The sequence below is a fragment of the Oncorhynchus mykiss genome, chromosome 2 (genome assembly GCF_057628025.1).
Source record: "Oncorhynchus mykiss isolate SJ-2025 chromosome 2, ASM5762802v1, whole genome shotgun sequence".
In the NCBI taxonomy this organism is placed as follows: domain Eukaryota; kingdom Metazoa; phylum Chordata; class Actinopteri; order Salmoniformes; family Salmonidae; genus Oncorhynchus; species Oncorhynchus mykiss.
In genome coordinates, this window is record NC_143023.1 from 38,045,595 (window position 1) to 38,096,995 (window position 51,401).

Sequence of the window (51,401 nt, forward strand, 5' to 3'; positions counted from 1 at the left end):
GAAACAAAAGTACACAGCTCACACACATGGTTATGTGCTTAAAAAAGAAGACACGGGTACTATGTCAGATATAGAGTTGTAATGTTTAACATTTTGAGTATGCATCCCAATATTGCACTTTATATACATCACAGAAGACTGAAATATAACAAAACTGTTTGACGTAGAAACACCGGATTTTCTGCATTTATTGTTTATTAAATGTGAAATTCTGAAAACATAAATAACATTCCACCCATGAGGCCACTTGGTCAATTGACTGCAGGAAAGGGCTACACTATTTTACAAATGCAATGAAGAATTGGAAATGTCCTTTGACACCAGCTTATTGGTTGATGCCAATTTGGTAATGGTATGGTCCTGGGTCGGGCATATAGTAGATGGGTAGTCTGATAACGTCACACAAATTATGCTTGCGCAACGATGAAGGCCTTGTGGTGTTATTCTGAATGGTCAGATAGCTATCAACAAAGCTGTCATGTGGGGGATCGTTTCAGCTCGTTGTATCTTGTTATTGATACCATGTCTTGTTTTGAAGTGGTTTGACTCATGTCTATGCTAATATGGCAAAAAAATCACTAGCTAGCTAACCAACAACTGTAACAATATATTTGAGAGACAACAAGAGCTCATTGTGCAAATGTATTTATGTTTTCATTAAACATTGGGGGACAAAATATAGTTTACATGTTGTCAACAATCTAAGCCAAATCCTTACGTTTTACCCCGTAGTTGAGCATGTGTCGGTTTTAGGCCTACCTGTTTGTGTACCTGTAAGGCAGATCTGATTTGGTTTCTTAAGGGGAGGCTCTGCAGTATTACCCATACACTGTGTCCTTTCTGTTTAGGACAGGTTAACCCTGATTCAGAGGCTATTCCTTTTTGCTGTTGCCAGTGTATTATATTGTAAATCTAATATGAAGATGTGCTGTATATTTTGTACATCTAAATACATAAATACATCTACACTTTGAGCACTTCAACCTGCCTTGACTTCTGCTGATAAATATCCTGCCCTTACAGGGTTACTATATTTTTACAGGCCAATACATTGAATATCTAGAATCATTGGATGCAATACAGATATTCCAAAAATTATAGTCTCTACATGCTTCACAAACATGTTTACAGTATTACGTAGAGAGTAACACACTTGTAGGAAGCCTAACATTGTGTCATTATATTTTCTCTCCTGCTGATGAAACATACTAAAAGGCCTGCATTCTCCCTGTGGTTGCCAGGTTAGTTGAGGGATAGAGAGGGGCTTAGTTGAGTAGAGGGGCTGGAGGCTGGGTCAGAGAGTGGTGCAGGGTGGAGGAAGTCATCCTATCTGGGTTTTAGCTCATTGCTCTGCAGTAATATCAACCCTCCCTGCAGAGATGTGTGGCCAGTGGTGTGGGACCTCTATGAAGGCATTGGCCTGGCAACTGGCCCTGATTAGTTTCTCCAGTCTCCGGAACTCCTGTCAGTACACGGCATTAACCTAGGACACGACAGAATGACCTCCAACCAGACCGTGCCGTTAACCCTATGTATGTGTGTGCAGACACACATGCACACATACGTAAACAACTATACCGCTACCGGTAACACCTAGTTTACAGTGCTAAAACAACAGGCTAACGTCCAGAATGTAATAGGAAACAACGGGGAAATAAGACGGCAACGAACGCCGTAATAACCTGTTAATAGTTAGTATGTAGCTGCTAAATTCTGGCATAAAGTTATATGAATGTTCCTGATTGTTATGAAGACACTAAAATGTGTTACTGAAGAACTATCAATAATAGAGGCTAAGAAGCTAAAGTTATGTAGTAAGTGATTTAGGCCATTTCCCCTCTTCTCAGCAGCACCGTTGTCACGCCCTGACCTGAGTATTCTATGTTTTCTTTATATATTTTGGTTAGGTCAGGGTGTGACATGGGTGATGTATGTGTTTTTGAACTGTCTAGGGGTTTTGTAGGTTTATGGGGTGGTTTACCATCTAGGTGTTTATGTATGTCTATGGTTGCCTAGATTGGTTCTCAATTAGAGGCAGTTGTTTGTCGTTGTCTCTGATTGGGAACCATATTTAGGTAGCCTGTTTTGTATTGCGGTTCGTGGGTTATTGTCTATGTGATGTTGCATGTTTGCACTCAGTATTTATAGCGGTCACGTTCGTTTTGATATTTTGTTTGTTTAGTGTACTTTGTGTTTTCCGTCAATCATTAAAGTATGCATTCACACCACGCTGCACTTTGGTCTACTCAATAGGATGATCGTGACAGAATAACCCACCAACAATGGACCAAGCAGTGTGGTAACGGCCAGCAGCAGCAGCGACAAAGAACGCAGGACTAATGGACTTTGGAGGAGATTCTAGACGGCGAAGGACCCTGGGCACAGCCAGGGGAATATCGCCGCCCCAAAGCAGAGCTGGAGGCAGCGAAAGCAGGGAGGTGCCAGTAAGAGGAGGCAGCATGGCAGCACGGCTGGAAGCCCGAGAGGCAGCCCCAAAAATGTCTTGGGGGGTGGCACAGGGGGAGTGTGGCAGAGTCAGGAGTCAGACCTGAGCCAACTCCCCTTGCTTACCGTAAGGAGCCAAGGATGGAACCAGAGCCGGTCAGGGCGGTATTGGAGCTGAGCGAAGCAGAGACAGTGAAGGGGTTAATGGGGAGATTGGAGGAGAGAGTTATGAGGGAGGTGCTGTGTTGGTGCCTGAGGCACGACATCCGCCCGACGGAGCGTGTCGGGGATTTGATGTCACCTGGGTCAGCTCTCCATACTCGTCCTGAGGTGCGTGCTAGCCATCTGGGGAAGACTTTGTCAGCCCCACGCACCAGGCCTCCTGTGCGCCTCCCTAGCCCTGCACGTCCTGTGCCAGCTCAGCGTTACAGTTCTCCGAGCCGTGCTTACCGTGGCGGGCGTTGTACTGGTCAAGCACCTTGTTATGTGGTGGAGCACAAGGTGTCCCCAGTACACGTGCTTGCACGGTGCGCTACATCCCAGCTCCCCGCATCTGCCGGGCTAGGGTGAGGATCCAGCCAGGGCAGATGGTGCCAGCCCTGCTCTCAAGATCTCCAGTACGCCTTCACGGTCCGGTCTATCCGGTGCCACCTCCACGCACCAGCCCTCCGGTGGCAGCCCCCCGCACCAGGCTGTCTCTCCATCTCATCCCTACAGGTGCTCCCGCCTTTTCCAGCGCTGCCAGAGCCTTCCTCCTGCCTAGCGCTGCCAGAGTCTCCCGTCTGTCCTGAGCCGCTAGAGTCTCCCGTCTGTCCTGAGCCGCTAGAGTCTCCCGTCTGTCCTGAGCCGCTAGAGTCTCCCGTCTGTCCTGAGCCGCTAGAGTCTCCCGTCTGTCCTGAGCCGCTAGAGTCTCCCGTCTGTCCTGAGCCGTCAGAGCCGCCAGTCTGTCCTGAGCCGTCAGTCAGCCAGGACCTGCCAGAGCCGTCAGTCAGCCAGGACTTGCCAGAGCCGTCAGTCAGCCAGGACCTGCCAGAGCCGTCAGTCAGCCAGGAGCTGCCAGAGCCACCAGTCAGCCAGGAGCCGCCAGTCAGCCAGGAGCCGCCAGGAGCCGTCAGAGCCGCCAGGAGCCGCCAGAGCCGCCAGTCAGCCAGGAGTTGCCAGAGCCGCCAGTCAGCCAGGGGCCGCCAGAGCCGCCAACCAGCCAGGAGCTGCCAGAGCCATTTGTCAGCCAGGACCTGCCAGAGCCGTCAGCCAGCCAGGAGCTGAAAGAGTCATCAGCCAGCCAGGAGCTGCCAGAGCCGCCTGTCACGCCGGCGATGCCGGAGTCGCCCTCCTGTCCGGAGCCGCCAGAGTCGCCCTCCTGTCCGGAGCCGCCAGAGTCACCCTCCTGTCCGGAGCCGCCAGAGGCTCCCTCCTGTCCCGAGCTGCCAGAGTCGCTCCTCAGTCCAGAGGCGCCTTTCCGTCCAGTGGCGCTCTCTACGATGATCTTCAGTCTGGGGCCCGCTGCGAGGGTCCCCGCTCCTGAGGCGCGACTTAAGTGGGCCAAGACTGGGGTAGAGCAGGGTCCACGTCCCAGGCCCGAGCCGCTGCCGTGAAAGAGGCCCACCCGGACCCTCCCCTTTAGATTAGGTGTTTGCGTCCAGAGTCCGCACCTTTATGGGGGGGTACTGTCATGCCCTGACATGAGTATTCTTTGTTTTCTTTATATATTTTGCTTAGGTCAGGGTGTGACATGGGTGATGTACAGTGGGGCAAAAAAGTATTTAGTCAGCCACCAATTGTGTAAGTTCTCCCACTTAAAAAGATGAGAGAGGCCTGTAATTTTCCTCATAGGTACACTTCAACTATGACAGACAAAATAAGAAAATAAAATCCAGAAAATCACATTGTAGGATTTTTTATGAATTTATTTGCAAATTATGGTGGAAAATAAGTATTTGGTCACCTACAAACACGCAAGATTTCTGTCTCTCACAGACCTGTAACTTCTTCTTTAAGAGGCTCCTCTGTCCTCCACTCGTTACCTGTATTAATGGCACCTGTTTGAACTTGTTATCAGTATAAAAGACACCTGTCCACAACCTCAAACAGTCACACTCCAAACTCCACTATGGCCAAGACCAAAGAGCTGTCAAAGGACACCAATAACAAAATTGTAGACCTGCACCAGGCTGGGAGGACTGAATCTGCAATAGGTAAGCAGCTTGGTTTGAAGAAATCAACTGTGGGAGCAATTATTAGGAAATGGAAGACATACAAGACCACTGATAATCTCCCTCGATCTGGGGCTCCACGCAAGATCTCACCCCGTGGGGTCAAAATGATCACAAGAATGATGAGCAAAAATCCCAGAACCACACGGGGGGACCTAGTGAATGACCTGCAGAGAGCTGGGACCAAAGTAACAAAGCCTACCATCAGTAACACACTACGCCGCCAGGGACTCAAATCCTGCAGTGCAAGGCGTGTCTCCATGCTTAAGCCAGTACATGTCCAGGCCCGTCGGAAGTTTGCTAGAGAGCATTTGGATGATCCAGAAGAAGATTGGGAGAATGTCATATGGTCAAATGAAACCAAAATATAACTTTTTGGGAAAAGCTCAACTCGTCGTGTTTGGAGGACAAAGAATGCTGAGTTGCATCCAAAGAACACCATACCTACTGTGAAGCATGGGGTTGGAAACATCATGCTTTGGGGCTGTTTTTCTGCAAAGGGACCAGGACGACTGATCCGTGTAAAGGAAAGAATGAATGGGGCCATGTATCGTGAGATTTTGAATAAAAACCTCCTTCCATCAGCAAGGGCATTGAAGATGAAACGTGGCTGGGTCTTTCAGCATGACAATGATCCCAAACACACCGCCCGTGCAACGAAGGAGTGGCTTCGTAAGAAGCATTTCAAGATCTTGGAGTGGCCTAGCCAGTCTCCAGATCTCAACCCCATAGAAAATCTTTGGAGGGAGTTGAAAGTCTGTGTTGCCCAGCAAGAGCCCCAAAACATCACTGCTCTAGAGGAGATCTGCATGGAGGAATGGGCCAAAATACCAGCAACAATGTGTGAAAACCTTGTGAAGACTTACAGAAAACGTTTGACCTCTGTCATTGCCAACAAAGGGTATATAACAAAGTATTGAGATAAACTTTTGTTATTGACCAAATACTTATTTTCCACCATAATTTGCAAATAAATTCATTAAAAATCCTACAATGTGATTTTCTTGATTTTGTTTTCTCATTTTGTCTGTCATAGTTGAAGTGTACCTATGATGAAAATTACAGGCCTCTCATCTTTTTAAGTGTGAGAACTTGCACAATTGGTGGCTGACTAAATATTTTTTTGCCCCACTGTATGTGTTTTTGTACTGTCTATGGGTTTTGTAGGTTTATGGGGTTGTTTACCATCTAGGTGTTTATGTATGTCTATGGTTGCCTAGATTGGTTCTCAATTAGAGGCAGCTGTTTATCGTTGTCTCTGATTGGGAACCATATTTAGGTAGCCTGTTTTGTATTGTGGTTCGTGGCTTATTGTCTATGTGATGTTGCATGTTTTCACGCCGTATTTATAGTGGTCACGGTCGTTTTGATATTTTGTTTGTTTGTTTAGTGTACTTCGTGTTTTTCGTCAATCGTTAAAGTATGCATTCACACCACGCTACACTTTGGTCTACTCAATACGACGATCATGACAACCGTCTGTACTTATTAAGAATGTACAGTACTTGGAATTTTTCTAGATTTTCTGTTTATTTAACAGAAACGTTTGAGGAACTGGTCATTTCTTTATACTGTAGTTCCAGTGTACCCACTATTCTAAAGCAAACCATGTACTTCACTGTTCCTTTCTTTATAACTTTACTTTTAGGTACATCAGATTTAATGTCATGCAATTTCTCCACAGACAGATGAACACAAGCACAAGTAATTAAGCTGTTATGTTCATTAATGGAACTTAATTTATTGTTAGTGTAGCCGCATTGTGCATGTAGATTTTCTGGACAGGGCACACTGCCGCCGTTTAGTGTATTTTATTACTGGATGAGATTAAATAACTGCAGTGAATACATGCAATGCAAAGCAATTACATACAATGGCGAGCCTCTCTATGCTCTACACACCTCTCCTCAGCAAGCATCAAGGCTCATAGTACAGACTTGATAGACAACAGTACATGACCAAAAGTATGTGGACACCTGCTCGTTGAACATCTCATTCCAAAATCATGTGCATTGATATGGAGTTGGTCGCCCCTGTGCTGCTATAACAGCCTCCACTCTTCTGGGAAGGCTTTCCACTAGATGTTGGAACATTGATGCGGGGACTTGCTTCTATTCAGCCATTAGCATTAGTGAGGTCAGACAACTATGTTGGGCGATTAGGCCTGGCTCACAGTCGGCGTTCCAATTCATCCCAAAGGTGTTCGGTGAGGTTGAGGTCAGGGCTCTGTGCAGGCCAGTCAAGTTCTTCCACACAGATCTCGACAGACAATTTCTGCATGGACCTTGCTTTGTGCACGGGGGCATTGTCATGCTTAAACAGGGAAGGGCCATTCCCAAACTATTGTCACAAAGTTAGAAGCACATAATCGTCTAGAATGTCATTGTATGCTATAGCGTTAAGATTTCCCTTCACTGGAACTAAAGGGCCTAACTCGAACTATGAAAAACAGCCCCAGACCATTATTCCTCCTCCACCAAACTTTACAGTTGGCACTATGCATTGGGGCAGGTAACGTTCTCCTGGCATCCGCCAAACCCAAATTTGTCCGTTGGACCGCCAGATGGTGAAGTGTTTCGACTGCTCCAGAGTCCAGTGAGGGCGAGTTTTACACCACTCCACCCGATGCTTGGGATTGCGCATGGTGATCTTAGACTTGTGGGAGGCTGCTCAGCCATGGAAACTAATTTCATGAAGCTCCCACAAACAGTTATTGTGCTGACGTTGCTTCCAGAAGCAGTTTGGAACTCGGTAGTGAGTGTTGCAACCGAGTACTGTCGTGGTAATTTCCTGTATTACTAAGTGAAAGTTTACAAACCACACACAAGTCAGAGTTATACTTTAAACTTCATCTTTTAATAATATGAGCTTCACCATAGCCCTTTGACTCTCAGATCAATTGTGTCTATAAATGAATTCTGAGAGTGCTTACAAATGAATACTTCATCTTTTATAGCCAAGATACACCCCTCTCAACTCACAATGACGAACCACAGATCTTAGAAACTTCACAAAGGGCATTTTACTTGAAAGAGGAGATAGCCAGATAGCATTAGCTATAAGTGATCGTTCAGTTTGCTCTCTAAGACGAGGTTCTACTTCTCGTTCTTGGTACTTCCTATTACCAAAACATTACCTCATCCAATGGCATATATCAATTGTCAATTCTAGATACTCCCATCTCAAATACAACCCACCCCTGGACAAGCTCCCTGAGAGGAGTGAGCCTCTAGGTCATATACTATGAAAGATACGTTTCAACATCAGAGGGGACATACAATGGTTCCAGACACTGCCATACTCCTCCCCCCAATGGGAAAAGGAGGGAGTGACTGGAGTACAGACATAGTGGAGCCCTTCAGATGGTTTCACAGATACAGTATATTCATTATGAAGACAATGTTCAAACCTGACTTCTCCCTTTCTGATATTCTGCGTATTACCAGACATGTAAAAGACAAGCCTGACCTCTCCCCTCTCTGGGTCCCAAGTGACTTTTCCCTAGAGAAGAGAGAGGAAAAAGCAACTGCCAACAGTATAGTCCAAAAGAAGACATTCTAATGACAAGTATAAAGTAAATAAAACATCTTATTTACCTATGTTACCTAACTAATTCTGATTCAGCTACGACAGTACTGACGATTTTTATGCGCTAAGTGCTTCAGCACATGGCAGTCCCATTCTGTAAGCTTGTGTGGCCTACCACTACACGGCTGAGCCGTTGTTGCTCCTAGACGCTTCCACTTCACAACAACAGAACTTATAGTTGAGCGGGGCACCCCTAGCATGGCAGGAATTTGATGAACTGACTTGTTGGAAAGGTGGCATCCTATGATGGTGCCACGTTGAAAGTCACTGAGCTCTTCAGTAAGGCCATTTGTCTATGGAGATTGCATGGCTGTGTGCTCTATTTTATACATCTGTCAGCAACAGGTGGCTGAAATAGCAGAATCCACTAATTTATAGGGGTGTCCACATAATTTTAAGTGCCATTATTCAATAGTGACATAGTCTGAATAAAAGAGTTACATTTATAAAAAATACAAAATATATTCATAAATTAATTTAGGGGGCACGCATTCTACATTCCAAAAGACCACTGGTTAATACAAATGCATAGAACAATGTGAAATAGCAAAGAATACAACGTTGAATCAACGTTGTTTCCACGTTATTTCAATGAGATGACATTGAACCAATGTGGAATAGACCTTCAATTGACGTCTTGTCCCAGTGGGACTCTTGTTGGCCATTTTACCTGTATGAGATAAATACATGCAGCAGTGAGTTTATGCAAAGCAATGACATGAACCAATGAATGACAACTGGCGAGCCTCTTTGCTTGTATGCTGCACAAACGAGAGGAGTCCAGCTGCGACATCATCTCTTGGAGCAGTCATCCCTCAGGGTCTCTGTGCTGCCACCTATTGATTTGTCATCTCAGTGACACGCCTCTCAGGAAAGGTGGGGGTTTCGAAAGGTTCCACTCAATTATCGGACTTTACATTTTTTATTTTTTTTAATGTATCACTCAATGTGAACTGTCTTTGAACATTACCTACCAGTAGCCATGTATGTATTGTTATCTTTTTCGTAAATGTAAATGCTAGCTAACATTAGCTACCTTAACTTGTAAAAAAAAATGCATTCATTTGAAAATGTATTTTTTATTCTTGAATATTTGAAATTATAATAATAATTGTAATATCAAGTCATGGCAGTTCTAGTAGTTATGGAGTTACAAGCGTTTCTCCTTATATGGTTGCTCCTCACCAATAGTTCGCTAGTATCACAACAACATTAGGACTTTTTATGAACTGTACATTAACATGTTATAGACTTTTAGCTAATACACCGGAGCATTCACAAATACATACCTCCCCTCTTTAAGCCTCAAAGCAGAGAAGGAGTAGAGTGAGCGCACAGTTTCCACTAGTTACCACAGTCATAAAGTAAAAATGGTCTATGTTATAAACATTTATGAAAACAGAAATGTGCTTTTTGGTCAAATTTAAGGTTAGGGTTAGCATTGTGGTTAAAGTTAGGGTTCAGAGTGCATGCTTGTCTGACTACTCTAGACCAATGCAATCTATCAGATTCTCATCAATGCTGTGAATTTCCAGCATTCAAGTGCTGTGAATTTCATGTCTGCCTTTTGCAATTGAGAATCACTCTCTGATGGATTGCTTTGGTCTGGAGTAATATTGGCCTCCCGTGTGGCACAGGAGTCTAGGGCACTGTATTGCAGTGCTAGAGGTGTTGCTACAGACCCTGGTTTGTTCCCAGACTGTGTCACAACCAGCCGTGATCGGGAGTCTAAAAAGATGTGTCTTGTGCCCTCAGACCCTCAAAAAGCTCTACATCTGCACCACCGTGAGCATCTTGGTATGGCACCACTTGGTATGGCAACTACTTGGCATTCAACCGTAAGGCACTATAGAGGATAGTGCATACAGCCAAGCTCCCTGCCACCCAGGATCTCTATATCAGGCGCTGTCAGTGGAAGGTCCAAAACCATCCAAGCAACAGACTGTTCTCTCTGCTACTGCACGGCAACCGGTACCAATTCACCAAGTCTGGAACCAACAGGACCCTGAACAGCTTCTACCCACAAGTCATAAGACTTCTAAACAAGACTGCTAAATAGCTAATCAAATGGCTACCTAGACTACTCGCGTTTACCCTTTTTTTGCACTAACTCTCTTGCACTGACTATGCACAGGCACAGACTCACAAATACTTTCACTGACAACTTTCACTGACAACTTTCACTGACAACCCAACACACACATACACACACTACAAACGCACATAACATGCACACACATGCATACTGATGCCACACACACACTCACACACACCAAATAAGCTGCTGCTAGTCACTTTACTCCTACCTATACGTACAGTAGATACAGTGCATTCGGAAAGTAGTCAGACCCCTTGACTTTTCCACATTTTGTTATGTTACTGCCTTATTCTAAAATTGATTCAATTGTTTTTTTCCCTCATCAATCTACACACAAAAGCCTAATGACAAAGCAAAAACAGGTTTTTGAAATGTTTGCAAAAAATGTAAAATAAATATAACATTTACGTAAACATTCAGACCCTTTACTCAGTACTTTGTTGAAGCACCTTTGGCAGCGATTACAACCTTGAGTCTTCTTGGGTATGACGCTACAAGCTTTGCACACCTGTATTTGGGGAGTTTCTCACAATCTTCTCTGCAGATTCTCTCAAGCTCTTTCAGGTTGGATGGGGAGCGTCGCTGCACAGCAATTTTCGGGTCTCTCCAGAGATGTTCGATCGGGTTCAAGCCTGGGCTATGGCTGGGCAACTCAAGGACATTCAGAGACTTGTGCCGAAGCCACTCCTGCATTGTCTTGGCTGTGTCCTGTTGGAATGGTGAAAAACCTTCGCCCCAGTCTGAGGTCCTGAGCGTTCCGGAGTAGGTTTTCCTCAAGGATCTCTCTGTACTTTGCTCTGTTCGTCTTTCCCTCGATCCTGACTAGTCTCCCAGTCCCTGTTGCTGAAAAACATCCCCACAGCATGATGCTGCCACCAATATGCCTCACCGTAGGGATGGTGCCATGTTTCCTCCAGACGTGACGCTTGACATTCAGGCCAAAGAGTTCAATCTTGGATTCATTAGAGCAGAGAATCTTGTTTCTCATGGTCTGGAGGTCCTTTCGGTGCCTTTTGGCAAACTCCAAACAGGCTGTCATGAGCCTTTTACTAAGTAGTGGCTTCCGTCTGGCCACTCTGCAATAAAGGCCTGATTGGTGGAGTGCTGCAGAGATGGTTGTCTTTCTGGAAGGTTCTCCCATCTCCACAGAGGAACTCTGGAGTTCTGTCAGAGTGACCATCTGGTTCTTGGTCACCTCCCTGACCAAGGCCCTTCTCCTCCGATGTCTCAGTTTGGCAGGGCGGCCAGCTCTAGGAAAAGTCTTGGTGTTTCCAAACGTCTTCCATTTAAGAATGATGGAGGCCACTGTGTTCTTAGGGACCTTCAACGCTGCAGAAATGTTTTGGTACCCTTCCCCAGGTCTGTGCCTCAACACAATCCTGTCTCGGAGCTCTACGGACAATTCTTTTGACATCATGGCTTGGTTTTTGCTCTGACATGCACTGTCAACTGTGGAACCTTATATAGACAAGTGTGTGCCTTTCCAAATCATGTCCAATCAATTTAATGTACCACAAGTTAAATTAACTCCAATCAAGTTGTAGAGACATCTCAAGGATGATCAATGGAAACAGGATGCACTGACCTCCATTTCATGTTTCATAGCAAAGGGTCTGAATACTTGTAAATAAGGTATTTCAGATTTGTATTTTTAAATATGGGGTATTATGGGGTATTGTGTGTAGATTGATGAAGACAAAAAGTAATTTAATCAATTTTAGAATAAGTCTGTAATGTAACAAAATGTGGAAAAAGGGAAGGCGTCTGAATACTTTTTGAACCCACTGTATACTGAAACTATGGTGAAACTATAAAGAAATGACAAGTAAGTTACATAATAGTTACTTAAGTACAGTGCCGAAATAACTTGGTGATGCACGGAAAGTAATAGGAAACAACAGCGAAACAAGACAGCAACAACAAGGTAACTACCCAACTATAACCAAAGACACAAAAGGTACGTTTTGAGGTTAGACCACATACAGTACATGTATGATGTTGTTTCTCAAACAATTCTGTTAAATAAACAGTCTTTCTACAAAAGTTCCAAGTACATTCTTAATAAGTATAAACAGTGCTGCTGAGAAGAGGGAAAATGGCCTTAAATACTTACTATATAACTTTTGCTAAGTTCTTCAGTAAAGAATAATTGTTTCTACATAACAACCAGAGAAATGTATATACAGTTGAAGTCGGATGTTTACATACACCTTAGCCAAATACATTTAAACTCCATTTTCACAATTCCTGACCTTTAATCCTAGTAAAAATTCCCTGTTTAGGTCAGTTAGGATCTCCACTTTATTTTAAGAATGTGAAATGTCAGAATAATAGTAGAGAGAAGGATTTATTTCAGCTTTAATTTCTTTCATCACATTCCAAGTGGGTCAGAAGTTTACATACACTCAATTAGAATTTGGTATCATTGCCTTTAAATTGCTTAACTTGGGTCAAACGTTTTGGATAGCTTTCCACAAGCTTCCCACATTAAGTTGGGTGAATTTTGGCCATTCCTCCTGACAGAGCTGGTGTAACTGAGTCAGGTTTGTAGGCCTCCTAGCTCGCACACGCTTTTTCAGTTCTGCCCACACATTTTCTATAGGATTGAGGTCAGGGCTTTGTGATGGCCACTCCAATACCTTGACTTTGTTGCCATTATGCTTGGGGTCATTGTCCATTTGGAAGATCCATTTGCGACCAAGCTGATGTCTTGAGATGTTGCTTCAATATATCCACATAGTTTTCCTCACTCATGATGACATCTATTTTGTGAAGTGCACCAGTCCCTCCTGCAGCAAAGCACCCCCACAACATGATGCTACCACCCCCGTGCTTCACGGTTGGGATGGTGTTCTTCGGCTTGCAAGCCTTCCCTTTTTTCCTCCAAACATAACGATGGTCATTATGGCCAAACACTTATATTTTTCTTTCATCAGACCAGAGGACATTTCTCCAAAAAGTACGATCTTTGTACCCATGTGCAGTTGCAAACCGTAGGGTGGCTTTTTTATCGCGGTTTTGGAGCAGTGGCTTCCTCCTTTGCTCAGCGGCCTTTCAGGTTATGTCGATATAGGACTCATTTTACTGTACCTGTTTCCTCCAGCATCTTCACAAGGTCCTTTGCTGTTGTTCTCGGGTTGATTTGCACTTTTCGCACCAAAGTACATTCATCTCTAGGAGACAGAACGCGTCTCCTTTCTGAGCGGTAATGACAGCTGCGTGGTCCCATGGTGTTTATACTTGCCTACTATTGTTTGTACAGATGAACGTGGTACCTTCAGGCGTTTGGAAATCGCTCCCAAGGATGAACCAGACTTGTGGAGGTCTACAATTTTTTTTCTGAGGTCTTGGCTGATTTCTTTTGATTTTCCCATGATGTCATGCAAAGAGGCACTGAGTTTAAAGGTAGGCCTTGAAATACATCCACAGGTACACCTCCAATTGACTCAAATTATGTCATTTAGCCTATATGAAGCTTCTAAATCCATGACATAATTTTTTTGAATTTTCCAAGCTGTTTAAAGGCACAGTCAACTTAGTGTATGTAAACTTCTGACCCACTGGAATTGTGATACAGTGAAATTATAAGTGAAATAACCTGTCTGTAAACAATTGTTGGAAAACATACTTGTGTCATGCACAAAGTAGACGTCCTAACCGACTTGCCAAAACTATAGTTTGTTAACAAGAAATTTGTGGAGTGGGTGAAAAACGTGTTTTAATGACTCCAACCTAAGTGTATGTAAAATTCCGACTTCAACTGTAACTTTACATCAGTATTTAGCAGCTAAATAGTAACTATTAACAGGTTATTACCTCGTTTTTACCTGGTCGTTGCAGTCTTATTTTGCTGTTGTTTCATATTACTTTCCAGATGTTACCCTGTTGTTTTAGCACTCTGAACTAAAGTGCTACCACCCTGGTACCTACCAAACAAATTGATTAACCTGAAATGCACAGACAAACTGGCCACATCCACACACTTGCCTAACCTCTCCTTACCCTTGAAGTAACAAATCACACACATACAATACACATTTGTTTTTGACTCAAGCCAGCCTTAATGCTACTCCCTTAGCCTTACACATATTCATAGGCGGCATGTCCAATAAGCTAAGCTTCCCTTAAGTAAATTGAATGGAACTTGCCAAAATGATATAGTCCTGTCTATACACAAAAAAATAAAATCCTTCAAAACACTACCCTATAGAGCATGATTTAGCCACAGAGGATTATTATCTTGTTTTATTTTTAAATAGCGGTGGATTGTTTTAAATTACCAGCACATACAGCCGGGAAGCTCGCAATATAGGAAGCGTGCAGTTTGGGCAAGCATGCAGCAAATATCAGAGCTGATTGTTGACATATCCCCGGTGAGTGCGCATATTCACTGTCTTTATCATTGGGTGAGTCAGTGGCAAGTTATTTTACAAGTTACATAGCCTACAATGTTTCCCCTTTTCATAGGCCTCAATTAGATGGTTGCATTCAAGACAATATTGCTTTTATTGATCTCAGTTTGTCATTTTCAGCAAATCAGAATACCCTGTCATTTTGTGGTATTAAAGATTAGGCTCACGTCTCCAGTCATGGCAAGTAAAGTGTTGTACAATTGCATGAAATGTGTTTATAAAACTACATTTTTCTTGTGTCCTGCTAAAGAATGTTCCTCTAGCTGAAAAAAATAGCTTCCCCCAAACTTGAAACCCACATGCAGCCTATTGACATACTCAAAAAACACACACAAACGATAGCTTTGGCTTGATATTTCCTTGCAAGGTAGGCCTAAGGAGTGCATCAACCCAGCATGAGACAATGTAAAGGGTGACATCTAGTGGGAAAAACTCTTCTGTACCATAGAGTATATCAATTATAGTTAACTAGAGCCTACACTCCACGAGGGCAGATACTTATCACTGTATAAAAACATTTACACTGTAGGTTAAGCCTATATCATCACTGGGGGGGGGGGGGGGGGGGGGGTTGTAGCTGGTCCAATTAGAGGCCTTATTTCTTTCAATTATTATATATTTTTATTCTGCACCCTCAGCACCTATAGGTATAACATGTCCATAATTTTGGTGAATTTATTTACAAATCAGACTTTACGGTGAAAGCATAAGGGCAGGGTTAGTTTCAGTTTCAGAAATTCAAGAATTGAATTTGACTTCTCGGCTAGGACTGAGAAAATGTGGCTCTACAGTAACGTAGGCTGTAATTTGGGAGGACTTTAACAAGTTGGGGCGGTGGCCACACAGGAATAAAGGAAGGACACTTTTGAGCACGAGAGAGGGAGGTGCTACGTTTGCGAAGTCATAACCATAGCGTACATCAGAAATGCAAAATGTATGGTCAAGGTGAAAATGGAGCACCACGAAGAGGGAAACTAGTTGAAAGTTAAGGTAAATTCTAAACGCCATTGTCAGTGTTGTGTATTTGTACAAAGCTAATGATTTACTATGTTAGTTTCACTGAAACGTCATATGACTCTGATTTACGTGTCACCTGTACTTGTATTCCACTGTCATGAGAAAAACACAGCGCCAGGCTCTCCTGTACAAACGAATACACTAATCCGTTGTCTGCCTCTGCATTGTCGGCCTTTGTAATGTAACGTAGTTTTTGTATATGCTATTTTATTATTTACATGGGTAAATAATGTTATATTGGTTCGGGATTCATCTAGTTATTTACTTTCATGATTCGTCCAGGGTGCTTCAGGCTATGGTAATGTTGAATAACATTTGGGAAGTTTACAATAGGTTTACCAGTTTAATTGTGTAGTTTCTGTGATACATTGCAATAAACTAAAAACGGTTTGCAATTGCTGTAGACCTATGACACTTTAGCCTAATGTGAATACAAAGATATTAGGCCTGAAAAAGTAAAACACATGTAATGCAGTACAGTCAATATGTCAAGTTGTCAACTGAATTATTTGCATATTACTCTAACATAATACAGTATGTCGGCCAAACTACACTAAACAAAAATATAAAGTGTTGGTTTCATGAGCTGAAATTAAAGATCCCAGAAATGTTTTATATGCACTAAAAGCTTATTTCGCTCAAATTTGGACACATTGTTTACTTCCCTGTTAGTGGGCGGCAGGTAGCCTAGCGGTTAAGAGTTGCTGGTTCAAATCCCTAAACCAACTAGGTGAAAAATTTGTCGACTTGAGCAGGGCGCTTAACGATAATATTGTATGTAAAAGTGTTAGTGAGCATTTCTCCTTTGCCAAGATAATCCATCCACCTGACATGTGTGGCATATCAAGAAGCTGATTAAGCAGCACGAGCATGACACAGGTGCACCTTGTGCTGGGAACAATAAAAAGACACTAAAATGTGCAACACAATGCCACAGATGTCTCAAGTTTTGAGGCAGTGTGCAACTGGCATGCTGACAGCAGGAATGTCCATCAGAGCTGAATTGAATGTTAATTTCTCTACTACAATGTCGCTTTACAGAATTTGGCAGTAGTTCCAACCGGCCTCACAACCGCAAACCACGTGTAACCACACCAGCCAATGACCTCCACATCTGGTTTCTTCACCTGTGGGATCGTCTGAGACCAGCCAGCTGATGAAACTGGGTTTGCACAACCGTAGAATTTCTGCACAAACTGTCAGAAATCGTCTCAGGGAAGCTCATCTGCATGTTCGTCGTCCTCAACAGGGTTTTGACCTGACTGCAGTTCGGCATCGTAACCGACTTTAGTGGGCAAATGCTAACTTTCGATTGCCGCTGGCACGCTGGAGAAGTGTGCTCTTCATGGATGGATCCCGGTATCAACTGTACCGGTAGATGGCAGACGTGTGGGCGATTTACTGATGTCAACGTTGTGAACAGAGTGCCCCATTGTGCCGGTGGAGTTATGACATGGGCAGGCATAAGCTACAGACAACAAATACAATTGCATTTTATCGATGGCAATTTGAATGCACTGATATACAGTGATTCCACTCGGCTCTCTCATACCGTCCCTGGAGGGGGTGCGTCACCTGAGTGGGTTGATTCACTGATGTGGTCATCCTGTCTGGGTTGGCGCCCAGACAGGATATCCCTCTAGTGGTGTGGGGACTGTGCTTTGGCAAAGTGGGTGGGGTTATATCCTTCCTGTTTGGCCCTGTCCGGGGGTGTCCTCTGATGGGGACACAGTGTCTCCTGACCCCTCCTGTCTCAGCCTCCAGTATTTATGCTGCAGTAATTTATGTGTAGGGGGGCTAGGGTCAGTTTGTTCAATCTGGAGTACTTCTGTCCTTTTCGGTGTCCTGTGTGAATTTAAGTGTGCTCTCTCTAATTCTCTCTTTCTCTCTTTCTCTCTCTCGGAGGACCTGAGCCCTAGGACCATGCCTCAGGACTACCTGACATGATGACTCCTTGCTGTCCACCTGGCCGTGCTGCTGCTCCAGTTTCAACTGTTCTGCCTTATTATTATTCGACCATGCTGGTCATTTATGAACATTTGAACATCTTGGCCATGTTCTGTTATAATCTCCACCCGGCACAGCCAGAAGAGGACTGGACCCACATAGGACTGGACCCACATAGCCTGGTTCCTCTCTAGGTTTCTTCCTAGGTTTTGGCCTTTCTAGGGTGTTTTTCCTAGCCACCATGCTTCTACACCTGCATTGCTTGCTGTTTGGGGTTTTAGGCTGGGTTTCTGTACAGCACTTTGAGATATCAGCTGATGTACGAAGGGCTATATAAATTAATTTGATTTGATTTGATGAGATCCTGATGCCCATTGTCGTGCTATTCATCCGCCGCCATCACCTCATGTTGCAGCATGATAATGCACAGCCCCATGTTGCAAGGATCTGTACACAATTCCCGGAAGCTGAAATTGTCCCAGTTCTTTCATGGCCTGCATACTCACCAGACATGTCACCCATTGAACATGTTTGGAATGCTCTGGATCGACGCATACAACAGTGTGCTCCAGTTCCCGCCAATATCCAGCAACTTCGCACAGCCATTGAAGAGGAGTGGGACAACATTCCACAGGCCACAATCAACTGCCTGATCAACTCTATGCGAAGGAGATCTGTCGCGCGGCATGATGCGAATGGTGGTCACACCAGATACTGACTGGTTTTCAGATTATCGCCCCTACCTTTTTTTTTTGGGGGGGGGGGGGTATTTGTGACCAGCAGATGCATATCTATATTCCCAGTCTTGTGAAATCCATAGATTAGGGCCTAATTCATTTATTTCAATTGACTGATTTCCTTATGTGAACTGTAACTCAGTAAGATATTAGAAATTGTGGCATTTTATACAGTGCCGTGAAAAAGTATTTGCCCCATTTCTGATTTTCTCTATTTTTGATGTTGATGCAAAACCTAATATTAGATAAAGGGAACCTGAGTTTACAAATATGGATACTTTTTTTTTAAATAACAAAGTTATGTAACACCCAATTCCGTTGTGTGAATAAGTAACTGCCCCCTTACATTCAATAACTGGTTGTGCCACCTTTAGCTGCAATGACTGCAACCAAATGCTTCCTGTAGTTGTTGATCAGTCTCTCACGTCGCTGTGGAGGAATTTTGTCCCACTCTTGCCTGCAGAACTGCTTTAACTCAGCGACACTTCTGGGTTTTCAAGCATAAACTGCTCGTTTCAAGTCCAGCCACAACATCTCAATTGGGATTAGGTCTGGATTTTGACTAGGCCGTTTCAAAACTTGAAATTCGTTGCTTTTTAGCCATTTTCATGTAGACCTGATTGTGGATTTTGGATCATTGTCTTGCTGCATGACCCGGCTGCGCTTCAGCTTCAGCTCACAGACGTATGACCTGACATTCTCTGATACTGAGCAGAATTCATTTTTTCCTTCTATTAAGGCAAGTCTTCCAGGTCTTCGGGCAGCAAAGCATCCCCAAACCATCACACTACCACCACCATGCTTGACCGTTGGTATGAGGTTCTTACTGTGGAATGCAGTGTTTGGCTTTCGCCAGGCATAATGGGAGAACTGCTATCTATAAAGTTGACTCAGGTTTGCCGAAAAGCACCTGGATGATCATCAAAACGAATGTTCTTTGGACTATTTTTGTTCAGTATATTTGCATAACATTGTCTTTGAATTTAACTAAAGTCTCTCTCTGTTCAATCCAGGCAACCGTATCAACATGAAAAATAGGCCGTAACCCTTCCAAGCTGAACAGCTGCTCAGGAAAGCCCAGACTGACAGTAGTAGAAGATGGACCAGGCCTTTCCCAGTCTCCAGACCTCAGCCACTGAGCTCCAACTCAGGGTGGACTTCTTCAGAAAGTTGGGCTACTCCCCCATGGAGGTTCGGGCCGCCCTGCTGAAGCTAGGCCTGAGTACAGACACCAACTCTGTACTGGGGGAGTTGGTCCGTAGTGGAGCCAGCACTGGTACTTCTAACTCCACCATTCCTGAGAGTGTTGAAGATACTACTGGCCCCAAAAGCCACACAGGCTCCAGCATGGCCTTCTCTAGGACCCATGGCTCCCCAGGAGACAGACCAGTCTCATTACTGGAAGACAGGATGGACACAGACAGTGGACTGAAACCTATCGTCATTGACGGCAGCAATGTGGCCATGAGGTGAGCGAGTCGAGAAGAGAGGAAGGGATTATTCTTGTTATGTTTGTAAGAGCTAGCATTCGATTGAAGTGTTTCAATGAGTTCAGCTGTGTGCATGCGCACCTGTATGTCATGTTCCTGACAGTCCTGCCCTGTAAGGGTTAAGGTGTTATTGTGGTTGAGAAATTAGATGAAGCGGATGTACTGTATTATGTTCTCCTCATGTGGTTTGTTGAAAATGACAGCCAGCTATGCAAAAATACCTGTAAACTACAGGTGTACAACTACCCATTATCAGCTGTTGAACTATGACCCTGCAACACAAGAACCACGAGCTCTTCTCATACACCTTAATAATTTTGTCAGCTAGGTTTGAAGAGGTAGTATCCATGCCTGTGCATGGCTTTGCTAAGGTTAATGCTGCGCTATATGCAAATCTCCTACGCAAGTCTCTGCCTTGCACTGGCTCCCAGTGATAGCTATGTGTCAAGGCGGTGTTTATATTGTCAGGATAGAGTTCATATTGAACAGGCCAGACAACATTGTCACTCAGTTTTATTATGTCTTCTTAGTTCAAGTGTTTGCAATTACAACCATTTTTAACTGTCGTCTCCTTATTACATGGATGGAGCCAAGCCAACATTTTAGAACTTCCATTATTACAGTTTTATTACCTAGCTATTTGAGTATACAGTGTATGTTTGGACTCGATTCAATTCATAAACCAATAAGGAAACACAATCCACGTGTATGTTCAAAGGAATGTCAGATTCACAAGTGGCAGCAGGTAGCCTAACAGTTAAAACCATTGGGCCAGTAAACGAAAGATTGCTGGTTCAAATCCCCAAGCCGACTGGGTGAAAAATCTGTTGATGTACCCTTGAGCAAGGCACTTGACCCTAATTTATCTGGATAAGAGTGTCTGCTAAATGACAAAAAAAAATGTAGGGTGTCCAATCAAAAATATATTTTTTACCAATGGGTGAAATAATACGTTAATTAGACACTCCTATAAGAAAACCAATGGTCAAAACCCCATGTATCTATAATAATCCGTTCAGTTTATTGCCCTTGTAGGATGGCCAAGATTAGGGTTGCTAAATCAATGGAAGTCAGATAACATTTTTTTTTAAATATTTTGTTTTGAAAAAGGATTCAAAAATCTGGAAAATAGCATTGCGTCAGTTAGGCTGATCCAGCTGTGCGAAAATTGAGGCAAACTGACCGGCTCAACTTTGAACTCGTCTTCTCGAATCCGGAGGACATAAAACAGTAGAGGTAAGATAGATATCAATTTTGAGACATGACATGTTGTATTTTAGTTTACACTTTTCATATTAATGCGAAATTCCTGTTACTTTTCGAAGATTTCACAACAACAAAAAGTTTTGTGAAATGTCAACAGCACCGAGTGTATGCCTACCGCAAGCTTTTTTATTTTCAAAGCCTTTTACATTTGAATTCCGCTCGTGTCATGCTAATTTAGCTTTTTGCGACCCACAGAAACAACTTTGCAGAAGAACACTACATGTAAAATCCAAAACAGTTGCAGCAAGGAGCGTCAACGCTCTGTCAAAAGAGCTCAGTGCTTATTATTGGATATATTAGGATACGAAATTGGACTTTTTGGATATAATGTTAATGATGTGAGAGAAAGACCCAACTGAATGATTTAGAACATGAAGAATCATATTTGTCTTGGTAAAATTAATTTTAGAATATAAGGTAGTGAAATTTCATCACCAAAGCTCGTTTTCACCCACTCACCCTACCATGTAATGTTTTTATGTTTTGCCAAAGTGTTTTTTTGTTTTATCTATATTTTATATGTATTATTCAAAGGTCTCTTTGCAAGTGTTATTTAGCACTGATATACACTACCGGAGTCACATAGAAATGACCTTGTTCTTGAAAGAAAAGCACATTTTGTCCATTAAAATAACATAAAATTGATCAGAAATATAGTGTATACATTGTTAATGTTGTAAATGACTATTGTAGCTGGGAACGGCTATTTCTTTTTTTAATGGATTATCTACATAGTCGTACAGAGGCCCATTATCAGAAACCATCACCCCTGTGTTCGAATGGCACGTTCCAATGGATCGCCAGCATCCCGGAGTCGCCTCTTCACTGTTGACGTTGAAACTGGTGTTTTGCGGGTACTATTTAATGAAGCTGCCAGTTGGGGACTTGAGAGGCGTCTGTTTCTCAAACTACACACTCTAATGTACTTGTCCTCTTGCTCAGTTGTGCACCGAGGCCTCCCACTCCTCTTTCTATTATTTTTAGGGCCAGTTTGCGCTGTTCTGTGAAGGGAGTAGAACAACATTGTACGAGATCTTCAGTTTCTTGGCATTCGTGCATGGAATAGCCTTCATTTCTCAGAACAAGAAAAGACTGACAAGTTTCAGAAGAAATAATAGGTCAACAAATGCTGATGCTCCAGATACTCAACTAGTCTAAAGGAGGCCAGTTTTATTGCTTCTTTAATCAGGACAGCAGTTTTCAGCTGTGCTAACAATCGCAAAATTGTTTTCTAATGATCAATTGTCTTTTTAAAATTATGAACTTGGATTAGCTAACACAATGTGCCATTGGAACACAGGAGTGATGGTTGCTGATAAAGGGCCTCTATAGATACCATTAAAAATCAACTATGTCCAGCTACAATAGTCATTTACAACATTAACAATGTCTGCATACCTGTGTTCCTGTATTTTTTTTAAACTATGCAAATCTTGTCATTCGCTTGCATTGCCACCGAAGCGAATGCATTGTAGACAGAGGAGAAATTATTTGGTCAGATTAAATTTGCTCTACCTTTTTTTTATTTATTTTACCTTTATTTAACTAGGCAAGTCAGTTAAGAACAAATTCTTATTTACAATGACGGCCTAGGAACAGTGGGTTAACTGCCTGTTCAGGGGCCTTGTCAGCTCGGACCTTGTCAGCTCGGGGGTTTGAACTTGCAACCTTCCGGTTACTAGTCCAACAGCTCTAACCACTAGGCTACCCTGCCGCCCCAACAATTAACAATGAAACAATCAGAGAACGACATAAAACTGCACCTTCACCTCTCTCCTTCCTTTTAAATCTCTTCACTAGAAATGTTTGTTGATTCATAGAAAGTAGTGACATATTTACTTATCCCATTTCCTGCTCTCTTGTCTCCCTTCCAGTCATGGTAACAAGGAAGTGTTCTCCTGTAAGGGAATTGAGTTGGCAGTGATCTATTTCCTGGATAGAGGTCACTCAACCGTCATTGTGTTTGTGCCCTCCTGGCGCAAGGAGCAGCCCAGGCCTGATGTCCCCATCACAGGTGAGATTCACAAATACAGTGCATTCAGAAAGTATTAAGACCCCTTGACTTTTCCACATTACAGCCTTATTCTAAAATGTATTAAATAAATTAAAATCCTCAATTTAGACACAATACCCAATTTTTTTGCAAAGTATTAAAAAAAATACATTTACATAAGTATTCAGGCCCTTTACTATGAGACACGGAATTGAGCTCAGGTGCATCCTGGTTCCATTGATCAACCCTGAGATGTTTCTACAACTTGATTGGAGTCAAGTTGTGGTATAGCCCAGACTTGAACCCGATCAAACATCTCTGGAGAGACCTGAAAATAGCTGTGCAGCGACGCTCCCCGTCCAACTTGACAGAGCTTGAGAGGATCTGCAGAGAAGAATAGGAGAAACTCCCCAAATACAGGTGTGCCAAGCTTGTAGCGTCATACCCAAGAAGACTCGAGACTGTAATCGCTGACAAAGGTACTTCTGTAACGGTATTCGTCGTCTGAAGACGAGGAAGAGGAATCATCGGACCAAAGCGCAGCGTGGTAAGTGTTCATGCTTTTTATTGGAACTGAACACTAAAACAAAAATAACAACGAGAATAACCGAAACAGTCCTGTAAGGTGCAAAACACTAAACAGAAATTAACTACCCACAAAAACCATGTGCTAAAAAGCTACCTAAGTATGGTTCCCAATCAGAGACAACAATAGATAGCTGTCCCTGATTGAGAACCATACCCAGCCAAAACAAAGAAATACAAAAAACATAGAAAAAGAACATAGAATGCCCACCCAAATCACACCCTGACCAAACCAAAATAGAGACATAAAAAGCTCTAAGGTCAGGGCGTGACAACTTCAATAAAGTACTGAGTAAAGGGTCTGAATACTTATTTCAGAAATTATACATTTCAGAAATTTCTCAACTTGTTTTTTCTTTTTCATTATGTTGTATTGTGTGTAGATTGATGAGGAGAGAAAAAAACAAACAATTTAATGCACTTTAGAAAAGGCTGTAACGTGGAAAAAGTCAAGGGGCTTGAATATGCACTATAGTTCGAATGAGACTAGTCTCTGTTTCTGAATATGAATACTTTAATACCAGGGGATTTTGAAAACACAAACTATGTTCATGTACAACAAGAAACAATGCTTTTACGGACAGTTTCCGGGATTGATCTCTCTCTTTTTAGTCCAGGATTAGGTTTGTCTATGGAAATTCATTTTGGGAGGTCAGCGATACATAAAAATACTAGACACAGAAAATCAATACAATAGAATAAAATACAATACAGTATTCATTGTGACTATTTCTTTAAAATAATGCAATACATTGCCTTATCTTGTTTATATGCATGGGGTTTGGTAAGTACACTCACTGCACCTACAATATGTTTCCAGTTATATGATGTGTCTGTAATATGAGACTGAGGCAAAAGGCATTGGGAAACTCCACCAGAGGGTAGTATTGGACAAATGCTGAAATCAAGAAATATTGTCTGACCTCATAGATGGCTTTCTGAAAAAATTCTAAATAAATGTTCCCAATTGTCATTGCTTCAACCCACATCATGTTGTCGAACACAGCAGTGACTCTTGTCCATGTACCTGAAGGCTATCTGTTAGGAGGTGTTTGTCGGACCACTATTTGTAGCTGACACATCATCACCTGGTGCCCACTGCTTGCATGGTTCAGTGGCGTTGTCTGAGGTGGAGCAAGCAAGCCAAAAGTTTAATTTTCAGTCCCAGTAACCAGGAAGTAAAAATAACCACAACAGTCAATCCTACCAGGGAATTGGGAAATCCCCACCAGGAAATGCAACTGTTTTTCTCACACACTCAGGTTACTGTCTGAAACTGAGACTTTTACTGTTTCTAATCAAGCAGAGCGTTATGGTTTACATGTCAAGTGATTGTTGTTACCTGAACAATCAAAGCATTTTTGACACAGACAGTTGACATTTGTGAGTGCATTTCAGGCTTTAGTCAATAGTAGTCTCTAAAAACCTCAAGGAAATTGGTCAATATGGAGCTCTGTCTCACACTTATTTAAGTCAGCGTCCATATTCAAGTGTATCATTAGGAGCGCTGGTCTAGGAAAAAATACATTACTTTTAGGTCATATTGAATAAGATTACATGGACAGGAGGGACCAGATCCACGATCACTACTCCTACTTTGAGACACCATATGAATATGGCCCCAGATCTTTCCAAAGTTGGCTTACTGAACATTGTTGCCTTTAGCTTGTCCATTTTGTTTATTTAAACAATTTCCATTGTCCGTTTTCACACTGTGCACACAGGTGCATTTATTTAACATTCATTTTGGATGTATTTGTCAATGCTTTAATTTAGTCTGCTGGGAGGTTTCCATGTTATGTGATATTTGGGTTGTGAAATTTGAACAGCTTATGTAATAATTAAACTGTCATGTAATATTTGTTTTAAACGATTGATGGTTTTGTGCTCTGTGTTTTGTCTCAGGGATCCACAGTTGATGGATTTGTGTTTTGCGTGTCCCCTGTTTGATTTGGCACACTATGCCATATTTGATTGAAGCAATGTTATGCGACCCTTTCTTATCATAGTGTCACCTGGCTTGTTCCTCATGCAAAGGTATAGAATACGTTGTTTTGAAATATTAGTCATGTTAATGTGTACTAAGAAGACAAGGTAAGGCAGTGGAATAATTTGTGTCAAACAGAATTCCAATATGATGAAAGACCAAACATAATGCAAACCATCTCTTCTTCTTACATCGCCAGCAACAGCTGTCCATGTAATCTTATTCATTATTATCTATACGGCAAAACTGATCCGAAATCAGCACTCCTACTCTGAGAAGCTTTATGAATAAAGGCACATGACTGGGACATAATAAAACACTTGGTGAAACATCTGCACATTTATTTCCAGACCAACACATTCTAATGGAGCTAGAGAAGAAGAAGATAGTTGTCTTCACGCCCTCGAGACGTGTCGGTGGTAAACGGGTGGTCTGCTACGACGACCGTTTTATTGTGAAGCTGGCCTACGAGTCGGACGGCGTGATCGTGTCTAACGACACCTATAGGGACCTCCAGGGAGAGCGTCCGGAGTGGAAGCGCTGTATCGAGGAGAAGCTGCTTATGTACTCTTTCGTCAATGACAAGTGAGTGCTGGATGTATTTGTTTTTTAAATGGGGGGGATGACAGTGACAGGCATGCATTAAGGGGAGATTGATAGAGAGAAGATACAATGGTGAAGAGGCCAGTGGGGCCGGAATTCAATCCCACGCAGGCAGGGGAATCATACATGTTGTATGGGGGGGTTTCAGCAGGTAACATCTGTCATAAATACTGATTTTTGGACAGAAACATGAGAAATGGAGAGATGTATAAAAACTGGTTTTTAACTCTCTGAAAAAAACATGTATTAATCATGCATTGATGTCAAGGGTAGATATGTAGAACAATTTGAGTCATGTACATAGTTCTCTTGTCATGTCTCTATTTTAGTTTGGTCAGGGCGTGAGTTGGGGTGGGCATTCTATGTTTGTTCTGTGTGTTATAGTTCTATGTGTTTGGCCTGGTATGGTTCCCAATCAGAGGCAGCTGTCAATCGTTGTCTCTGATTGAGAACCATACTTAGGTAGGCTGTTCCCACCTGGTGTTTGTGGGTAGTTGTTTTCTGTGTCTGTGTTTTCACCTTACAGAACTGTTTAGATTTTCATTTCTTTCCCTCACTTTGTTATTTTGTATTTTCTCGTGTTCTGATATAATAAATTAACATGGACACTTACAACGCTGCATTTTGGTCCGATCCTTCCTACTCATCATCAGACAAAGAAGAAGTTTGTTACATCTCTAGTCAGGATTCAGCCCAGAAATAGCGAGCAACGTGGTTCCAAAAAGCAGATTTCACCTTTTAGAGCAGATACTGTAGTAGTGTAATATGCTGTAATGCCATGGTCACCAACTGGTTGATCTCCAAGGCATTCCTAGACGATTGCCAAACATTTCTGTAAAAAAAACTCAATGACAAAGCCTTGCGTTCCTATTTTTATATTATTAGTCTCGCGCTGTTGGCGGCAGGTGCACCCGATTCAGCTGCCCTGCATGCCAGGTAGGTGAAGTGTTCCATTTTTAAACCATTTCATGTGTCTGAAGGTACAAACTCTGCCTTCCCGGCGGGCCTAGAGAGTAAATCAAGTGCACTATAGGCCTACCAATCAATTCATGTTTAAGTTCTTACTCAGCACTGTCAACACTTTTTTTTCAAATAATTTATTCAACACTTTTATAAGCCAGAAAATGCACATTCATACTACTTCCACTTGCGCTACAACCAGCACTGCAGCTGTAATGAATGAGTAGAAAGGTGTATCGATAGGCTTGCATGGTTATTATTAGCAGCTTGGGTATTTTTTAATATAGAGGAATATTTCACTTTCTCCGTTGAAAGTGTCGTAGAAATATTGGTCCAATAATATTTCTCAGATCCCAGAGCTTGTGAATTCAAAGTAGACTTTATTACAAAGTAAAAAGCCGTGCTGGTTCATGGATCAACTGTTTTTCCCAGCCTTAGCACACTCATTTTATACAGTTTCATCCTTACATTACATACATAGAGAGGAGTGACTGTAAATTATGAACTTGTTTTGGCTTTGCGCCACAATTGTTTCCAACCCTAAGTTCTTTCTTTGAAGCAGACTTTATCCCGCCTCTACAAATCATTTAACACTCTACAAATCACTGAACCGATTATATTGGTGGCACAACTATGACAGTTTGGTTAAAAGGTAATAGGGGCCCCTGCCAGGCTGCAGTCACAAGTAGATTATATCAGCACCCTCCAGGCTATAGTCATAAGTACATTCACTATATTGATTCTGACACTTCTTATCCAGGCATGCTTCTAGATTACAATGTGTGTCTATTTATTTTGTATATTGGCTTTTCTTATGCTATACAGGTGTGGTTACAGGTTCCTTTGAAGCTTTTAGTGATTCTGTTTTATTACATTAATATTTCACAATAAATATGCCACTGAAAAATCACCATAAAAGGATTAACAACATGTATTTGTCCAGAGGCAGAAATAATGTGGTGCGACTCGAGTGTTCCTTTTTGGTCAGCGTAGAAAATGGAAAGAGGCGTTAAGAGGCGAACCTTCAGTCTGCTGCTCGCTCCCTCCACTGAGACTGACCATCAGATGCAGGCACCATCAGCCCAGTAAAATAAATTGTTATATAAATGTAGCTCACTCAGCTGTGCCTCACAGGTAATACAACATCTGGTCTATTACCGGTGTGATCGAATAGCCTACCTAAAGTGTATAAAAATGGTGCGAACAACAATACATTTGCAGGACAATTTCAAGCAAAGCCAATATGCAGTGATAAGGTATTGGGCCTATAGCCTAATGCATAAACCTAATTGTTACAGTACTGTTTTTAATAGGTTAATGTTGCATAGGCTTACATTTTTTTATGTAATCTTTTAAAACAAATCTGTGGTAGATCTCCGCTTGCATTTTGACTCAAAGTGATCTTGACTCAGAAAAGGTTGGTGACCACTCCTGTATGGTTAGAGGAGGATTCATGAGACCTGTGTTAATGTATTTATTTCAGATATGAAAAGCAAACATTCCCTCTGCCTGCACCGTGTCTTATTGTTCTAATCGATTAGATTCGATCCTCTATCACTTCTCTGCCTGTATTGTTTTCTGATCAATATTACCCATTTCCGGCCCAGATTCATGCCCCCAGATGACCCGCTTGGTCGTCATGGTCCCAGTCTGGAGAACTTCCTGAGGAAGAAGCCTCTACTACCAGAACAGAAACCCCAACTCTGTCCTTATGGTAGGATCTCAACCGTAGATATATATGTGTGAGATACCATAGGGTTCTAATTATATTGTCTGAACACTGATGCTTAGTTTAAAACCTGTCTTGTTGAAGCAGAAGACAAACACAAAGTACTAATCAGGTCTCCATTAGGCATAAATTATTTTATATCAGCACTTCTAATCTGAGACTCTTTGTGAAGAGTCAAGATACTTTCTCCTGTAGAATTGTATTATTTTAGATTTAGGTAGAAATACTGTAACTTTCATGTTTAGTAACTCATTTATGTTTTCTATTTCAGGTAAAAAGTGTACGTATGGCGTAAAGTGTAAGTTCTACCACCCTGAGCGCACTCACCAATCTCACTGCTCATTGGCTGATGAGCTCAGGGAGAAGGCAAGGCTCTCCTCAGTAAAAGAGGACCGGAATCACATGATGTCACACCTGAGGGGCCCCCAGGCCGGCCCGAGCCCCTATCCCACCTATTCTCTGGAGAATGACCTGGAGCACAGGCTGACGTTGGAGCATCGCGGTTCCCTGAGGGAGGGTCCCAATAGCCAGGTAACTGAGAACATGTTTCTGTCCTGGGATGGGCCACACTCCAGTAGGAACCAGCAGGCCCGCAGCCCCACAGCAGTAGGCCAAGGACAAATGGACTGGCCCAATATGCCCAGTATGTTCTCCCCCTACGCTACTACTGACCTCCCCTATGCCAGCATCTCCCATGAGTGCATGGACTCTGGTTTTGGCACCTATGAGAGCCAGTACTCGGATGTGTCCCAAGGCCACAGCAAGGCCTTCAGTCCCAGGCAGCAGCAGAAACAACAGGGTTCCAGACATCCAGGCATGCATCCAGAGAGGCTGGCCCAGGACAGCCTCCAGCCCTGCAGGTGTTGTTTCCATTTGGCTCCCTTCACAGGTCCCCAGCAGCAGCACCACAGCAACCCACACCTTGAGTCCCAATCCCAGCCAAGGTATGACACCTACTCGCCTCCTCTATTCCCACCCAACATGCACCACTACAGCCTCCCCTGCAACTTCCAGCAAGGCAGGGTGGGGGCACATAATTTCCACCCCCATCAGCACCCCCAGAAGTACTGGTCAGACCCCTTCCATGGCGGGGTCCCCCAGGCTAGGGCATTGTGTAGCCTCACCCCGAGCCCCCACCATCACCCCCCAACCCCGCATGGGGCCCCCCACTCATGCTCCTCTTACAGGAATCAGCAGGAACTCAACTCCTGGGCCCAGCCACCTCCACCTTCTGCCTTTGACACAGACAGAGAAGAGCTCCGTAAGAAACTGCAGGCCATCTTCAACCCCCACCAAGTAGATACGGTCATGGGGATGTTCCCTCACCTGATGGATGCCCAGAAGCTGGCTGCAGAGATCCTCAATTTCAAATCTGATGGGGGGGCCTTCTGATGCCTCTAAGCATCTTGTCTACGGGGTTAATTCAGGGTTGAGAAGCTTGCACAACTCTAACTTCCACATAAATCATTAATTGATTTCATTGGGATACTCTTGTTATTTTCCTTTGTAATTTACTGTAACTGATTGAAAGGGCAACGTTTTATTGTTGATGTTGTCCTTCCTTAGCAGTCATGTGCTTGCATAGCTTATGTTAAATCCATGACAGGTTGTGTGTGCACAGTTTGGGAGAAGTGTAGAGAATTGGGATGAATCCCCTGTCGTGTTTAACTGGATTATTTGAAATTTATTGAAAGTTGTATACATTTATAACAGTGTAGTCAAATCTTGCCTCTAGATTCAATACTACGGCAAAAGTGAATCTAGAGTGTTTGACTGTTGATGCATATTGTATCATCATTTGGGATATACCGTATGTGATCTCTCGTTCGTCTGAAATTCAGCTCTCATGTAATAAGAAATAATTGTCTCAAATAATGTCATTGTCTGAAATTACACCTTTTACTATTATGTTTTTTTATATTGTGGTTCTGATGGCCATAATGTATTTCCTGTCTCATAGACCAATATATTCCTTATTCGATCTCTTTATGCAGTGTGGAATACAATGGTATACATTTTTCCCGTGTATAAAGCTACGCCCAAAGAACCCCAAATACTATACAGTATCCTTCTAACCAAGATAATAAGTTGGAGAAGCTGCCAAAGAAACTGAATTAATGTTGGAACAGCACCTTGTCAATGACCCAAATATTGTAATTATCTCATAGACCAGAATGTGATGTTCTCAGCAAGATAATGTATAAAAATGTGTTATGTAATATGTACAGTATGTCCTGTGAAGGTCTCTTATATCACCAAATACTGGGTAAATCCAATAGATATTTTAAAGTAACTGTCCAGTGTTTCCAGATTTCTATGAAATATGACCTATAATGAATTACAATACAGTTTGAGTGATTTGAGTTTTCCTTCCAAAACGTTTTTAAGGATGTTAAAAAACAGCTTTTCTGTGTTGGAATGGTGTGGATGTACCCCAACAACAGAATGGTGTGGGCGTATACCGGTATAAAAAAATATTCATGCGAATAGACTGCTGATTGGCCAGCTCAAGCTCAATGACGATGACCTCATCCTCTATGTGGAAATAGCAAGCATTTTTTAAACTGTCTGTTTGAGTTTAAGGTTGTTGTTTTTTTGGTGTTTTCTCCAGTTTATGCTTTGACCACATATGAGTCAACAACATTTATTTGCCTGTGAGTTAACTTCTTATGGCTGGGGGCAGTATTGAGTAGCTTGGATGAATAAGGTGCCCAGAGTAAACTGCCTGCTACTCAGTCCCAGTTGCTAATATATGCTTATTATTAGTACGTTTCTAAAACTGTTTGAATGATGTCTGTGAGTATAACAGAACTCATATGGCAGGCAAAAACTTGAGAAAAAAATCCAACCAGGAAATGGGAATTCTGATGTTGGTCGTTTTTCAACTTATTCCCTATTGAAGATACAGTGGGATAGCATGTTGCACTTCCTAAGGCTTCCACTAGATGTCAACAGTCTTCAGAACCTTGTTTGATGCTGCTACTGTAAAGGAGGGGCTCATAAGGGCTCTTTGAGTCAGTGGTCTGGCAGAGTGCCACAAGCTCGTGACGCTCGTTCACGTGAGAGTTAGCTCGCGTTCCATTGCTTTTCTACAGACAAAGGAATTCTCTGGTTGGAACATTATTGAAGATTTATGTTAAAAACGTCCTAAAGATTGATTCTATACATCGTTTGACATGTTTCTACGGACTGTAACTGAACTTTTTGACATTTTGTCTGCTCCGAGTGAACGCGCTTCGTGACTTTGGATTTGTTTACAAAACGCACTAACAAAAGTAGCTATTTGGACATGAATGATGGACATAATCGAACAAAACAAACATTTATTGTGGAACTGGGATTCCTGGGAGTGCATTCTGATGAAGATCATCAAAGGTAAGTGAATATTTATAATGTTATTTCTGACTTCTGTTGACTGCACAATATGTCGGATATCTTTTTGGCTTGTTTGGTCACTGAGCGCCGTACTCAGATTATTGCATGGTTTGCTTTTTCCTTAAAGCTTTTTTGAAATCTGATACAGCGGTTGCATTAAGGAGAAGTGTATCTAAAGTTCCATGCATAACACTTGTATTTTCATCAACATTTATTATGAGAATTTATGTAAATTGATGTGGCTCTCTGCAAAATCACCAGATCTTTTTGGAACTACTGAACAGAATGTGCCAATGTATACTGAGAATTTTTTATATAAATATGAACTTTATCGAACAAAACATACATGTATTGTGTAACTTGAATTCCTATGTGTGTCATCTGATGAAGATCATCAAAGGTTAGTGATTAATTCTCTCTCTATTTCTGATTTTTGTGACTCCTCTCTTTGGCTGGAAAAATGGCTGTGTTTTTCTGTGACTTGGCTCTGACCTCACATAATCGTTTGTGGTGAAGCCTATTTGAAATCGGACACTGTGGTGGGATTAACAAGAAGTGTATCTTTAAAATGGTGTGAAATACTTCTATGTTTGAGGAATTTTAATTTGGGGATTTCTGTTGAAATGACACTGGCTGTTGTCGTATCGATCCTGTTAGCGGGATCTCAGCCCTATTCATTAACAGAATATAAACTTTTTAAAAATTAGATTTTCACTGGACAATTACTTCAATGTTTCTATGATAGTTGTCTGTCTTTGCTGTATGCTGATAGACAACACGTTGTAGCTTCTTTTTTAAGTGCCTAAACATGGAAAATGTATAATTCATATATCATGGACATTCAGAGTAGAGTTCTTGGTCTAAACAAATTGTTAAACTTTTTTATTTTAAACCCATTTTGGTAACTTTATTTAACAGCACGGTAAGTACTAGCTAGATATTTAAAGTTAGAATGTTGTTATTATTATGCTATCATATAGTATTACCAGCTTCATATCAGGTTAATGCAGTCATAACCTCATGGTACTTGAAATAATTGGCAGGGAACACTAGGCATTTTATTTCTCAGCCATTTTTATGTGTTTTTAGAGTAGACTACTTTGTTTCTTCTGACTACAAATAGCTACAATACCAAATAGTACAATTTGTTGCCAAGTATTTACCAGTACCTAGTACTTACCCGACTGTAATAAAGGGTTACTCACTAATTTTATATTAATTTATATACCACTTAAACACTGACCTTTGAATGTTGGGGAATCATATTACACTAAAATGAAAGGTTTGAAATATACCTGTGTCTGTATTTTCTAATGTCATATCTCTGTATTTTGTCTCAAGCTACTGTACTATGATATGGCACTTTCATTGTTTTAGTGCCTCAGAGCGTAGACAGTCATATGCTCCATGATGATCTGATGATGACCATAGCTCAGGGCTCTCCAACCCTGTTCCTGGAGAGCCACCCTCATGTAGGTTTCAGCGAGATGAAATTCTTGCGACAAAGTCGACAGAAACCACATACCAATTTTGTCAGTGACAACTTTCCCAGATTATTCCATTATCGCTAGACAACACTAGCTAATACATGTCTAGGAGCTAGCCACGGCACGTTTGTTAGCTAGCTTGCTCTTGGAAGTTGTTTCCATCCAAAATATTAACAAGGCGAGACTATCTTAACTCCTCCCCCACATTTACTGGATTGGTTGAACAGGGCAGAATAGAACGTCTCCCAACAGTTTTTTTTTTCTCTCGTCATGACCCGAATGTGGGGTGTCCCACTCAGGCGTTTATTTTACACCTGCTACGATAGGTTAGCTAAATAACATTTAAATATGCCATGTAGATATTTTAGACATGTTGTGATGGCATATTAGAAGAACATTCTGTCCCTGTCATTCTGTAAATGGGCCCACAGTGTAACAAATAATCTTCATTTAATTGAATGTCATACAGTTAACTTAAAGTGTAATTCCACAAAAAAAATGATTAGCCATGTTCATTATGGTGCTGAACAGGAGGTTAAAATGTGGTGTGAGACCTAGATTCAATCAGATCAAGCATTAACCGGCAACAGCCGACATTCACATGCATAGCTGACATTTTGGAGGTATCAGAGGTGTAACTGCATTGGAGCTGTCAAATCAGTGAGCAGCTGCTCTTGGTCATTGTCAGGAAGCCACACATGTTCCACTCGCGTTAGAAGTTCAGAATGAGAAAGTGTAGGCTAAATAGAAATCCTCATTATTTAGTTTAATGATTTTCTATCAGCCTAATCGAGGCGCAGATTACATATCACATTCCAGTGTTCGAACTTGTAAACAATGCTGCATGGGATTTCTCTTAATGCGACTCAGTGCAACCAATGGCAATGTCCGCTTTAGGTATAATGCCAGAAGCCGCTTGTGGACTTTACAGCTCTAACACAGTTCCACCTTTGACACCGCCAAAACAACCGCTATGCAGATGTCGGCTAAAGCAGATCTGATTGAATAGAGCCTTAAGTGTCCTTTGAAGGGGCAATCAGCAGTTGAAACAATAACAAAGCAATCTCCCAGCCCCTGTTTCGATAAAAAGCTGAGCAATGGGGCTGGAGAAATATAACCCCACTCAAATTCAGAGAAAGAGCTATGGATGCAAGGACTGACCATCCATGATATCAAAATGATAGCTTCAACCATGTTTTGAGGCTATATAGTGTTTGTTTACATTGACTTAATTTACAAACATTAGAGGGGGGGGGTCGTGTTTAACTTTACTTGTGGGGAGCAGAGGTCCCCACAAGAATAGTAAACAAACAAAAATGTGACCAACAGGGGACAGACAGGCTATTTGTAGGAGGTTAAGGGTTAAGGTTAGAATTTGTGTTAGAGTTGGGGTCTAGGGTTAGGGTTACATATCATGAAATATATTGTGGCAAAAATAACAAATAGTCAAATAAAACTTGATTGGCCTCCCGGGTGGCGCAGTGGTTAAGGGCGCTGTACTGCAGCGCCAGCTGTGCCATCAGAGTCCCTGGGTTCGCGCCCAGGCTCTGTCGTAACCGGCCGCGACCGGGAGGTCCGTGGGGCGACGCACAATTGGCCTAGCGTCGCCCGGGTTAGGGAGGGCCTGTCCTTGTCTCATCGCGCACCAGCGACTCCTGTGGCGGGCTGGGCGCAGTGTACACTAACCAAGGTGGCCAGGTGCACAGTGTTTCCTCCGGCGCATTGGTGCATTGGTGCTGTGTTAAGAAGCAGTGCGGCTTGGTTGGGTTGTGTATCGGAGGACGCATGACTTTCAACCTTCGTCTCTCCCGAGCCCGTACGGGAGTTGTAGCGATGAGACAAGATAGTAGCTACTACAACAATTGATTGGATACCACAAAATTGGGGAGAAAAAGGGGTAAAATTAAATTTAAAAAATAATAAAATAAAACTTGATTAAATGAACATTAAATTAACTTAAAAGTCTTTACTGTATTTATCTTTTAATACAGTCATCTCATTTGAAGCATCGTCATAATCTTCGCTTGTTAGTAACGATTACAAAGAAATTCAAAACTTTTAATGGTAGGAATCACATTCGTTTTGAAGTTATCGGCGGTCACAGAAAGACGGATTGTTTTTTAGTGTAGATCTGTGAATACAGTGACGCAGAAGGGCAAAAAAAGCCTCTGGAGATGCACTTAGAACAGCTAAGTGTGGTCTGAGGCAAATATTAAATAACAATTGTTTTTAAGAGCAGGTTTGGAAATGATGGTTTTGGGAAACAGCTTTAACGATGCTCCTACGGAGGTTCTAAAGATGAACAGATAAGTACTGATAAGGTACGGTGTGACTCATAAAGATAGTTCATAAATAGTTGCACAACCAAGTTACAGGAAATTGGGATAGCTATTTTTCATAACGATGCTCTGCTTGAGGAAATGGGTAGGATTTATTTCGCAATGATCAATCATTCATCCAAATACAACCCAAGATTGGAGTAATTTGTCCACACTATGCACATTTTGAAATATATATATATGTTACCCTTATTTTACCAGGTTCTCGTTTGCAGCAACAACCTGGGGAAGAGTTGCAGGGAAGAAGGGTTGAATGAGTTAATTGGAAGCTGGGTATGAATAGATGGAGCATTATGCATAGTGTACCACATAACTTAGTTCTGAGACACTTCTTTATAGTTCCATGTGTAAACACTTCATGGGAACTCTGTTTGGAGATCCCTATTATCAAACATTTGCACATTGCACAGTACAATAACCAATAATCCAGTAATAACAACAGCTTGATGAAACTCATCTCGGTCATTCAATAAGTCCTCACATTGACATCAGCATTAAAGTGATAGATAAAGGGATAGTTCACGAAAATAAACGAAAACTTCAACAAAAAAGTAAATTATCCCTTTAAGGAGAGTGCTTGGATTTCTCCAGAATCTATGTATGTTATGACACCTCATGAGTGTGAGCTTTTATTTTGGAGTCCTGAATTAGAAATGCAAATCACATGATACAGCAGTTTTGACAGTATCATAAATCATGATTTTTAATATAAGAGTATAATTCTCTCATTGTACAGCATTCACAGGTCAACTGATACCCATTATGTCTGGCAAAAACCAAACACTGCATTCCACAGTAAGAACCTTATACAAACGGTCAAGCATGGTGGTGGTGTGATGGTTTGGGGATGGTTTGCTGCCTCAGGACCTGGACGACTTGCCTTAGTAGAAGGAACCATGAATGCTGCTCTGTATCAAAGAATTCTACAGGTAAATGTCAGGCCATCAGTCTGTGAGCTGAAGCTGAAGTGCAGCTGGGTTATGCAGCAAGACAATGATCCAAAACACACAATCAAGTCAACATGAAAATGGCTAAAAAGCAACACATTTGACATTTTGGCGATGTGAGAGACTGATCAACAACTACAGGAAGCATTTGGTTGCAGTCATTGCAGCTAAAGGTGGCACAACCAGTTATTGAGTGAAATTACTTTTTCGCACAGGGGAATTGGGTGTTCCATAATTACACAAATAAGTATACATTTTTTCTGTTATTTGTAAACTCAGGTTCCCTTTAACATTAGCTTTTGGTTGAAGATCTGATAATATGCAAAAACAGATCAAATCAGAAAGGGGGCAAAGACTTTTTCACAGCACTGTATGTTCTAGTAGTCATTGAGAGACTCTAAATGTGCATTGCATATCCATAATACCAAATGTTTCTATCAGCCATGTCATGAACAAGATATACTGTCTAGTGTACTTTAATCGAAATGCATAATAAGCTATTACTATTCGAGGCTACAAGAGTGTTATTTATTTCTGAACACAAAGAAAACAGTGTTAGTGCTCATCCCACATATACCATTGTATACATGTACAGTATATACTACTGTATATAGTATTTCTTATCATTTTGTTCTCTTTTTCTTTAGCCAATGTTGGTCTTTAATACAGGTCCGATATTGACAATTCTATGATCTTCGAAGCATGTTGTCTTCACTATCATTCTACAATGTAGAAAATAGTAAAACATAAATAAAAACCGGTAGTGTAAGTTTGCTTTCAGAGACCATTCGTGATTGATGCCAAAGAGTTCAAATGATTCATCCAGATGTGACCCTCCACCATAGAGACTGTGGTGTCATCACTCCCAGGCCATCAACAGCTTGGTGAATGGCACAAAGGCACCATGGCCAGCCTCGCTGCAAGGGAAGGGAAACAGACAGTCACCACATGGCAGTTAGATTTCAGTACCTTGTAAAAACTAGGCAGACCATTGGGTAATACAACACAGTGTTATAAAAATATCCCTACAAAATATCACTTTCCCGATTAAAGAAAATAAATACACTACATGACCAAAAGTATGTGGACACCTGCTCGTTGAACATCTCATTCCTAAATCATGGGCATTAGTATGGAGTGGTCTCCCCATGTGCTGCTATAACAGCCTCCACTCTTCTGGGAAGGCTTTTCATGTTGGAACATTGCTATATGGACTTGCTTCCTTTCAGCCACAAGAGCATTAGTGAGGTTGGGCACTGATGTTGGGTGATTAGGCCTGGCTCGCAGTCGGCATTCCAATTCATCTCAAAGGTGTTCGATGGGGTTGAGGTCAGGGCTCTGTGCAGGCCAGTCAAGTTCTTCCACACAGATCTCAACAAACCATTTATGTATGGATCTCGATTTTTGCACAGGGGCATTGTCATGCTGAAACAAGAAAGGGCCTTCCCCAAACTGTTGCCACAAACTACAGAATCGTTTAGAATGTCATTGAATGATGTAGCATTATGTTTTCCATTCACTGGAACTAAAGGGCCTAGACCGAGCCATGAAAAACAGCCCCAGACCATTATTCCTCCTCCACCAAACTTTACATTTGGCACTATGCATTGCGGCAGGTAGAGTTCTCCTGGAATCCACCAAACCCAGTGTTATCAATCACTCCAGAGAATGCATTTCCACTGCTCCAGAGTCCAATGGCAGTGAGCTTTACACCACTCCAGCCGACGCTTGGCATTGCACAGTTCCCGATGAACAGTTGCTTCCAATGGCAGTTTGGAACTCGGTAGTGAGTATTGCATCCGAGGACAGACGATTCTTAGACGCTACGTGCTTCAGCACTCGGCGGTCCCGTTCTGTGAGCTTGTGTGGGTTACCACTTGGCGGCCGAGCCGTTGTTGCTCCCTAGACGTTTCCACCAGGGAAGCTTTAGCAGGGCAGAAATTTGATGAACTGTCTTGTTGGAAGGTGGCATCCTATGACATTGCCACGTTGAAAGTCACTAAACTCTTCAGTAAGGCCATTCCACTGCCAATGTTTGTCTATGGAGATTGCATTGCTGTGTGCTCAATTTTATTTTCCTCTCAGTGGTTGAAATTGCTGAATCCACTCATTTGAAGGGCTGTCCACATACGTTTGTATATATAGTGTACTTTTATCGAAATGCATAATGAGCCTTTACTATTTGATGCTACAAGACTGTTATTGTATTTCAGAACACAAAGAAAAGTGTTAGTGCTCATCCCACATATACCATTGTATGCATGTACAGTGTATATACTACTGTAAATAGCATTTCATATCATTTTGTTCTCAAACGTGCTACTCACGTTTGATTTCAGGTTGATATTTGCATGTTAAGTCAACCAATGACAATGTCAGCAGCACAAGTTGAAGTGTGTCTTGAGCACGGAACCATATTTGCTATATTCTTTTTTTTTTAAACAAAATACAAACAAGTCGATAATGACAGTGACAAGACAATGATAAAAACGAAGGACGATGTACAATACATGACGATACTCAAACCGATAAACACACATGATACAACACATTACAGACCTGTGTGCATTCATTTTATGTGTGGGTGGCCCCGGGAATTGCTAATTAATTGTTTAAACAGGTTGGGTGTTAGAGATGTAGAACTTTGTGTTTTGAATATTAATATTTTACCTAGCAGAAGTATTGTGTCATTAATTGAGGGGATATGGACATTGAGGTCACCCAAGATAATGAGTTGGGGGTTAATACGTAGTTTGATGGAGTGATGGGAAAGCCAGCCTTGAACCTGTAGCCAAAACAAGCTCACTGTCTGACAGTACCAAAACAGATGCATTATGTCCTCCTCCTCTTCAATACAGAACCTTACTTTAGAGTCTTGCTCAATACACCAAATGGACAGCATTTTCTTTGTTGACAGCTAAAAAGAATCACACACAGCAGAGCGAGAGAGAAAATATCTGCACATATGTGATGTTGTACACAATTTTCGGGGACCACTTTTTGCTTGTGGGCACTACTTTCAGAACTACTGGCTAAAAATAATCCAAAAGTACCAGAGAATCCCTAACTGAAAGGCTCTTGAGTATCTATTGGTGTTTTGTATGTGACATTATTAAGGACTTGCTTCCATGGTATTGGGTTTTCAAAGACATCTTCCCAATACATTTGACATTTGTTTGGAATTGCAGATAGGTGATGGAAATTCAAAGTGAGTTGATTTTAGATTTTTGGGTCCATTTTTAGTTTTTTTATAGTAGGATTGCGTACAGTTAAATTATGCCTTACTTTCTTCATCTTAGCTTTAGGGGGATATAGGAGACAGCAATTGTGCATACATATGATTTGTACAAACATCCCCATAGGCTCTAAACACCGTTCCAAAATCAAACAACTTTCCATCATTCCACGTCCACAATGTCATTTATAAAATAAATATATTTTTCAGTAAACAATTGTTTCAAGTTCACAATTGTTACTTGTGTGTGTGAGGGGCCTGGAGGCCCTACTACTGTAAACAACAGGATTCAGTGGATAACTTATTTAAAGTAAATAAACCCTTCAGTTATAACTAAAAGCACTGTTGAACCTTTTCCTGTCACCTCAAAAAATAGAGATATATTTATACTCCACAGTAGAACTCTAGCAATTCTACCAATGTAAAAATGCAAGGATGAAACATCCCTTACTCACAGAATAACTGATTTAAGACTACACATTCATGGTAAATAAAGAGAGCACTTACCATTCAAAGTAGCACTGTCCCCTGTGTGTGCCGTCTTGCTGCCCGTGTTCAAGTGATTCCAGCTCCACTCCCATATGGAAGTCTGGCTCCCCATCCAGGTGGCCCAGGTAACGAATCGTGCCTGTGCTGATCCGTCCCGAGGGCAGCAGGACTCGAACCCGGTGTCCCGTCTGCAGGTCTAGGGGGGAGTGAGGCACAAAGACCCGGTGTGGACCGATGTAGCTCCTCCAGGAGCTCCCACTGGGGGGATGGAAGGTTTGCTCTTTTTAGATGGCTTAAAATGAATAGGATTTCAAGGGACATTACACTCTAAAAACAAAGTTTTCAGATCAGACCTGGGTTCAAATACTATTTAGGGTTTTTTCAATTACTTTCAAAGACATTTTTCTTTTGAATAATATACAGGCAGTGTATTTTCAAATACACATATTTAAATACTCCATGCATTTGAACCCAGGTCTGTTTGGTCCTAGGGGTGTTTGAAATTATGTATTTGGAAACAAATATTAGAAAATTGTTTGAAATCGTAGGCTATTTATAGGATTATTTCAAAAATAATACTTTCAAATACATCAAAGTGGTTGATTTTAGACACATTATTTTAAAATACTCAAATAAATAACAAATATATTTAAATTACAAATAGTTAACCACGCATGTATTTTAACCCAGGTCTGTTTGGCTATGTTTACACAGGCAGCCCAATTCTGATCTTTGTTTCACCAATTGGTATTTTTATCTATCAGATCAGTTCTGAAAAAGATCTCATGTGATTGGTCAAAACACCAATTAGTGGAAAAAATATCAGAATTGGGCTGCCTGTGTAGACACAGCCTTTACAAACCTCAAAAGTAGTCATTGTTTGTGTAGATACAGCTACATGCCTCAACTCCAAATTAATGGAAAAGGTAAGCACTGCAAATCTGGAAAGTACATGCTGCATTCCATGGACCCATTTTAGGTCTGAAAACAAGTGCCAAACATTTTTAAGTGTAATGGCCTTTTGACACAGCTGGGAGCAGGTGAAGAGAAATGGCTCTACCTGGTGGCTGTAGACAGAGCAGAAATGGGTCTGGAGCCAAATGCTGAGTTCAATGAGACCTGTCTGCCAGACAAGCTGCTTTGGCATGTGTCGCCTGTTGATGACATCGTCTCAGACCCTCTGCTTTGGTTGGAATGGCTCAAGCTGCCTGTTATTTTAAGTCATGGATAAGATTATTATTTCCTATTCAAAACACAGATATTAAAGGGAGATTACACTTCAGAATAAACATTTGTCCGATGTTTTCAGACCTCAAAACTAGTCCAATGGTACATGTTCCAAAAGTTTGAGTGAGTAGATCTAGGTATATGCCTTAACCACAAATGAATGGAAAAGATAAGCACCAAATAAAATCTGGAAAGAGGAAAACGCTTATCTTTTCCATTAATTTGGGATTAAAGCATATAGCTTGATCTACGCAACAAATAGCCTGTGACGTGGACCTATCTGAACATTAGTCTACTTTTGAGGTATGGAAACATCTGACTAACTTTTATGCTGGAGTGCAATGTCCCTTTAAATCCCATGTGATGATTACAGCAAATCAAGTACTGTTGATCATGTGATTTACTTGAGGTGTCCTGGTCCTTTTCATCGTAAGGATGTCTGTTCTTCACCTCTGAATCGCCAAGGTCCTCGAAGCTGCCCACCTGAAGTAGACTTCCAGGCCTGGCTACAGTCTCAGATATCAGCTGATGAAAATAAAACAAAGTTGTCATCAAGTTATTATTATGACTAAATGATGAAACACACACACGGTGAATTCTTTGGTGACTATAGAGTCCAATCCGAGATCCACAAACTTTATTGCAGGTGGGGAGTATGCAGTCTGTTTGGCATATGCAGACATGGTAGTATGTCTCCTGGACTGTTTTTGCTGTCTCTTTGTGCTCTTCTCTTCCCACCTCTGTACACCAGGTGTACAGAGGTGGAACGGTCAGCAGCAGCATCCTCCAGGTCTGTGGGTTTGATGTTGCACTTCTTCAGCAACATTTTCAGCTGGTCCTGATAGGGCTTCATCTGTCCCCCTTGCAGACCGCCGGCCAAGGTGTTGATAGACAGTCCCATCCTGCTATAGACCCTCACAGCCGCTACAAGGACGGACTGAAGGTCTTCTGGAGTGTGGGCCACAAGAGCACCATCATTAACATACTGCAGCTCAAGAACCTGCTCCATCAAAACCTTGGTGGTTGCTTGGAGCCTCCTGATGTTTATGATGTTATGTTTAGCCTCCAATATTTATGCTGCAGTAGTTTATGTGTCGGGGGGCTAGGGTAAGTCTGTTATATCTGGAGTATTTCTCCTGTCTTATCCGGTGTCCTGTGTGAATTTAAGTATGCTCTCTCTAATTCTCTCTTTCTTTCTCTCTCTCGGAGGACCTGAGCCCTAGGACCATGCCTCAGGACTACCTGGTCTGATGACTCATTGCTGTCCCCAGTCCACCTGGCCGTGCTGCTGCTCCAATTTCAACTGTTCTGCCTGCGGCTATGGAAACCTGACCTTTTCACCGGACATGCTACCAGTCCCAGACCTGCTGTTTTCAACTCTCTAGAGACAGCAGGAGCAGTATAGATACTCTGAATGATCGGCCATGAAAAGCCAACTGACATTTACTCCTAAGGTGCTGTTGCACCCTCGACAACCACTGTGATTATTATTATTTGACCCTCCTGGTCATCTATGAACATTTGAACATCTTGGCCATGTTCTGCTATAATCTCCACCCGGCACATCCAGAAGAGGACTGGCCGCCCCTCATAGTCTGGTTCCTCTCTAGGTTTCTTCCTAGGTTCTGGCCTTTCTAGGGAGTTTTTCCTAGCCACTATACAGTGCCTTGCGAAAGTATTCGGCCCCCTTGAACTTTGCGACCTTTTGCCACATTTCAGGCTTCAAACATAAAGATATAAAACTGTATTTTTTTGTGAAGAATCAACAACAAGTGGCACACAATCATGAAGTGGAACGACATTTATTGGATATTTCAAACTTTTTTAACAAATCAAAAACTGAAAAATTGGGCGTGCAAAATTATTCAGCCCCTTTACTTTCAGTGCAGCAAACTCTCTCCAGAAGTTCAGTGAGGATCTCTGAATGATCCAATGTTGACCTAAATGACTAATGATGATAAATACAATCCACCTGTGTGTAATCAAGTCTCCGTATAAATGCACCTGCACTGTGATAGTCTCAGAGGTCCGTTAAAAGCGCAGAGAGCATCATGAAGAACAAGGAACACACCAGGTAGGTCCGAGATACTGTTGTGAAGAAGTTTAAAGCCGGATTTGGATACAAAAAGATTTCCCAAGCTTTAAACATCCCAAGGAGCACTGTGCAAGCGATAATATTGAAATGGAAGGAGTATCAGACCACTGCAAATCTACCAAGACCTGGCCGTCCCTCTAAACTTTCAGCTCATACAAGGAGAAGACTGATCAGAGATGCAGCCAAGAGGCCCATGATCACTCTGGATGAACTGCAGAGATCTACAGCTGAGGTGGGAGACTCTGTCCATAGGACAACAATCAGTCGTATATTGCACAAATCTGGCCTTTATGGAAGAGTGGCAAGAAGAAAGCCATTTCTTAAAGATATCCATAAAAAGTGTTGTTTAAAGTTTGCCACAAGCCACCTGGGAGACACACCAAACATGTGGAAGAAGGTGCTCTGGTCAGATGAAACCAAAATTGAACTTTTTGGCAACAATGCAAAATGTTATGTTTGGCGTAAAAGCAACACAGCTCATCACCCTGAACACACCATCCCCACTGTCAAACATGGTGGTGGCAGCATCATGGTTTGGGCATGCTTTTCTTCAGCAGAGACAGGGAAGATGGTTAAAATTGATGGGAAGATGGATGGAGCCAAATACAGGACCATTCTGGAAGAAAACCTGATGGAGTCTGCAAAAGACCTGAGACTGGGATGGAGATTTGTCTTCCAACAAGATAATGATCCAAAACATAAAGCAAAATCTACAATGGAATGGTTCAAAAATAAACATATCCAGGTGTTAGAATGGCCAAGTCAAAGTCCAGACCTGAATCCAATCGAGAATCTGTGGAAAGAACTGAAAACTGCTGTTCACAAATGCTCTCCATCCAACCTCACTGAGCTCGAGCTGTTTTGCAAGGAGGAATGGGAAAAAATTTCAGTCTCTCGATGTGCAAAACTGATAGAGACATACCCAAGCGACTTACAGCTGTAATCGCAGCAAAAGGTGGCGCTACAAAGTATTAACTTAAGGGGGCTGAATAATTTTGCACGCCCAATTTTTCAGTTTTTGATTTGTTAAAAAAGTTTGAAATATCCAATAAATGTCATTCCACTTCATGATTGTGTCCCACTTGTTGTTGATTCTTCACAAAAAATACATTTTTATATCTTTATGTTTGAAGCCTGAAATTTGGCAAAAGGTCACAAAGTTCAAGGGGGCCGAATACTTTCGCAAGGCACTGTACTTCTACACCTGCATTGCTTCCTGTTTGGGTTTTAGGCTGGGTTTCTGTACAGCACTTTGAGATATCAGCTGATGTAAGAAAGGCTTTATAAATACATTTGATTTGATTTTATTTGATTTGATGTTGAATAGGTTTCCATCCAGCCTGAAGTCCACAGCAACCGCGCTGCTGTCCTCAAGCTCCTTGTGGAGAAGCTGGTTGACACATAGGAGGAAGATCTTAATTAGTTCAGGTGCCAGCACACACCCCTGCCTCACACCGATGCTTACTCAAAAGGGCACTGACTCCTGCCCTCCTATGGCAACCCAAGACATCATCCTATCATGGAACTGGCAAAGGATGTTGACAAATTTGTCTGGACAGCCAAATTTAAGTAGAATGCCCCATAGTAGTTCCTTGCTCACAGTGTCGAAGGCCTTGAAGAAGTCGACAAGGGCCATGAAAAGGTCCTGTTGTTGTTCACAGCACTTCTCCTGGAGTTGCCATGCAGTGAAAATCATGTCGACCGTACTCCTGTTCTTTCTGAAGCCGCATTGTGACTATGGCAACAGTTCCTCTGCGATGTTGTTCATCAGCCTGTACAGCATCACCTTGGCCAGGACCATGACGGTAACAGCCAGAAGGGATATCCCTCGGCTGTTGCTGCAGATTAACTTGTCACCCTTGTTCTTATAGATGGTGACAATGTTTGCATCCCACCACTGTTGGGGTACAATCTCCCGGTCCCAACCTCAGTGATGTACTGGTGGAGCGTTCTGGTGCAGAGTAACCTCCCTTCTTAAGTAGCTCTGCTGGGATGCTGTCAGTGACAGGAGCCTTGTTGTTCTTGAGGGAACGGAGAGCTAATAACCCCTTTTGGATGGTTGGTGATTGGTTGACGTATTGAATGAGTGGACGGACAGGCAGTTCTCCCAAGGATGGAGTGGTCTTTAGGAGATCATCAGGATCTGGTTTTGGTCCTTCAAGAGAGTCAGACCATCAGCTGTTTCAGGGGGGTGATGGAGCGACTTCTAGGGACATAGATAGCTTTAGGTGAGAAATGGTGCATGTCGTTTTTGTCGGCATAAATTTGGATTTCCTGTGCCTTAATCGTCTATCATTCATTCTGCAGAGCACTCAAGGTCGTTTGTACTTCCTTGAGTGATGCACGCCATTGCTTGCAGAGGGTAGCACATGTGGGGCTGTTGAGAGTAGCCCTGTGTGCTTTGTGCATAATGTCCAGTAAGGTTGATGTGGTCTCAGATTTCTCACCGAACCAGTCCTGATGTTTCCTACCTCTGTAGCCAATGGCGTGGGCTGCTGCCTGATAGAACACTGAGCTAATAGATGCCCACTTCTGGTCCCTGGGACCTCTGCGCTCAGAAGAGGCTCAGTCTCCCTCAGCCTTTCAGCGATAGAGCGACAGAACTCTTCCCTTACTGTAGCTTTCTCAAGCTTGGTACACACACACACACACACCTGATAACGGAGGTCCTGTTGTTTCCTCTGCGTTTCCACAAACTTCCTCTCCCATGTAGCCCTCTCAAAGGTAATCTGGGTCTTGAGGGCCTGGATCTCCCTCTCAGCTTTGGACAGTCTCCTCTGCATGGCACTGCTACAATGACTTCCTGGTATTTCCGCAGAGACTGAAAATCCATCATCCAACACATACAGAGACCAGAATTAGAGCATGCTATTCTATTGTATTCTACAACACACATAGATGAGATAATTAGAGTAATCCTTTAGAACACCAATCCTATGCCAGTCTGTATCACAGTAGTCTACATTTTGTTCTGTTTTCATTATTTACTGAGGACAACCCTCATCGTTACCTGTTTTTTGTTTTACTTGATGGTTGTGATCCTTTCCTGTTCTATGAGGTTCATTGGGCATGTATTTGATTGAGTAGTATGGGCTCACCTGCATCAAAAATCAATGACAGTCAAACAGTATTTCAAGAGCACGAGGGTTGTCAAATATATAATTGTCAGATAGGACACATAACCCATGGTCCTAGATCAGTTTGTGCTGTATAGTTAACACCTATGGTCATTGTCATTCTTGGCTAAGAGTTGCACAAACAGATCTGTGACCAGGCTATAGGACACACACTCACCCAGAAGAACCTGCAGGTACATAGCAGACCCTTGAATGTCCATGCAAACGCACGCCACAGGACATGCATCACCATGCTGTTGTAGTATCACCTCACATTCTCCTATCCTGCCTGAGAAAAGAAAGCTGTTGTTGAGGTGTGCCCATAGGACATTATTTTACTGTGTCACTCAAACCGTTTTGTGTGTCTCTATCTCTATTGTGGGTTCCATAAGTACATACATGTTAATATACTGACTGGTTTATGCTATAGAGTGGACAGTGTTGTCCCCAGTGACACCAGTTTGATTATTTAATGGTTCGTGTTTGAGATTTCAACCCAGCATTTAGAATGTGAGGCTCCGAGACTTATGATACAGCAGTACTAAAAATAGTACTTAAAAATAGAAGTTCTCTATTAAGTTGTTGGTGACGTGTGTGTACGGCGTGTTCATAATTCCATGAAATATAAAATCAAGCCTGGTCCCTGATCTCTTTGGGCTGTCTTACCAACTCCTACTGCTTTTTTGGGGGGGTGTAATGACTATATAAATTGAGACAGCACAAACAGATCTGGGACCAGGCTATATGCAATCGACACTGCATCCACAATTCTACCACCTCCATTCGGATGATGTCTCTGTAATACAGCTAATTCTGGAGATTCGTTCACTGAGAGCTTCAACAAACCATTACAAACAAACATGTAATAGCATGAGCAAACATGTAATAGCGCTACCTTCTATACAGACAGATAGGAGGCTAAATACAGACCTTTCCCAACAGCCAGAAGGTGAAGAGAATGAAAGTCAGAATGTCAGAATGAAAATAGCTCTGCTCTTTTCAGGTCAATGCCGTCACACTCCATGGTGAATGCTAGAACACCATGTAGTACCCACTGACCTGTTGCTGTGTCCAGTGCTGTGAGAGCAGTGTTGCTCACGAGTAAATCTTATCTAATCTTCTTAGTCATGCTGTGTCCCGGGCCATGTTCTTCCAGACAGCAGCTTAATTTTGCCTCCCGAGCCTCCTCATAAAAACACAGTAAGGTGGGTGGTGTTATTGATGCAGTTTAATGCTGGCCACTGTCAATTCCAATCATTTTACAAACTACTGTAGGCCTATCTTGATGAGCCGGAGGAAAATTAAGTGTCTTCCTTTCAATGGCATATTCGAGTAGACAGTCCTGAATTGTATCTACTGGCTGATATTTTCTGTAATATTTGATAGTAATGCACAACACACTGTATTATATAGGGTTATATCATATTTATGGTATCAATATTCAGACAGCCAAGACATGCTTAGGTTGTCCTAATATGGACACCGTACAAAATAATGACCCAAAGGACAACGGCATGTGTTTCAAACACAGCCCTTTGGTTGCATATCATTTTGCATTGATGGTCTTTGTTTATGCAATAAATAAATGAATGGTCATGGCTCTGAAAGGCCATGCAAAACGAGCTGTTTTCTTTGATTCAACATATTGGCATTTTGCTTACCTTGTGCAGGATATATCTGTTTTCCATCCTAATTTGTTTGCTTCTGAAGAGTGAATGTCATATTGTGGCACTTTTACATGAGCGATAATACACAATCATAATCAAAACTATTACAATACACACTTTATAGTTTTGGCAACATTCACATTTTCACTTGACTTTGCAATATGATTGAATCTCAGTTCGATGGTCACATTTTCTATCCGTCAAGGAGAAATTAAAGTGATAGGAATTCTGATATAATGCTCTTCATCCCTGCTATCTACATGTGTGATCTTTTGTATGTTTTTACACTTTCTCTGTATGTACAACACCACTTACACATACAGTATTTACAATACAGTACATTTCATAGGCCCCGGATACTGTATACACTGCTGATTTGAATGGCTACTGTGTAACATTAGAAAAGCATTAGATAATAAAATATACTGTATACTAATTTTGTCCGACAAACATACACTGACCATCATACTGGTATGACACTGACCATCATACTTTATTTTTTCACTTTGCTTCCGTTGTCAATGACTGCTAGGAAAACCAGTAAACACAAACATGTAAACTTGTCTCCCTTGAATAGCTCAAACTGGTTTTGCATTGAACAGGTCTCGCCTGGAAAAAGAGATAGGTCACAGGTCATTACCGTTACTAATGGTGTAGCCAAATTATTGCTGGGTTGCTGTTGTGGAGAAATATTATTTAGTGACGGATAACACTGCTTTCCGAGTGGTCCGAGTTTCATTCGCATTCATTACCTGAACATTATTTACAATAAATCCCCACTGAAATAAGTAAATCATGCTTTCATTACTTGGAACAAGAGATTTATTTACAAGTGGCCTGTAAATTCAGCCCATGTCAACTTTCATCACTCGTCATACTTTTGGGGCATTGAGCATGACAGCATTATTATCTCCTGTTTTCCTGTTCTTCTCTCCATTGTGGAGAAGAATTGTCTGGTTTCAAAGTAAAACACAGCATTCAAATGAAATGTGAGCCTGTAGGTATTATCTGGGAGGGTGACTGTTTTGTTTTTGAATGGTCATATAATTGTAACTCTCACACACTCACCACTAAGGTATAATGTATGCAGGTCATATACAGTAACTGCAAGGAAGGTAGGCCAGGTGAGAACAACTGTTGTTCTCATCTGGCCTACCTGGTTAAATAAAGGTGAAATAGGGGCCTCCCGGGTGGCACAGTGGTTAAGGGCGCTGTACTGCAGCGCCAGCTGTGCCACCAGAGACTCTGGGTTCGCACCCAGGCTCTGTCGTAACCGGCCACGACCGGGAGGTCCGTGGGGCGACGCACAATTAGCATAGCGTCGTCCAGGTTAGGGAGGGTTTGGCCGGTAGGGATATCCTTGTCTCATCACGCACCAGCGACTCCTGTGGCGGGCCGAGCGCAGTGCACGCTAACCAAGGTTGCCAGGTGCACGGTGTTTCCTCCGACACATTGGTACGGCTGGCTTCCGGGTTGGATGCGCGCTGTGTTAAGAAGCAGTGCGGCTTGGTTAACTTTCAACCTTCGTCTCTCCCGAGCCCGTACGGGAGTTGTAGCGATGAGACAAGATAGTAGCTACTAACAATTGGATACCACGAAATTGGGGAGAATAAGGGGGTAAAATAAATATAAATAAAAAATATATTTTAAATAAATAACTGTGAAATAAAAATTAAAAGGTACACTCAACTACTATTTTCCAAGGCATGTCCTTTTCTGTCAATAGCTGGACAAATGGGAGGATGTGCTGAAGCACAATACAGTGTATGCCGACCTCATCTGGCTGTTCACTTGTTGGTAAACTCTTATTATTGTTGTCTTTTACACCGAGGAAACATTTTGCATGATGATACTTGGTGATAACATATGAAAATGCCGGTTGGGACAAAATGTACAGGAAACATATATAAAGGAAATATATATAACAAACATGTAACAAATGTAAAGGAAATATATATAACAAACATGTAACAAATGTAAAGGAAATATATATAACAAACATATAACAAATATAAAGGAAATATATATAACAAACATATAACAAATATAAAGGAAACATATATAACAAACATATTACAAATATAAAGGAAATATATATAACAAACATATAACAAATATAAAGGAAACATATATAACAAACATATTACAAATATAAAGGAAACATATATAACAAACATATAACAAATATAAAGGAAATATATATAACAAACATATTACAAATATAAAGGAAATATATATAACAAACATATAACAAATATAAAGGAAATATATATATATATATAACAAACATATTACAAATATAAAGGAAATATATATAACAAACATATAACAAATATAAAGGAAATATAAATAAC

General features: G+C 41.8%; 2 protein-coding genes across 11 annotated transcripts; one reads left to right on the top strand and one right to left on the bottom strand.

Annotated features, from left to right (window-relative positions):
- The first annotated feature begins 15,444 nt into the window (after nt 1-15,444).
- LOC110489135 (endoribonuclease ZC3H12A) lies at nt 15,445-32,786 on the top strand. 9 transcript variants are annotated; one of them, XM_090198909.1, is made up of 8 exons: nt 15,632-15,746; nt 17,679-17,926; nt 19,197-19,269; nt 19,471-19,926; nt 23,088-23,227; nt 26,129-26,363; nt 28,949-29,055; nt 29,342-32,786. In XM_090198909.1, the coding sequence occupies exons 4-8, from the start codon at nt 19,556-19,558 to the stop codon at nt 30,460-30,462; spliced, it is 1,974 nt and encodes a 657-aa protein (XP_090055035.1). In that variant the 5' UTR covers nt 15,632-15,746; nt 17,679-17,926; nt 19,197-19,269; nt 19,471-19,555; the 3' UTR covers nt 30,463-32,786. The 9 variants fall into 9 exon arrangements, with proteins under 9 accessions (XP_021417407.2, XP_090055058.1, XP_090055035.1 ...); XM_090198904.1 differs by having other exon boundaries at nt 17,679-17,914; XM_090198920.1 differs by having other exon boundaries at nt 17,679-17,902.
- A 4,161-nt stretch (nt 32,787-36,947) lies between these two features.
- On the bottom strand, nt 36,948-48,563 carry LOC110489143 (uncharacterized). 2 transcript variants are annotated; one of them, XM_090216935.1, is made up of 8 exons: nt 48,440-48,563; nt 47,559-47,669; nt 47,275-47,362; nt 46,919-47,085; nt 42,574-42,694; nt 42,003-42,150; nt 40,961-41,200; nt 36,948-38,135 (listed from the first exon to the last, which is right to left on the bottom strand). In XM_090216935.1, exons 2-8 carry the CDS (start codon nt 47,631-47,633, stop codon nt 38,078-38,080), a joined length of 897 nt encoding a protein of 298 aa, XP_090073061.1. In that variant the 5' UTR covers nt 47,634-47,669; nt 48,440-48,563; the 3' UTR covers nt 36,948-38,077. The 2 variants fall into 2 exon arrangements, with proteins under 2 accessions (XP_090073061.1, XP_021417420.2); XM_021561745.3 differs by having other exon boundaries at nt 48,311-48,479.
- Nucleotides 48,564-51,401: the final 2,838 nt, after the last annotated feature.

Coding starts and splice junctions, on each gene's coding strand:
- LOC110489135 (XM_021561732.3), top strand. CDS start 19,556: ATGGACCAGGCCTTTCCCAGTCTCCAGACCTCAGCCACTGAGCTCCAA. Junction 19,927..23,087: donor GGCAGCAATGTGGCCATGAG/GTGAGCGAGTCG, acceptor TCTCCCTTCCAG/TCATGGTAACAAGGAAGTGT. Junction 26,364..28,948: donor TACTCTTTCGTCAATGACAA/GTGAGTGCTGGA, acceptor TTTCCGGCCCAG/ATTCATGCCCCCAGATGACC.
- LOC110489143 (XM_090216935.1), bottom strand. CDS start 47,633: ATGGTGATGCATGTCCTGTGGCGTGCGTTTGCATGGACATTCAAGGGT. Junction 47,363..47,558: donor GTACCTGCAGGTTCTTCTGG/GTGAGTGTGTGT, acceptor TTTTTGATGCAG/GTGAGCCCATACTACTCAAT. Junction 42,695..46,918: donor AACAGGACCTCCGTTATCAG/GTGTGTGTGTGT, acceptor TATTTTCATCAG/CTGATATCTGAGACTGTAGC.